Source organism: Pleurodeles waltl, chromosome 6, assembly GCF_031143425.1.
Source record: "Pleurodeles waltl isolate 20211129_DDA chromosome 6, aPleWal1.hap1.20221129, whole genome shotgun sequence".
Classification (NCBI taxonomy): Eukaryota; Metazoa; Chordata; class Amphibia; order Caudata; family Salamandridae; genus Pleurodeles; species Pleurodeles waltl.
The window spans coordinates 82110947-82182020 of NC_090445.1; the positions used below are offsets into that span (position 1 = coordinate 82110947).

Here is a 71074-nt window from a genome sequence, read left to right on the forward strand (position 1 = left end):
AGTAGGTGACTTCACCCTTCTTTTCAACAATTGTGTGGGGTCCACTCCACTTATCTTGGAGTGCTCTTGGGGCCACAGGCTCCAAGACCCACACTTTCTGCCCTGGTTGGTACTGAACCAAAACAGCCTTCTGATCATGCCATTGCTTCTGGAGCTCTTGGCTGGCCTGAAGGTTTTTACTGGCCTTTTTCATGTACTCAGCCATCCTTGATCTGAGGCCAAGTACATAATCCACAATATCCTGCTTAGGAGCTTTTAAAGGTTGTTCCCAACCCTCCTTTACAAGTGTGAGTGGACCCCTAACAGGGTGTCCAAAAAGAAGTTCAAAGGGGCTGAAGCCCACTCCTTTCTGGGGTACCTCCCTGTAGGCAAAAAGGAGGCATGGTAGAAGGATATCCCATCTCCTGCGGAGTTTTTCAGGGAGACCCATAATCATGCCTTTGAGAGTTTTATTAAATCTCTCCACCAGTCCATTTGTTTGTGGATGATAGGGTGTTGTGAACTTGTACATTACACCACACTCCTTCCACATGGCCTTTTAGTATGCAGACATGAAATTGCTTCCTCTGTCTGATACTACTTCCTTTGGGAAGCCCACCCTGGAAAATATTCCCAGGAGGGCCTTTGCCACTGCAGGAGCTGTAGTGGTCCTTAAAGGAATAGCTTCAGGATATCTTGTGGCATGGTCCACTACCACCAAGATAAACCTATTGCCTGAAGCAGTAGGAGGGTCAAGGGGGCCAACTATGTCAACCCCTACCCTTTCAAAGGGAACCCCAACCACAGGCAGTGGGATAAGGGGTGCCTTTGGAGTGCCACCTGTTTTGCCACTGGCTTGACAGGTTTCACAGGACTTACAAAATTCCTTTGTGTCCTCAGACATCCTAGGCCAATGAAACAATGGAACCAATCTGTCCCAAGTTTTCATTTGACCCAGGTGCCCAGCTAGGGGAATGTCATGTGCCAGTGTTAGGAGGAACTTTCTGTACTCCTGAGGAATCACTAATCTCCTGGCAGCTCCAGGTTTAGGATCCCTATGCTCAGTGTACAAGAGGTTGTCCTCCCAGTAAACTCTGTGAGAGTCACTGACATCCCCATTAGCCTGTTTGACAGCTTGCTGTCTGAGACCCTCTAATGTGGGACAGGTTTGCTGTGCCACACTCAGCTCCTCCCTGGCAGGCCCCCCTTCACCCAAAAGCTCAGCAGTGTCTGCTTCCAGCTCCTCTGGTGTAGGTTCTGCACAGGGAGGGAATTCTTCTTCCTCAGAAGTTGAATCCACTGTAGAGGGAGGGATAGTAGGAAGTGGTTTGCTTCTACTAGCCCTAGCTTTAGGGAGCACTTGGTCCATTGTTCCAGGATCCAAGCTTCCCTGTCCTTTTTGCTTTTTGGCCTGAGCCCTTGTCAAAGCAAAAATATGCCCTGGGATGCCCAGCATTGCTGCATGGGCCTCCAACTCCACATCTGACCAAGCTGATGTCTCCAAATCATTCCCTAATAGACAGTCTACAGGTAAATCTGAAGCTACCACAACTTTCTTTGGACCAGTTACCCCCCCCCAGTTGAGATTTACAACAGCCATGGGGTGGCTTTGTGTTATGTTGTGAGCATCGGTTACTTGGTACTGGTGTCCAAGTATGTGTTGTTCAGGGTGCACCCGTTTCTCAATCACCATTGTGACACTGGCACCTGTGTCCCTGTAGGCCTGGACCTCAACACCATTTATTAGGGTTAGTTGCTTGTACTTCTCCAAGTTATGGGGGCAAGCAACCAAAGTGGCTAAATCAATAGCCCCTTCAGAGACTAAAGTAGCCTCTGTGGTCTCCCTAATCAGACCAACCCCAACTAAATTACCAAAAGTGAGCCCAGCTACTCCCTTGGATTGGCTATTAGTAGGTTTGCTCCCACCACCACTGCTATTAGTAGGGACACTAGGTGTAGCAGTAGGGGTTGTAGTGGTAGGAGCTGTGGTGCCTTTCTTTGGACAACTGGGATCTGTTGTCCAATGGCCTTTTATTTTACATAAATAGCACCATGGTTTCTTTTCCTTGTTCTGATTAAAGGAGGATTTGGACCCACCACCCCCACCAGAGTGTTTTTGTGGGCCTGATGAAGACTCATTTTTAGATTTGTCCCCACCCTTGTCAGAAGACTTACCATCCTTCTTTTTGTTGCCATCTTTGTCACCCCCTGTATGAACTTTTCTGTTCACTCTTGTTCTGACCCATTTGTCTGCCTTCTTTCCCAATTCTTGGGGAGAGGTCAGATCAGAGTCCACCAAGTACTGGTGCAACAAATCAGACACACAATTATTAAGAATATGCTCTCTCAGGATCAAGTTATACAGGCTGTCATAATCAGTAACTTTACTGCCATGTAACCACCCCTCCAAGGCCTTCACTGCCTGGTCAATGAAATCAACCCAGTCTTGTGAAGACTCCTTTTTGGTCTCTCTGAACTTTATCCTGTACTGTTCAGTGGTTAAGCCATAACCATCCAGGAGTGCATTCTTAAGAACTTGGAAATTATTAGCATCATTTTCTTTCACAGTAAGGAGCTTATCCCTACCTTTTCCACTAAATGATAGCCATAGGATAGCAGCCCACTGCCTTTGAGGGACATCCTGTACAACACAGGCCCTCTCAAGTGCAGCAAACCACTTGTTAATGTCATCCCCCTCCTTATAAGGGGGAACTATCTTGTGCAGATTCCTGAAATCATGCTCTTTTGCAGGATGACTATGGGGAATACTGCTGCTGCCACCATGGGTATCTAAACCCAACTTCTGTCTTTCCTTCTCTAATTCAAAAGACTGTCTATCCAAATCCAGCTGTTGCTTTTTAAGCTTCAGTCTGGTTTGTTCCACCCTCAACTTATTGAGTTCCCTCTCTAACATTCTGTCATCAGGGTTGGTGGGAGGGACATTTCTAGAAACAGAGCTATGATGGGAATGAACAGAAGGAGACCTGTCCCTTACAGAAGCCAACTTAACAGCTTGGTTTACAGAAACATTACTACCAGTATGGTGAGAATAAATGCTTTTGCTATGATGTGAGACAACACTATTTATTTGGTGTGGCTCATCATCATTACCATCTATGCTAGATTGTCTAGTAATGGGCAGGCTAGGAAGTTTCTTTCCTGAATCTTTTCCTGGGGGAGTCCCTGAATCAGATTGGGAACTATTAGGTACTTTTTCAACAGATGGGGCACCTATGGCCTTATCCTGTTCTCTAAGCATGTTAAGTAACAGTTCCAAGGAAGGATTCTTCCCTACACTCAAACCTCTCTCTATACAGAGACTCCTTGCTCTTTTCCAGCTAAGGTTGTCATATGCAAGTTTGGACAGATCAACACTTTGGCCTGTGCCAGACATTTTTTAGAGAGAGTTAAAGTGATAGAAAAAGAGAAAAAAGTTTTCAGAACTTTTTGGAAAGACAGAAAAAAACTTTTTAAACTTTTAAGAACTTTTTGAAAGTTTAGGAGTACTTTTCAGCACTTTAGAAAAGAGTGAAAAGAGGAAATGCAAAACTTTTTGGCTATGTGTATACACACTGACCTTGTTTTGTATATTTTTCTCTTATGAAAAGTACAATGACAAGAGTGGTAAGTAGTCTCAAGCACTTATCCCACCACTGCACAACCAATGTAGGAGGCTGGACTGGCTTGTAGTGAGTACCAAGGGGTACTTGCACCTTGCACCAGGCCCAGTTATCCCTTATTAGTGTATAGGGTGTCTAGCAGCTTAGGCTGATAGATAATGGTAGCTTAGCAGAGCAGCTTAGGCTGAACTAGGAGACGTGTGAAGCTACTACAGTACCACCTAGTGTCATATGCACAATATCATAAGAAAACACAATACACAGTTATACTAAAAATAAAGGTACTTTATTTTTATGACAATAGGCCAAAGTATCTTAGAGTGTACCCTCAGTGAGAGGATAGGAAATATACACAAGATATATATACACAATAGCAAAAATATGCAGTATAGTCTTAGAAAACAGTGCAAACAATGTATAGTTACAATAGGATGCAATGGGGAAACATAGGGATAGGGGCAACACAAACCATATACTCCAAAAGTGGAATGCGAACCACGAATGGACCCCAAACCTATGTGACCTTGTAGAGGGTCGCTGGGACTATTAGAAAATAGTGAGAGTTAGAAAAATAACCCTCCCAAGACCCTGAAAAGTGAGTGCAAAGTGCACTAAAGTTCCCCTAAGGACAAAATAGTCGTGTTAGAGGAATAATGCAGGAAAGACACAAACCAGCAATGCAACAACTGTGGATTTCCAATCTAGGGTACCTGTGGAACAAGGGGACCAAGTCCAAAAGTCACAAGCAAGTCGGAGATGGGCAGATGCCCAGGAAATGCCAGCTGCGGGTGCAAAGAAGCTTTGACTGGACAGAAGAAGCTGAAGTTTCCGCAGGAACGAAAAGGGCTAGAGACTTCCCCTTTGGTGAACGGATCCATCTCGCCTTGGTGAGTCGTGCAGAAGTGATGTCCCGCCGAAAGAACACCAACAAGCCTTGCTAGCTGCAAATCGTGCGTTTGGCGTTTTTGGACGCTGCTGGGGCCCAGGAGGGACCAGGAGGTCGCAAATTGGACATGAAGAGAGAGGGGACGTAGAGCAAGACAAAGAGCCCTCACTGAAGCAGGTAGCACCCGGAGAAGTGCCAGAAACAGGCACTAAGAGGATGCGTGAAACGGTGCTCGCCGAAGTTGCACAAAGGAGTCCCACGTCGCCGGAGACCAACTTAGAAAGTCGTGCAATGCAGGTTAGAGTGCCGTGGACCCAGGCTTGGCTGTGCACAAAGGATTTCCGCCGGAAGTGCACAGGGGCCGGAGTAGCTGCAAAGTCGCGGTTCCCAGCAATGCAGCCCAGCGAGGTGAGGCAAGGACTTACCTCCACCAAACTTGGGCTGAAAAGTCACTGGACTGTGGGGGTTACTTGGACAGAGTCGCTGGATTCGAGGGACCTCGCTCGTCGTGCTGAGAGGAGACCCAAGGGACCGGTAATGCAGCTTTTTGGTGCCTGCGGTTGCAGGGGGAAGATTCCGTTGACCCACGGGAGATTTCTTCGGAGCTTCTGGTGCAGAGAGGAGGCAGGCTACCCCCACAGCATGCACAAGCAGGAAAACAGTCGAGAAGGCGGCAGGATCAGCGTTAAAGAGAGCTACAGTAGTCGTCTTTGCTACTATGTTGCAGGTTTGCAGGCTTCCAGCGCGGTCAGCGGTCGTTTCCTTATCAGAAGGTGAAGAGAGAGATGCAGAGAAACTTGGCTGAGCTCATGCATTCGTTATCTGAAGTTTCCCCAGAGACAGAGACCCTAAATAGCCAGAAAAGAGGGTTTGGCTACCTAGGAGAGAGGATAGGCTACTAACACCTGAAGGAGCCTATCAGCAGGAGTCTCTGACGTCACCTGGTGGCACTGGCCACTCAGAGCAGTCCAGTGTGCCAGCAGCACCTCTGTTTCCAAGATGGCAGAGGTCTGGAGCACACTGGAGGAGCTCTGGACACCTCCCAGGGGAGGTGCAGGTCAGGGGAGTGGTCACTCCCCTTTCCTTTGTCCAGTTTCGCGCCAGAGCAGGGGCTAAGGAGTCCCTGAACCGGTGTAGACTGGCTTATGCAGAATTGGGCACATCTGTGCCCAACAAAGCATTTCCAGAGGCTGGGGGAGGCTACTCCTCCCCTGCCTTCACACCATTTTCCAAAGGGAGAGGGTGTCACACCCTCTCTCAGAGGAAGTTCTTTGTTCTGCCATCCTGGGCCAGGCCTGGCTGGACCCCAGGAGGGCAGCTGCCTGTCTGAGGGGTTGGCAGCAGCAGCAGCTGCAGTGAAACCCGAGGAAGGGCAGTTTGGCAGTACCAGGGTCTGTGCTACAGACCACTGGGATCATGGGATTGTGCCAACTATGCCAGGATGGCATAGAGGGGGCAATTCCATGATCATAGACATGTTACATGGCCATATTCGGAGTTACCATTGTGAAGCTACATATAGGTAGTGACCTATATGTAGTGCACGCGTGTAATGGTGTCGCCGCACTCACAAAGTTCAGGGAATTGGCTCTGAACAATGTGGGGGCACCTTGGCTAGTGCCAGGGTGCCCTCACACTAAGTAACTTTGCACCTAACCTTTACCAGGTAAAGGTTAGACATATAGGTGACTTATAAGTTACTTAAGTGCAGTGTAAAATGGCTGTGAAATAACGTGGACGGTATTTCACTCAGGCTGCAGTGGCAGGCCTGTGTAAGAATTGTCAGAGCTCCCTATGGGTGGCAAAAGAAATGCTGCAGCCCATAGGGATCTCCTGGAACCCCAATACCCTGGGTACCTAAGTACCATATACTAGGGAATTATAAGGGTGTTCCAGTAAGCCAATGTAAATTGGTAAAAATGGTCACTAGCCTGTTAGTGACAATTTGGAAAGAAATGAGAGAGCATAACCACTGAGGTTCTGATTAGCAGAGCCTCAGTGAGACAGTTAGTCACTACACAGGTAACACATTCAGGCACACTTATGAGCACTGGGGCCCTGGGTTACCAGGGTTCCAGTGACACATACAACTAAAACAACATATATACAGTGAAAAATGGGGGTAACATGCCAGGCAAGATGGTACTTTCCTACAGTATGAAAACTACTTTATGTTGGCAGCGGTATTTGATCACAGGACTGGGGAAGATACTGCTCTTGAATGTGGCGCCTCACACCGCTCGGCCATTCCGGCAGCCTCCGAAACACGGCTCTGGAGACTGACTGCCACCTCGCGAAACAGGGAGAGTTCACACTGTTCTCTACTGGACATTTAAGTATGTGCCCAGAGACAGGTTGAGAGGACAGATGCATGTATGTACCAGAGTGAGCTCCAGAGAGACTGATGGGGACATAAGACTGGGGTAGAGCGAGAGATGGAGAAAGAGAAAGGTGCCTGGGTCGAGTCAGCAGCAGAGAAAATGAAACAAAGGGGCCTCCTGGGATAACCACACACTACTTCCTCACAAAGAACACACAGAGGGTGTGTGAAATGACATAGGCACAGCAGCCTGACTAGCTCAGTCGGTAGAGCATGAGACTCTTAATCTCAGGGTCGTGGGTTCGAGCCCCACGTTTGGCATCATGCTTTTTAAAGGCTTCTCCATTTTCGGGTTTAACATTAACTCTCACCTTTTTCAGATATTTCGCTGAGGCTTAAAACTACACACACACACATCCTGCAGTTTGCCTCACGATTCCCACAGGACTCCACACAACGCAGCACTTCCCGCCCTGGGAGGCGCCGCTGGGAGCGGTCCTAGGCCGAGCCTTTCCTGCGACCTTTCCTAGCCTGAGCCGCCCGTGCTTACAGCGAGCTCGGAGTCCGCTCCGGTCCGTCCTGTCCCACCCCATCCTTTCAAAAAAGGGGTTTAAGGTCTCATCCCCGCTGGTGTTATGATTAAAGTAGGTATGAAAACTACTTATGTCAGCAGTGGGATTTGACCACGGGACTGCGGAAGATCCTGCTCTTGAATGTGGCGCCTAACACCGCTCGGTCATTCCGGCAGCCTCCGGAACACGGCTCTGGAGGCTGACTGCCACCTCGCGAAACAGGGAGAGTTCACACTGTTCTCTACTGGACATTTAAGCATGTGCCCAGAGACAGGTTGAAAGGACAGATGCATGTATGTACCAGAGTGAGCTCCAGAAAGACTGATGGGGACATAAGACTGGGGTAGAGCAAGAGATGGAGAAAGAGAAAGGGGCCTGTGTCGAGTCAGCAGCAGAGAAAATGAAACAAAGGGGCCTCCTGGGATAACCACACACTACTTCCTCACAAAGAACACACAGAGGGTGTGTGAAATGACATAGGCACAGCAGCCTGGCTAGCTCGGTTGGTAGAGCATGAGACTCTTAATCTCAGGGTCGTGTGTTCGAGCCCCACATTGGGCGTGATGCTTTTTAAAGGCTTCTCCATTTTCGGGTTTAACATTAACTCTCACCTTTTTCAGACATTTCGCTGAGGCTTAAAACTACACACACACACATCCTGCAGTTTGCCTCACGATTCCCACAGGACTCCACACAACGCAGCACTTCCCGCCCTGGGAGGCGCCACTGGGAGCGGTCCTAGGCCGAGCCTTTCCTGCGCCCTTTCCTAGCCTGAGCCGCCCGTGCTTACAGCGAGCTCGGAGTCCGCTCCGGTCCGTCCTGTCCACCCCCATCCTTTCAAAAAGAGGAGTTTTACAGTCTCATCCCCGCTGGTGTTATGATTAAAGTAGGTATGAAAACTACCTTATGTCGGCAGCAGGATTTGATCACAGGCCTGGGGAAGATACTGCTCTTGAATGTGGCACCTTACACCGCTCAGCCATTCCGGCAGCCTTCGGAAAACGGCTCTGGAGGCTGACTGCCACCTCGCGAAACAGGGAGAGTTCACACTGTTGTCTACTGGAAATTTAAGTATGTGCCCAGAGACAGGTTGAGAGGACAGATGCATGTATGTACCAGAGTGAGCTCCAGAGAGACTGATGAGGACATAAGACTGGGGTAGAGCGAGAGATGGAGAAAGAGAAAGGTGCCTGTGTCGAGTCAGCAGCAGAGAAAATGAAACAACGGGGCCTCCTTGGATAACCACACACTACTTCCTCACAAAGAACACACAGAGGGTGTGTGAAATGACATAGGCACAGCAGCCCGGCTAGCTCAGTCGGTAGCGTATGAGACTCTTAATCTCAGGGTCGTGTGTTCGAGCCCCACGTTGGGCGTGATGCTTTTTAAAGGCTTCTCCATTTTCGGGTTTAACATTAACTCTCACCTTTTTCAGATATTTTGCTGAGGCTTAAAACTACACACACACACATCCTGCAGTTTGCCTCACGATTCCCACAGGACTCCACACAACCCAGCACTTCCCGCCCTGGGAGGCGCCGCTGGGAGCGGTCCTAGGCTGAGCCTTTCCTGCGCCCTTTCCTAGCCTGAGCCGCCCGTGCTTACAGCGAGCTCGGAGTCTGCTCCGGTCCGTCCTGTCCACCCCCATCCTTTCAAAAAGAGGAGTTTTACGGTCTCCTCCCCGCTGGTGTTATGATTAAAGTAGGTATGAAAACTACTTTATGTCAGCAGCGGGATTTGACCACAGGACTGGGGAAGATACTGCTCTTGAATATGGTGTCTTACACCGCTCGGCCATTCCGGCAGACTTCGCAACACGGGTCTGGAGGCTGACTGCCCCCTCGCGAAACAGGGAGAGTTCACACTGTTCTCTACTGGACATTTAAGTATGTGCCCAGAGACAGGTTGAGAGGACAGATGCATGTATGTACCAGAGTGAGCTCCAGAGAGACTGATGGGTACATAAGACTGGGGTAGAGCGAGAGATGGAGAAAGAGAAAGGTGCCTGTGTCGAGTCAGCAGCAGAGAAAATGAAACAAAGGGGCCTCCTGGGATAACCACACACTACTTCCTCACAAAGAGCACACAGAGGGTGTGTGAAATGATATAGGCACAGCAGCCCGGCTAGCTCAGTCGGTAGAGCGTGAGACTCTTAATCTCAGGGTCGTGGGTTCGAGCCCCACGTTGGGCGTGATGCTTTATAAAGGCTTCTCCATTTTCGGGTTTAACATTAAATCTCACCTTTTTCAGATATTTTGCTGAGGCTTAAAACTACACACACACACATCCTGCAGTTTGCCTCACGATTCCCACAGGACTCCACACAATGCAGCTGTTCCCGCCCTGGGAGGCGCCGCTGGGAGCGGTCCTAGGCCGAGCCTTTCCTGCGCCCTTTCCTAGCCTGAGCCGCCCGTGCTTACAGCGAGCTCGGAGTCCGCTCCGGTCCGTCCTGTCCACCCCCATCCTTTCAAAAAGAGGAGTTTTACGGTCTCATCCCCGCTGGTGTTATGATTAAAGTAGGTATGAAAACTACTTTATGTCGGCAGCGGGATTTGATCACAGGCCTGGGGAAGATACTGCTCTTGAATGTGGCACCTTACACCGCTCAGCCATTCGGGCAGAATCCGGAAAACAGCTCTGGAGGCTGACTGCCACCTCGCGAAACAGGGAGAGTTCACACTGTTCTCTACTGGACATTTAAGTATGTGCCCAGAGACAGGTTGAAAGGACAGATGTATGTATGTACCAGAGTGAGCTCCAGAGAGACTGATGAGGACATCAGACTGGGGTAGAGCGAGAGATGGAGAAAGAGAAAGGTGCCTGTGTCGAGTCAGCAGCAGAGAAAATGAAACAAAGGGGCCTCCTGGGATAACCACACACTACTTCCTCACAAAGAACACACAGAGGGTGTGTGAAATGACATAGGCACAGCAGCCTGGCTAGCTCAGTCGGTAGAGCATGAGACTCTTAATCTCAGGGTCGTGGGTTCGAGCCCCATGTTGGGCGTGATGCTTTTTAAAGGCTTCTCCATTTTCGGGTTTAACATTAACTCTCACCTTTTTCAGATATTTCGCTGAGGCTTAAAACTACACACACACACATCCTGCAGTTTGCCTCACGATTCCCACAGGACTCCACACAACGCAGCACTTCCCGCCCTGGGAGGCGCCGCTGGGAGCGGTCCTAGGCTGAGCCTTTCCTGCGCCCTTTCCTAGCCTGAGCCGCCCGTGCTTACAGCGAGCTCGGAGTCCGCTCCGGTCCGTCCTGTCCTCCCCCATCCTTTCAAAACGAGGAGTTTAAGGTCTCATCCCCGCTGGTGTTATGATTAAAGTAGGTATGAAAACTACTTTATGTCGGCAGTGGGATTTAATTACGGGACTGGGGAAGATACTGCTCTTGAATGTGGCGCCTTACACTGCTCGGCCATTCCGGCAGCCTCCGGAACACGGCTCTGGAGGCTGACTGCCCCCTCGCGAAACAGGGAGAGTTCACACTGTTCTATACTGGACATTTAAGTATGTGACCAGAGACAGGTTGAGAGGACAGATGCATGTATGTACCAGAGTGAGCTCCAGAGAGAACGATGGGGACATAAGACTGGGGTAGAGCGAGAGATGGAGAAAGAGAAAGGTGCCTGTGTCGAGTCAGCAGCAGAGAAAATGAAACAAAGGGGCCTCCTGGGATAACCACACACTACTTCCTTACAAAGAACACACAGAGGGTGTGTGAAATGACATAGACACAGCAGCCCGGCTAGCTCAGGCTGTAGATTATGAGACTCTTAATCTCAGGGTTGTGGGTTCGAGCACCACGTTGGGCGTGATGCTTTTTAAAGGCTTCTCCATTTTCGAGTTTAACATTAACTCTCACCTTTTTCAGACATTTCGCTGAGGCTTAAAACTACACACACACACATCCTGCAGTTTGCCTCACGATTCCCACAGGACTCCACACAATGCAGCACTTCCCGCCCTGGGAGGCGCCGCTGGGAGCGGTCCTAGGCCGAGCCTTTCCTGCGCCCTTTCCTAGCCTGAGCCGCCCGTGCTTACAGCGAGCTCGGAGTCCGCTCCGGTCCGTCCTGTCCACCCCCATCCTTTCAAAAAGAGGAGTTTTACGGTCTCATCCCCGCTGGTGTTATGATTAAAGTAGGTATGAAAACTACTTTATGTCGGCAGCGGGATTTGATCACAGGCCTGGGGAAGATACTGCACTTGAATGTGGCACCTTACACCGCTCAGCCATTCCGGCAGAATCCGGAAAACGGCTCTGGAGGCTGACTGCCACCTCGCGAAACAGGGAGAGTTCACACTGTTCTCTACTGGACATTTAAGTATGTGCCCAGAGACAGGTTGAGAGGACAGATGCATGTATGTACCAGAGTGAGCTCCAGAGAGACTGATGAGGACATAAGACTGGGGTAGAGCGAGTGATGGAGAAAGAGAAAGGTGCCTGTGTCGAGTCAGCAGCAGAGAAAATGAAACAAAGGGGCCTCCTGGGATAACCACACACTACTTCCTCACAAAGAACACACAGAGGGAGTGTGAAATGACATAGGCACAGCAGCCCGGCTAGCTCAGTCGGTAGAGCATGAGACTCTTAATCTCAGTGTCGTGGGTTCGAGCCCCACGTTGGGCGTGATGCTTTTTAAAGGCTTCTCCATTTTCGGGTTTAACATTAACTCTCACCTTTTTCAGATATTTTGCTGAGGCTTAAAACTACACACACACACATCCTGCAGTTTGCCTCACGATTCCCACAGGACTCCACACAACGCAGCACTTCCCGCCCTGGGAGGCGCCGCTGGGAGCGGTCCTAGGCCGAGCCTTTCCTGCGCCCTTTCCTAGCCTGAGCCGCCCGTGCTTACAGCGAGCTCGGAGTCCGCTCCGGTCCGTCCTGTCCACCCCCATCCTTTCAAAAAGATGAGTTTTACGGTCTCATCCACGCTGGTGTTATGATTAAAGTAGGTATGAAAACTACTTTATGTCAGCAGCGCGATTTGACCACGGAACTGGGGAAGATACTGCTCTTGAATGTGGCGCCTTACACCGCTCGGCCATTCCGGCAGACTTCGGAACACGGCTCTGGAGGCTGACTGCCACCTCGCGAAACAGGGAGAGTTCACACTCTTCTCTACTGGACATTTAAGCATCTGCCCAGAGACAGGTTGAAAGGACAGATGTATGTATGTACCAGAGTGAGCTCCAGAGAGACTGATGAGGACATCAGACTGGGGTAGAGCGAGAGATGGAGAAAGAGAAAGGTGCCTGTGTCGAGTCAGCAGCAGAGAAAATGAAACAAAGGGGCCTCCTGGGATAACCACACACTACTTCCTCACAAAGAAAACACAGAGGGTGTGTGAAATGACATAGGCACAGCAGCCTGGCTAGCTCAGTCGGTAGAGCATGAGACTCTTAATCTCAGGGTCGTGGGTTCGAGCCCCATGTTGGGCGTGATGCTTTTTAAAGGCTTCTCCATTTTCGGGTTTAACATTAACTCTCACCTTTTTCAGATATTTCGCTGAGGCTTAAAACTACACACACACACATCCTGCAGTTTGCCTCACGATTCCCACAGGACTCCACACAACGCAGCACTTCCCGCCCTGGGAGGCGCCGCTGGGAGCGGTCCTAGGCTGAGCCTTTCCTGCGCCCTTTCCTAGCCTGAGCCGCCCGTGCTTACAGCGAGCTCGGAGTCCGCTCCGGTCCGTCCTGTCCTCCCCCATCCTTTCAAAACGAGGAGTTTAAGGTCTCATCCCCGCTGGTGTTATGATTAAAGTAGGTATGAAAACTACTTTATGTCGGCAGTGGGATTTAATTACGGGACTGGGGAAGATACTGCTCTTGAATGTGGCGCCTTACACTGCTCGGCCATTCCGGCAGCCTCCGGAACACGGCTCTGGAGGCTGACTGCCCCCTCGCGAAACAGGGAGAGTTCACACTGTTCTCTACTGGACATTTAAGTATGTGACCAGAGACAGGTTGAGAGGACAGATGCATATATGTACCAGAGTGAGCTCCAGAGAGACTGACGGGGACATAAGACTGGGGTAGAGCGAGAGATGGAGAAAGAGAAAGGTGCCTGTGTCGAGTCAGCAGCAGAGAAAATGAAACAAAGGGGCCTCCTGGGATAACCACACACTACTTCCTCACAAAGAGCACACAGAGGGTGTGTGAAATGACATAGGCACAGCATCCCGGCTAGCTCAGTCGGTAGAGCATGAGACTCTTAATCTCAGGGTCGTGGGTTCGAGCTCCACATTGGTCGTGATGCTTTTTAAAGGCTTCTCCATTTTCGGGTTTAACATTAACTCTCACCTTTTTCAGATATTTCGCTGAGGCTTAAAACTACACACACACACATCCTGCAGTTTACCTCTCGATTCCCACAGGACTCCACAAAACGCAGCACTTACCACCCTGGGAGGCGCCACTGGGAGCGGTCCTAGGCCGAGCCTTTCCTGCGCCCTTTCCTAGCCTGAGCCGCCCGTGCTTACAGCGAGCTCGGAGTCCGCTCAGGTCCGTCCTGTCCACCCCCATCCTTTCAAAAAGAGGAGTTTTACAGTCTCATCCCCGCTGGTGTTATGATTAAAGTAGGTATGAAAACTACTTTATGTCGGCAGCGGGATTTGATCACAGTCCTGGGGAAAATACTGGTCTTGAATGTGGCACCTTACACCGCTCAGCCATTCCGGCAGCCTCCGGAAAACGGCTCTGGAGGCTGACTGCCACCTCGCGAAACAGGGAAAGTTCACACTGTTCTCTACTGGACATTTAAGTATGTGCCCAGAGACAGGTTGAGAGGACAGATGCATGTATGTACCAGAGTGAGCTCCAGAGAGACTGATGAGGACATAAGACTGGGGTAGAGCGAGAGATGGAGAAAGAGAAAGGTGCCTGTGTCGAGTCAGCAGCAGAGAAAATGAAACAAAGGGGCCTCCTGGGATAACCACACACTACTTCCTCACAAAGAACACACAGAGGGTGTGTGAAATGACATAAGCACAGCAGCCCGGCTAGCTCAGTCGGTAGAGCATGAGACTCTTAATCTCAGGCTCGTGGGTTTGAGCCCCACGTTGGGCGTGATGCTTTTTAAAGGCTTCTCCATTTTCGGGTTTAACATTAACTCTCACCTTTTTCAGATATTTTGCTGAGGCTTAAAACTACACACACACACATCCTGCAGTTTGCCTCACGATTCCCACAGGACTCCACACAACGCAGCACTTCCCGCCCTGGGAGGCGCCGCTGGGAGTGGTCCTAGCCCGAGCCTTTCCTGCGCACTTTCCTAGCCTGAGCCGCCCGTGCTTACAGCGAGCTCGGAGTCCGCTCCGCTCCGTCCTGTCCCACCCCATCCTTTCAAAAAGAGGATTTTAAGGTCTCATCCCCGCTGGTCTTATGATTAAAGTAGGTATGAAAACTACTTTATGTCAGCAGTGGGATTTGATCACAGAACTGGGGAAGATACTGCTCTTGAATGTGGCGCCTTACACCGCTCAGCCATTCCGGCAGCCTGCGGAACACAGCTCTGGAGGCTGACTGCCACCTCGCGACACAGGGAGAGTTCACACTGTTCTCTACTGGACATTTAAGTATGTGCCCAGAGACAGGTTGAGAGGACAGATGCATGTATGTACCAGAGTGAGCTCCAGAGAGACTGATGAGGACATAAGACTGGGGTAGAGCGAGAGATGGAGAAAGAGAAAGGTGCCTGTGTCGAGTCAGCAGCAGAGAAAATGAAACAAAGGGGCCTCCTGGGATAACCACACACTACTTCCTCACAAAGAACACACAGAGGGTGTGTGAAATGACATAAGCACAGCAGCCCGGCTAGCTCAGTCGGTAGAGCATGAGACTCTTAATCTCAGGCTCGTGGGTTTGAGCCCCACGTTGGGCGTGATGCTTTTTAAAGGCTTCTCCATTTTCGGGTTTAACATTAACTCTCACCTTTTTCAGATATTTTGCTGAGGCTTAAAACTACACACACACACATCCTGCAGTTTGCCTCACGATTCCCACAGGACTCCACACAACGCAGCACTTCCCGCCCTGGGAGGCGCCGCTGGGAGTGGTCCTAGCCCGAGCCTTTCCTGCGCACTTTCCTAGCCTGAGCCGCCCGTGCTTACAGCGAGCTCGGAGTCCGCTCCGCTCCGTCCTGTCCCACCCCATCCTTTCAAAAAGAGGATTTTAAGGTCTCATCCCCGCTGGTGTTATGATTAAAGTAGGTATGAAAACTACTTTATGTCAGCAGTGGGATTTGATCACAGAACTGGGGAAGATACTGCTCTTGAATGTGGCGCCTTACACCGCTCAGCCATTTCGGCAGCCTGCGGAACACAGTTCTGGAGGCTGACTGCCACCTCGCGACACAGGGAGAGTTCACACTGTTCTCTACTGGACATTTAAGTATGTGCCCAGAGACAGGTTGAGAGGACAGATGCATGTATGTACCAGAGTGAGCTCCAGAGAGAATGATGGGGACATAAGACTGGGGTAGAGCGAGAGATGGAGAAAGAGAAAGGTGCCTGTGTCGAGTCAGCAGCAGAGAAAATGAAACAAAGGGGCCTCCTGGGATAACCACACACTACTTCCTTACAAAGAACACACAGAGGGTGTGTGAAATGACATAGACACAGCAGCCCCGCTAGCTCAGTCTGTAGATTATGAGACTCTTAATCTCAGGGTTGTGGGTTCGAGCACCACGTTGGGCGTGATGCTTTTTAAAGGCTTCTCCATTTTCGAGTTTAACATTAACTCTCACCTTTTTCAGATATTTCGCTGAGGCTTAAAACTACACACACACACATCCTGCAGTTTGCCTCACGATTCCCACAGGACTCCACACAACGCAGCACTTCCCGCCCTGGGAGGCGCCGCTGGGAGCGTTCCTAGGCTGAACCTTTCCTGCGACCTTTCCTAGCCTGAGCCGCCCGTGCTTACAGCGAGCTCGGAGTCCGCTCCGGTCCGTCCTGTCCCACCCCATCCTTTCAAAAAAGGAGTTTAAGGTCTCATCCCCGCTGGTGTTAGGATTAAAGTAGGTATGAAAACTACTTTATGTCAGCAGTGGGATTTGACCACGGGACTGCGGAAGATACTGCTCTTGAATGTGGCGCCTAGCACCGCTCGGTCATTCCGGCAGCCTCCGGAACACGGCTCTGGAGGCTGACTGCCACCTCGCGAAACAGGGAGAGTTCACACTGTTCTCTACTGGACATTTAAGCATGTGCCCAGAGACAGGTTGAAAGGACAGATGCATGTATGTACCAGAGTGAGCTCCAGAAAGACTGATGGGGACATAAGACTGGGGTAGAGCAAGAGATGGAGAAAGAGAAAGGTGCCTGTGTCGAGTCAGCAGCAGAGAAAATGAAACAAAGGGGCCTCCTGGGATAACCACACACTACTTCCTCACAAAGAACACACAGAGGGTGTGTGAAATGACATAGGCACAGCAGCCCGGTTAGCTCAGTCGGTAGAGCATGAGACTCTTAATCTCAGGGTCGTGGGTTTGAGCCCCACGTTGGGCGTGATGCTTTTAAAGGCTTCTCCATTTTCGGGTTTAACATTAACTCTCACCTTTTTCAGATATTTCGCTGAGGCTTAAAACTACACACACACACATCCTGCAGTTTGCCTCACGATTCCCACAGGACTCCACACAACGCAGCACTTCCCGCTCTGGGAGGCGCCGCTGGGAGCGGTCCTAGGCTGAGCCTTTCCTGCGCCCTTTCCTAGCCTGAGCCGCCCGTGCTTACAGCGAGCTCGGAGTCCGCTCCGGTCCGTCCTGTCCTCCCCCATCCTTTCAAAACGAGGAGTTTAAGGTCTCATCCCCGCTGGTGTTATGATTAAAGTAGGTATGAAAACTACTTTATGTCGGCAGTGGGATTTAATTACGGAACTGGGGAAGATACTGCTCTTGAATGTGGCGCCTTACACCGCTCGGCCATTCCGGCAGCCTCCGGAACACGGCTCTGGAGGCTGACTGCCCCCTCGCGAAACAGGGAGAGTTCACACTGTTTTCTTCTGGACATTTAAGTATGTGACCAGAGACAGGTTGAGAGGACAGATGCATATATGTACCAGAGTGAGCTCCAGAGAGACTGACGGGGACATAAGACTGGGGTAGAGCGAGAGATGGAGAAAGAGAAAGGTGCCTGTGTCGAGTCAGCAGCAGAGAAAATGAAACAAAGGGGCCTCCTGGGATAACCACACACTACTTCCTCACAAAGAGCACACAGAGGGTGTGTGAAATGACATAGGCACAGCAGCCCGGCTAGCTCAGTCGGTAGAGCATGAGACTCTTAATCTCAGGGTCGTGGGTTCGAGCTCCACATTGGTCGTGATGCTTTTTAAAGGCTTCTCCATTTTCAGGTTTAACATTAACTCTCACCTTTTTCAGATATTTCGCTGAGACTTAAAACTACACACACACACATCCTGCAGTTTGCCTCACGATTCCCACAGGACTCCACAAAACGCAGCACTTCCCACCCTGGGAGGCGCCACTGGGAGCGGTCCTAGGCCGAGCCTTTCCTGCGCCCTTTCCTAGCCTGAGCCGCCCGTGCTTACAGCGAGCTCGGAGTCCGCTCAGGTCCGTCCTGTCCACCCCCATCCTTTCAAAAAGAGGAGTTTTACGGTCTCATCCCCGCTGGTGTTATGATTAAAGTAGGTATGAAAACTACTTTATGTCGGCAGCGGGATTTGATCACAGTCCTGGGGAAGATACTGGTCTTGAATGTGGCACCTTACACAGCTCAGCCATTCCGGCAGCCTCCGGAAAACGGCTCTGGAGGCTGACTGCCACCTCGCGAAACAGGGAAAGTTCACACTGTTCTCTACTGGACATTTAAGTATGTGCCCAGAGACAGGTTGAGAGGACAGATGCATGTATGTACCAGAGTGAGCTCCAGAGAGACTGATGAGGACATAAGACTGGGGTAGAGCGAGAGATGGAGAAAGAGAAAGGTGCCTGTGTCGAGTCAGCAGCAGAGAAAATGAAACAAAGGGGCCTCCTGGGATAACCACACACTACTTCCTCACAAAGAACACACAGAGGGTGTGTGAAATGACATAATCACAGCAGCCCGGCTAGCTCAGTTGGTAGAGCATGAGACTCTTAATCTCAGGCTCGTGGGTTTGAGCCCCACGTTGGGCGTGATGCTTTTTAAAGGCTTCTCCATTTTCGGGTTTAACATTAACTCTCACCTTTTTCAGATATTTTGCTGAGGCTTAAAACTACACACACACACATCCTGCAGTTTGCCTCACGATTCCCACAGGACTCCACACAACGCAGCACTTCCCGCCCTGGGAGGCGCCGCTGGGAGTGGTCCTAGCCCGAGCCTTTCCTGCGCACTTTCCTAGCCTGAGCCGCCCGTGCTTACAGCGAGCTCGGAGTCCGCTCCGCTCCGTCCTGTCCAACCCCATCCTTTCAAAAAGAGTATTTTAAGGTCTCATCCCCGCTGGTCTTATGATTAAAGTAGGTATGAAAACTACTTTATGTTGGCAGCGGTATTTGATCACAGGACTGGGGAAGATACTGCTCTTGAATGTGGCGCCTCACACCGCTCGGCCATTCCGGCAGCCTCCGAAACACGGCTCTGGAGACTGACTGCCACCTCGCGAAACAGGGAGAGTTCACACTGTTCTCTACTGGACATTTAAGTATGTGCCCAGAGACAGGTTGAGAGGACAGATGCATGTATGTACCAGAGTGAGCTCCAGAGAGACTGATGGGGACATAAGACTGGGGTAGAGCGAGAGATGGAGAAAGAGAAAGGTGCCTGTGTCGAGTCAGCAGCAGAGAAAATGAAACAAAGGGGCCTCCTGGGATAACCACACACTACTTCCTCACAAAGAACACACAGAGGGTGTGTGAAATGACATAGGCACAGCAGCCCGGTTAGCTCAGTCGGTAGAGCATGAGACTCTTAATCTCAGGGTTGTGGGTTTGAGCCCCACGTTGGGCGTGATGCTTTTTAAAGGCTTCTCCATTTTCGGGTTTAACATTAAGTCTCACCTTTTTCCGATATTTCGCTGAGGCTTAAAACTACACACACACACATCCTGCAGTTTGCCTCACGATTCCCACAGGACTCCACACAACGCAGCACTTCCCGCCCTGGGAGGCGCCGCTGGGAGCGGTCCTAGGCTGAGCCTTTCCTGCGCCCTTTCCTAGCCTGAGCCGCCCGTGCTTACAGCGAGCTCGGAGTCCGCTCCGGTCCGTCCTGTCCCTCCCCCATCCTTTCAAAACGAGGAGTTTAAGGTCTCATCCCCGCTGGTGTTATGATTAAAGTAGGTATGAAAACTACTTTATGTCGGCAGCGGGATTTAATTACGGGACTGGGGAAGATACTGCTCTTGAATGTGGCGCCTTACACCGCTCGGCCATTCCGGCAGCCTCCGGAACACGGCTCTGGAGGCTGACAGCCCCCTCGCGAAACAGGGAGAGTTCACACTGTTCTCTACTGGACATTTAAGTATGTGCCCAGAGACAGGTTGAGAGGACAGATGCATGTATGTACCAGAGTGAGCTCCAGAGAGACTGATGGGGACATAAGACTGGGGTAGAGCGAGAGATGGAGAAAGCGAAAGGTGCCTGTGTCGAGTCAGCAGGAGAGAAAATGAAACAAAGGGGCCTCCTGGGATAACCACACACTACTTCCTCACAAAGAGCACACAGAGGGTGTGTGAAATGACATAGGCACAGCAGCCCGGCTAGCTCAGTCGGTAGAGCATGAACTCTTAATCTCAGGGTCGTGGGTTCGAGCCCCACGTTGGGCGTGATGCTTTATAAAGGCTTCTCCATTTTCGGGTTTAACATTAAATCTCACCTTTTTCAGATATTTTGCTGAGGCTTAAAACTACACACACACACATCCTGCAGTTTGCCTCACGATTCCCACAGGACTCCACACAATGCAGCACTTCCCGCCCTGGGAGGCGCCGCTGGGAGCGGTCCTAGGCCGAGCCTTTCCTGCGCCCTTTCCTAGCCTGAGCCGCCCGTGCTTACAGCGAGCTCGGAGTCCGCTCCGGTCCATCCTGTCCACCCCCATCCTTTCAAAAAGAGGAGTTTTACGGTCTCATCACCGCTGGTGTTATGATTAAAGTAGGTATGAAAACTACTTTATGTCAGCAGCGGGATTTGACCACGGGACTGGGGAAGATACTGCTCTTGAATGTGGCACCTTACACTGCTCGGCCATTCCGGCAGACTTCGGAAAACGGCTCTGGAGGCTGACTGCCACCTCGCGAAACAGGGAGAGTTCACACTCTTCTCTACTGGACATTTAAGCATGTGCCCAGAGACAGGTTGAATGGACAGATGCATGTATGTACCAGAGTGAGCTCCAGAGAGACTGATGGGGACATAAGACTGGGGTAGAGCGAGAGATGGAGAAAGAGAAAGGTGCCTGTGTCGAGTCAGCAGCAGAGAAAATGAAACAAAGGGGCCTTCTGGGATAACCACACACTACTTCCTCACAAAGAGCACACAGAGGGTGTGTGAAATGACATAAGCACAGCAGCCCGGCTAGCTCAGTCGGTAGAGCATGAGACTCTTAATCTCAGGGTCGTGGGTTCGAGCCCCACGTTGGGCGTGATGCTTTTTAAAGGCTTCTCCATTTTTGGGTTTAACATTAACTCACACCTTTTTCAGATATTTCGCTGAGGCTTAAAACTACACACACACACTTCCTGCAGTTTGCCTCACGATTCCCACAGGACTCCACACAACGCAGCACTTCCCGCCCTGGGAGGCGCCGCTGGGAGCGGTCCTAGGCCGAGCCTTTCCTGCGCCCTTTCCTAGCCTGAGCCGCCCGTGCTTACAGCGAGCTCGGAGTCCGCTCCGGTCCGTCCTGTCCACCCCCATCCTTTCAAAAAGAGGAGTTTTACGGTCTCTTCCCCGCTGGTGTTTTGATTAAAGTAGGTATGAAAACTACTTCATGTCGGCAGCGGGATTTGATCACAGAACTGGGGAAGATACTGCTCTTGAATGTGGCACCTTACACCGCTCTGCCATTCCGGCAGAATCCGGAAAACGGCTCTGGAGGCTGACTGCCACCTCGCGAAACAGGGAGAGTTCACACTGTTCTCTACTGGACATTTAAGTATGTTCCCAGAGACAGGTTGAGAGGACAGATGCATGTATGTACCAGAGTGAGCTCCAGAGAGACTGATGAGGACATAAGACTGGGGTAGAGCGAGTGATGGAGAAAGAGAAAGGTGCCTGTGTCGAGTCAGCAGCAGAGAAAATGAAACAAAGGGGCCTCCTGGGATAACCACACTCTACTTCCTCACAAAGAACACACAGAGGGAGTGTGAAATGACATAGGCACAGCAGCCCGGCTAGCTCAGTCGGTAGAGCATGAGACTTTTAATCTCAGGGTCGTGGGTTCGAGACCCACGTTGGGCGTGATGCTTTTTAAAGGCTTCTCCATTTTCGGGTTTAACATTAACTCTCACCTTTTTCAGATATATCGCTGAGGCTTAAAACTACATACACACACATCCTGCAGTTTGCCTCACGATTCCCACAGGACTCCACACAACGCAGCACTTCCCGCCCTGGGAGGCGCCGCTGGGAGCGGTCCTAGGCCGAGCCTTTCCTGCGCCCTTTCCTAGCCTGAGCCGCCCGTGCTTACAGCGAGCTCGGAGTCCGCTCCGGTCCGTCCTGTCCCCCCCCATCCTTTCAAAACGAGGAGTTTAAGGTCTCATCCCCGCTGGTGTTATGATTAAAGTAGGTATGAAAACTACTTTATGTCGGCAGCGGGATTTAATTACGGGACTCGGGAAGATACTGCTCTTGAATGTGGCACCTTACACCGCTCGACCATTCCGGCAGCCTCCGGAACACGGCTCTGGAGGCTGACTGCCCCCTCGCGAAACAGGGAGAGTTCACACTGTTCTCTACTGGACATTTAAGTATGTGCCCAGAGACAGGTTGAGAGGACAGATGCATGTATGTACCAGAGTGAGCTCCAGAGAGACTGATGGGGACATAAGACTGGGGTAGAGCGAGAGATGGAGAAAGAGAAAGGTGCCTGTGTCGAGTCAGCAGCAGAGAAAATGAAACAAAGAGGCCTCCTGGGATAACCACACACTACTTCCTCACAAAGAACACACAGAGGGTGTGTGAAATGACATAGGCACAGCAGCCCGGCTAGCTCAGTCGGTAGAGCATGAGACTCTTAATCTCAGGGTCGTGGGTTCGAGCCCCACGTTGGGCGTGATGCTTTTTAAAGGCTTCTCCATTTTCGGGTTTAACATTAACTCTCACCTTTTTCAGATATTTTGCTGAGGCTTAAAACTACACACACACACATCCTGCAGTTTGCCTCACGATTCCCACAGGACTCCACACAACGCAGCACTTCCCGCCCAGGGAGGTGCCGCTGGGAGCGGTCCTAGGCCGAGCCTTTCCTGCGCCCTTTCCTAGCCTGAGCAGCCCGTGCTTACAGCGAGCTCGGAGTCCGCTCCGGTCCGTCCTGTCCACCCCCATCCTTTCAAAAAGAGGAGTTTTACGGTCTCATCCCCGCTGGTGTTATGATTAAAGTAGATATGAAAACTACTTTATGTCAGCAGCGGGATTTGAACACAGGCCTTGGGAAGATACTGCTCTTGAATGTGGCACCTTACACTGCTCAGCCATTCCGGCAGCCTCCGGAAAACGGCTCTGGAGGCTGACTGCCACCTCGCGAAACAGGGAGAGTTCACACTGTTCTCTACTGGACATTTAAGTATGTGCCCAGAGACAGGTTGAGAGGACAGATGCATGTATGTACCAGAGTGAGCTCCAGAGAGACTGATGAGGACATAAGACTGGGGTAGAGCGAGAGATGGAGAAAGAGAAAGGTGCCTGTGTCGAATCAGCAGCAGAGAAAATGAAACAAAGGGGCCTCCTGGGATAACCACACACTACTTCCTCACAAAGAACACACAGAGGGTGAGTGAAATGACATAGGGACAGCAGCCCGGCTAGCTCAGTCGGTAGAGCATGAGACTCTTAATCTCAGGGTCGTGGGTTCGAGCCCCACGTTGGGCGTGATGCTTTTTAAAGGCTTCTCCATTTTCGGGTTTAACATTAACTCTCACCTTTTTCAGATATTTTGCTGAGGCTTAAAACTACACACACACACATCCTGCAGTTTGCCTCACGATTCCCACAGGACTCCATACAACGCAGCACTTCCCGCCCTGGGAGGCGCCGCTGGGAGCGGTCCTAGGCCGAGCCTTTCCTGCGCCCTTTCCTAGCCTGAGCCGCCCGTGCTTACAGCGAGCTCGGAGTCCGCTCCGGTCCGTCCTGTCCACCCCCATCCTTTCAAAAAGAGGAGTTTTACGGTCTCATCCACGCTGGTGTTATGATTAAAGTAGGTATGAAAACTACTTTATGTCAGCAGCGGGATTTGACCACGGGACTGGGGAAGATACTGCTCTTGAATGTGGCGCCTTACACCGCTCGGCCATTCCGGCAGACTTCGGAACACGGCTCTGGAGGCTGACTGCCACCTCGCGAAACAGGGAGAGTTCACACTCTTCTCTACTGGACATTTAAGCATGTGCCCAGAGACAGGTTGAAAGGACAGATGCATGTATGTACCAGAGTGAGCTCCAGAAAGACTGATGGGGACATAAGACTGGGGTAGAGCGAGAGATGGAGAAAGAGAAAGGTGCCTGTGTCAGGTCAGCAGCAGAGAAAATGAAACAAAGGGGCCTCCTGGGATAACCACACTCTACTTCCTCACAAAGAACACACAGAGGGTGTGTGAAATGATATAGCCACAGCAGCCCGGCTAGCTCAGTCAGTAGAACATGAGACTCTTAATCTCAGGGTCGTGGGTTCGAGCTCCACATTGGGCGTGATGCTTTTTAAAGGCTTCTCCATTTTCGGGTTTAACATTAACTCTCACCTTTTTCAGATATTTCGCTGAGGCTTAAAACTACACACACACACACACATCCTGCAGTTTGCCTCACGATTCCCACAGGACTCCACACAACGCAGCACTTCCCGCCCTGGGAGGCGCCGCTGGGAGCGGTCCTAGGCCGAGCCTTTCCTGCGCCCTTTCCTAGCCTGAGCCGCCCGTGCTTACAGCGAGCTCGGAGTCCGCTCCGGTCCGTCCTGTCCACCCCCATCCTTTCAAAAGAGGAGTTTTACGGTCTCATCCCCGCTGGTGTTATGATTAAAGTAGGTATGAAAACTACTTTATGTAGGCAGCAGGATTTGATCACAGGCCTGGGGAAGATACTGCTCTTGAATGTGGCACCTTACACCGCTCGGCCATTCCGGCAGAATCTGGAAAACGGCTCTGGAGGCTGACTGCCACCTCGCGAAACAGGGAGAGTTCACACTGTTCTCTACTGGACATTTAAGTATGTGCCCAGAGACAGGTTGAGAGGACAGATGCATGTATGTACCAGAGTGAGCTCCAGAGAGACTGATGAGGACATAAGACTGGGGTAGAGCGAGTGATGGAGAAAGAGAAAGGTGCCTGTGTCGAGTCAGCAGCAGAGAAAATGAAACAAAGGGGCCTCCTGGGATAACCACACACTACTTCCTCACAAACAACACACAGAGGGAGTGTGAAATGACATAGGAATAGCAGCCTGGCTAGCTCAGTCGGTAGAGCATGAGACACTTAATCTCAGGGTCGTGGGTTCGAGCCCCACGTTGGGCGTGATGCTTTTTAAAGGCTTCTCCATTTTCGGGTTTAACATTAACTCTCACCTTTTTCAGATATTTCGCTGAGGCTTAAAACTACACACACTCACATCCTGCAGTTTGCCTCACGATTCCCACAAGACTCCACACAACGCAGCACTTCCCGCCCTGGGAGGCGCCGCTGGGAGCGGTCCTAGGCCGAGCCTTTCCTGCGCCCTTTCCTAGCCTGAGCCGCCCGTGCTTACAGCGAGCTCGGAGTCCGCTCCGGTCCGTCCTGTCCCCCCCATCCTTTCAAAACGAGGAGTTTAAGGTCTCATCCCCGCTGGTGTTATGATTAAAGTAGGTATGAAAACTACTTTATGTTGGCAGCGGGATTTAATTACGGGACTCGGGAAGATACTGCTCTTGAATGTGGCGCCTTACACCGCTCGACCATTCCGGCAGCCTCCGGAACACGGCTCTGGAGGCTGACTGCCCCCTCGCGAAACAGGGAGAGTTCACACTGTTCTCTACTGGACATTTAAGTATGTGCCCAGAGACAGGTTGAGAGGACAGATGCATGTATGTACCAGAGTGAGCTCCAGAGAGACTGATGGGGACATAAGACTGGGATAGAGCGAGAGATGGAGAAAGAGAAAGGTGCCTGTGTCGAGTCAGCAGCAGAGAAAATGAAACAAAGAGGCCTCCTGGGATAACCACACACTACTTCCTCACAAAGAACACACAGAGGGTGTGTGAAATGACATAGGCACAGCAGCCCGGCTAGCTCAGTCGGTAGAGCATGAGACTCTTAATCTCAGGGTCGTGGGTTCGAGCCCCATGTTGGGCGTGATGCTTTTTAAAGGCTTCTCCATTTTCGGGTTTACCATTAACTCTCACCTTTTTCAGATATTTTGCTGAGGCTTAAAACTACACACACACACATCCTGCACTTTGCCTCACGATTCCCACAGGACTCCACACAACGCAGCACTTCCGGCCCAGGGAGGCGCCGCTGGGAGCGGTCCTAGGCCGAGCCTTTCCTGCGCCCTTTCCTAGCCTGAGCAGCCCGTGCTTACAGCGAGCTCGGAGTCCGCTCCGGTCCGTCCTGTCCACCCCCATCCTTTCAAAAAGAGGAGTTTTACGGTCTCATCCCCGCTGGTGTTATGATTAAAGTAGGTATGAAAACTACTTTATGTCAGCAGCGGGATTTGATCAGAGGCCTGGGGAAGATACTGCTCTTGAATGTGGCACCTTACACCGCTCAGCCATTCCGGCAGCCTCCGGAGAGCAGCTCTGGAGGCTGACTGCCACCTCGCGAAACAGGGAGAGTTCACACTGTTCTCTACTGGACATTTAAGTATGTGCCCAGAGACAGGTTGAGAGGACAGATGCATGTATGTACCAGAGTGAGCTCCAGAGAGACTGATGAGGACATAAGACTGGGGTAGAGCGAGAGATGGAGAAAGAGAAAGGTGCCTGTGTCGAGTCAGCAGCAGAGAAAATGAAACAAAGGGGCCTCCTGGGATAACCACACACTACTTCCTCACAAAGAACACACAGAGGGTGTGTGAAATGACATAGGCACAGCAGCCCGGCTAGCTCAGTCGGTAGAGCATGAGACTCTTAATCTCAGGGTTGTGGGTTTGAGCCCCACGTTGGGCGTGATGCTTTTTAAAGGCTTCTCCATTTTCGGGTTTAACATTAACTCTCACCTTTTTCAGATATTTCGCTGAGGCTTAAAACTACACACACACACATCCTGCAGTTTGCCTCACGATTCCCACAGGACTCCACACAACGCAGCACTTCCCGCCCTGGGAGGCGCCGCTGGGAGCGGTCCTAGGCCGAGCCTTTCCTGCGCCCTTTCCTAGCCTGAGCCGCCCGTGCTTACAGCGAGTTCGGAGTCCGCTCCGGTCCGTCCTGTCCACCCCCATCCTTTCAAAAGAGGAGTTTTACGGTCTCATCCCCGCTGGTGTTATGATTAAAGTAGGTATGAAAACTACTTTATGTAGGCAGCAGGATTTGATCACAGGCCTGGGGAAGATACTGCTCTACAATGTGGCACCTTACACCGCTCAGCCATTCCGGCAGCCTTCGGAAAACGGCTCTGGAGGCTGACTGCCACCTCGCGAAACAGGGAGAGTTCACACTGTTCTCTACTGGACATTTAAGTATGTGCCCAGAGACAGGTTGAGAGGACAGATGCATGTATGTACCAGAGTGAGCTCCAGAGAGACTGATGAGGACATAAGACTGGGGTAGAGCGAGAGATGGAGAAAGAGAAAGGTGCCTGTGTCGAGTCAGCAGCAGAGAAAATGAAACAAAGGTGCCTCCTGGGATAACCACACACTACTTCCTCACAAAGAACACACAGAGGGTGTGTGAAATGACATAGGCATAGCAGCCTGGCTAGCTCAGTCGGTAGAGCATGAGACTCTTAATCTCAGGGTCGTGGGTTCGAGCCCCACGTTGGGCGTGATGCTTTTTAAAGGCTTCTCCATTTTCGGGTTTAACATTAACTCTCACCTTTTTCAGATATTTCGCTGAGGCTTAAAACTACACACACACACATCCTGCAGTTTGCCTCACGATTCCCACAGGACTCCACACAACGCAGCACTTCCCGCCCTGGGAGGCGCCGCTGGGAGCGGTCCTAGGCTGAGCCTTTCCTGCGCCCTTTCCTAGCCTGAGCCGCCCGTGCTTACAGCGAGCTCGGAGTCCGCTCCGGTCCGTCCTGTCCCCCCCCCATCCTTTCAAAACGAGGAGTTTAAGGTCTCATCCCCGCTGGTGTTATGATTAAAGTAGGTATGAAAACTACTTTATGTCGGCAGTGGGATTTAATTACGGGACTGGGGAAGATACTGCTCTTGAATGTGGCACCTTACACCGCTCAGCCATTCCGGCAGCCTCCGGAAAACGGCTCTGGAGGCTGACTGCCACCTCGCGAAACAGGGAGAATTCACACTGTTCTCTACTGGACATTTAAGTATGTGCCCAGAGACAGGTTGAGAGGACAGATGCATGTATGTACCAGAGTAAGCTCCAGAGAGACTGATGGGGACATAAGACTGGGGTAGAGCGAGAGATGGAGAAAGAGAAAGGTGCCTGTGTCGAGTCAGCAGCAGAGAAAATGAAACAAAGGGGCCTCCTGGGATAACCACACTCTACTTCCTCACAAAGAACACACAGAGGGTGTGTGAAATGACATAGGCACAGCAGCCCGGCTAGCTCATTCGGGAGAGCATGAGACTCTTAATCTCCGGGTCGTGGGTTCGAGCCCCACGTCGGGCGTGATGCTTTTTAAAGGCTTCTCCATTTTCAGGTTTAACATTAACTCTCACCTTTTTCAGATATTTCGCTGAGGCTTAAAACTACACACACACACATCCTGCAGTTTGCCTCACGATTCCCACAGGACTCCACACAACGCAGCACTTCCCGCCCTGGGAGGCGCCGCTGGGAGCGGTCCTAGGCTGAGCCTTTCCTGCGCCCTTTCCTAGCCTGAGCCGCCCGTGCTTACAGCGAGCTCGGAGTCCGCTCCGGTCCGTCCTGTCCCCCCCCCATCCTTTCAAAACGAGGAGTTTAAGGTCTCATCCCCGCTGGTGTTATGATTAAAGTAGGTATGAAAACTACTTTATGTCGGCAGTGGGATTTAATTACGGGACTGGGGAAGATACTGCTCTTGAATGTGGCACCTTACACCGCTCAGCCATTCCGGCAGCCTCCGGAAAACGGCTCTGGAGGCTGACTGCCACCTCGCGAAACAGGGAGAATTCACACTGTTCTCTACTGGACATTTAAGTATGTGCCCAGAGACAGGTTGAGAGGACAGATGCATGTATGTACCAGAGTAAGCTCCAGAGAGACTGATGGGGACATAAGACTGGGGTAGAGCGAGAGATGGAGAAAGAGAAAGGTGCCTGTGTCGAGTCAGCAGCAGAGAAAATGAAACAAAGGGGCCTCCTGGGATAACCACACTCTACTTCCTCACAAAGAACACACAGAGGGTGTGTGAAATGACATAGGCACAGCAGCCCGGCTAGCTCATTCGGGAGAGCATGAGACTCTTAATCTCCGGGTCGTGGGTTCGAGCCCCACGTCGGGCGTGATGCTTTTTAAAGGCTTCTCCATTTTCAGGTTTAACATTAACTCTCACCTTTTTCAGATATTTCGCTGAGGCTTAAAACTACACACACACACATCCTGCAGTTTGCCTCACGATTCCCACAGGACTCCACACAACGCAGCACTTTCCGCCCTGGGAGGCGCCGCTGTGAGCGATCCTAGGCCGAGCCTTTCCTGCGCCCTTTCCTAGCCTGAGCCGCCCGTGCTTACAGTGAGCTCGGAGTCCGCTCCGGTCCGTCCTGTCCCCCCCCCATCCTTTCAAAACGAGGAATTTAAGGTCTCATCCCCGCTGGTGTTATGATTAAAGTAGGTATGAAAACTACTTTATGTCGGCAGCGGGATTTAATTACGGGACTGGGGAAGATACTGCTCTTGAATGTGGCGCCTTACACCGCTCGGCCATTCCGGCAGCCTCCGGAACACGGCTCTGGAGGCTGACTGCCCCCTCGCGAAACAGGGAGAGTTCACACTGTTCTCTACTGGACATTTAAGTATGTGCCCAGAGACAGGTTGAGAGGACAGATGCATGTATGTACCAGAGTGAGCTCCAGAGAGACTGATGGGGACATAAGACTGGGGTAGAGCGAGAGATGGAGAAAGAGAAAGGTGCCTGTGTCGAGTCAGCAGCAGAGAAAATGAAACAAAGGTGCCTCCTGGGATAACCACACACTACTTCCTCACAAAGAACACACAGAGGGTGTGTGAAAAGACATAGGCACAGCAGCCTGGCTAGCTCAGTCGGTAGAGCATGAGACTCTTAATCTCAGGGTCGTGGGTTCGTGCCCCACGTTGGGCGTGATGCTTTTTAAAGGCTTCTCCATTTTCGGGTTTAACATTAACTCTCACCTTTTTCAGATATTTTGCTGAGGCTTAAAACTACACACACACACATCCTGCAGTTTGCCTCACGATTCCCACAGGACTCCACACAATGCAGCACTTCCCGCCCTGGGAGGCGCCGGTGGGAGCGGTCCTAGGCCGAGCCTTTCCTGCGCCCTTTCCTAGCCTGAGCCGCCCGTGCTTACAGCGAGCTCGGAGTCCGCTCCGGTCCGTCCTGTCCACCCCCATCCTTTCAAAAAGAGGAGTTTTACGGTCTCATCCCCGCTGGTGTTATGATTAAAGTAGGTATGAAAACTACTTTATGTCAGCAGCGGGATTTGACCACGGGACTGGGGAAAATACTGCTCTTGAATGTGGCGCCTTACACCGCTCGGCCATTCCGGCGGACTTCGGAAAACGGATCTGGAGGCTGACTGCCACCCCGCGAAACAGGGAGAGTTCACACTGTTCTCTACTGGACATTTAAGCATGTGCCCAGAGACAGGTTGAAAGGACAGATGCATGTATGTACCAGAGTGAGCTCCAGAAAGACTGATGGGGACATAAGACTGGGGTAGAGCGAGAGATGGAGAAAGAGAAAGGTGCCTGTGTCAGGTCAGCAGCAGAGAAAATGAAACAAAGGGGCCTCCTGGGATAACCACACACTTCTTCCTCACAAAGAACACACAGAGGGTGTGTGAAATGACATAGCCACAGCAGCCCGGCTAGCTCAGTCGGTAGAGCATGAGACTCTTAATCTCAGGGTCGTGGGTTCGAGCCCCACGTTGGGCGTGATGCTTTTTAAAGGCTTCTCCATTTTCGGGTTGAACATTAACTCTCACCTTTTTCAGATATTTTGCTGAGGCTTAAAACTACACACACACACATCCTGCAGTTTGCCTCACGATTCCCACAGGACTCCACACAACGCAGCACTTCCCGTCCTGGGAGGCGCCGCTGGGAGTGGTCCTAGCCTGAGCCTTTCATGCACACTTTCCTAGCCTGAGCCGCCCGTGGTTACAACGAGCTCAGAGTCCGCTCCGCTCCGTCCTGTCCCCCCCCATCCTTTCAAAAAGAGGATTTTAAGGTCTCATCCCCGCTGGTGTTATGATTAAAGTAGGTATGAAAACTACTTTATGTCAGCAGCGGGATTTGACCACTGGACACGGGAAGATACTGCTCTTGAATGTGGCGCCTTACACCACTCGGCCATTCCGGCAGCCTCCAGAACACGGGTCTGGAGGCTGACTGCCACCTCGCGAAACAGGGAGAGTTCACACTGTTCTATACTGGACATTTAAGTATGTGCCCAGAGACAGGTTGAGAGGACAGATGCATGTATGTACCAGAGTGAGCTCAAGAGAGACTGATGGGGACATAAGACTGGGGTAGAGCGAGAGATGGAGAAAGAGAAAGGTGCCTGTGTCGAGTCAGCAGCAGAGAAAATGACACAAAGGGGCCTCCTGGGATAACCACACACTACTTCCTCACAAAGAACACACAGAGGGTGTGTGAAATGACATAGGTACAACAGCCTGGCTAGCTCAGTTGGTAGAGCATGAGACTCTTAATCTCAGGGTTATGGGTTCGAGCCCCATGTTGGACGTGATGCTTGTTAAAGGCTTCTCCATTTTCGGGTTCAACATTAACTCTCACCTTTTTTAAGATATTTCGCTGAGGCTTAAAAGTACACACACACACACATCCTGCAGTTTCCTCACGATTCCCACAGGACTCCACACAACGCAGCACTTCCCGCCCTGGGAGGCGCCGCTGGGAGCGGTCCTAGGCTGAGCCTTTCCTGCACCCTTTCCTAGCCTGAGCCACCCGTGCTTACAGCGAGCTCGGAGTCCGCTCCGGTCCGTCCTGCCACCCCCCCACCCCATCCTTTCAAAAAGAGGAATTTAAGGTCTCATCCCCGCTGGTGTTATGATTAAAGTAGGTATGAAAAGTACTTAATGTCGGAAGTGGGATTTGATCACAGGACTGGGGAAGATACTGCTCTGGAATGTGGCACCTTACACCGCTCGGCCATTCCGGCAGCCTTCGGAACACTCCTCTGGAGGCTGACTGCCACCTCGCGAAACAGGGAGAGTTCACACTGTTCTCTACTGGACATTTAAGTATGTGCCTAGAGACAGGTTGAGAGGACAGATGCATGTATGTACCAGAGTGAGCTCCAGAGAGACTGATGGGGACATAAGACTGGGGTAGAGCGAGAGATGGAGAAAGAGAAAGGTGCCTGTGTCGAGTCAGCAGCAGAGAAAATGAAACAAAGGGGCCTCCTGGGATAACCACACACTACTTCCTCACAAAGAACACACAGAGGGTGTGTGAAATAACATAGGCACAGCAGCCCGGCTAGCTCAGTCGGTAGAGCATGAGACTCTTAATCTCAGGGTCGTGCGTTTGAGCCCAACGTTGGGCGTGATGCTTTTTAAAGGCTTCTCCATTTTCGGGTTTAACATTAACTCTCACCTTTTTCACATATTTCGCTGAGGCTCAAAACTACACACACACACATCCTGCAGTTTGTCTCACGATTCCCACAGGACTCCACACAACGCAGCACTTCCCGCCCTGGGAGGCGCCGCTGGGAGCGGTCCTAGGCCGAGCCTTTCCTGCGCCCTTTCCTAGCCTGAGCTTCCCATGCTTACAGCAAGCTCGGAGTCCGCTCCGGTCCGTTCTGTCCCCCCCCATCCTTTCAAAAAGAGGAGTTTAAGGTCTCATACCTGCTGGTGTTATGATTAAAGTAGGTATGAAAACTACTTTATGTCAGCAGCAGGATTTGATCACAGGACTGGGGAAGATACTGCTCTTGAATGTGGCGCCTTACACCACTCGGCCATTCCAGCAGCCTCCAGAACATGTCTCTGGAGGCTGATTGCCACCTCACGAAACAGGGAGAGTTCACACTGTTCTCTACTGGACATTTAAGTATGTGCCCAGAAACAGGTTGAGAGGACGGATGCATGTATGTGCCAGAGTGAGCTCCAGAGAGACTGATGAGGACATAAGACTGGGGTAGAGCGAGAGATGGAGAAAGAGAAAGGTGCCTGTGTCGAGTCAGCAGCAGAGAAAATGAAACAAAGGGGCCTCCTGGGATAACCACACACTACTTCCTCACAAAGAACACACAGAGGGTGTGTGAAATATCATAGGCACAGCAGCCCGGCTAGCTCAGTCGGTAGAGCATGAAACTCTTAATCTCAGGGTCGTGGGTTCGAGCCCCACGTTGGGCGTGATGCTTTTTAAAGGCTTCTCCCTTTTCGGGTTTAACATTAACTCTCACCTTTTTCAGATATTTTGCTGAGGCTTAAAAATACACAAACACACATCCTGCAGTTTGCCTCACGATTCCCACAGGACTCCACACAACGCAGCACTTCCCGCCCAGGGAGGCGCCGCTGGGAGCGGTTCTAGGCCCAGCCTTTCCTGCGCCCTTTCCTAGCCTGAGCCGCCCGTGCTTACAGCGAGCTCGGAGTCCGCTCCGATCCATCCTGTCCCCCCCCATCCTTTCAAAAAGAGGAATTTAAAGTCTCATCCCTGCTGGTGTTATGATTAAAGTAGGTATGAAAACTACTTTATGTCAGCAGCGGGATTAGATCACAGGACTGGGGAAGATACTGCTCTTGAATGTGGCACCTTACACCGCTCGGCCATTCCGGCACTCTCACTGTTTCGCGAGATGGCAGTCAGCCTCCAGAGCCGTGATCTTCAATCACGGCTCTGGAGGCTGACTGCCATCTCGCGAAACAGTGAGAGTTCACACTGTTCTCTACTGGACATTTAAGTATGTGCCCAGAGACAGGTTGAAAGGACAGATGCATGTATGTACCAGAGTGAGCTCCAGAAAGACTGATGGGGACATAAGACTGGGGTAGAGCGAGAGATGGAGAAAGAGAAAGGTGCCTGTGTCGAGTCAGCAGCAGAGTAAATGAAACAAAGGGTCCTCCTGGGATAACCACGCACTACTTCCTCCCAAAGAACACACAGAGGGTGTGTGAAATGACATAGGCACAGCGGCCCGGCTAGCTCAGTCGGTAGAGCATGAGACTCTTAATCTCAGGGTCGTGGGTTCGAGCCCCACGTTGGGCGTGATGCTTTTTAAAGGCTTCTCCATTTTCGGGTTTAACATTAACTCTCACCTTTTTCAGATATTTCGCTGAGGCTTAAAACTACACACACACACATCCTGCAGTTTGCCTCACGATTCCCACAGGACTCCACACAACGCAGCACTTCCCGCCCTGGGAGGCGCCACTGGGAGCGGTCCTAGGCCGAGCCTTTCCTAGCCTGAGCCGACCGTGCTTACAGCGAGCTCGGAGTCCGCTCCGGTCCGTTCTGTTCCCCCCCATCCTGTCAAAATGAGGAGTTTAAGGTCTCATCCCCGCTGGTGTTATGATTAAGGTAGGTATGAAAACTACTTTATGTCTGCAGCGGTATTTGATCACAGGACTGGGGAAGATACTGCTCTTGAATGTGGCACCTTACACCGCTCGGCCATTCCGGCAGCCTCCGGAACACAGCTCTGGAGGCTGACTGCCACCTCGCGAAACAGGGAGAGTTCACAATCTTCTCTACTGGACATTTAAGTATGTGCCCAGAGACAGGTTGAGAGGACAGATGCATGTATATACCAGAGTGAGCTCCAGAGAGACTGATGGGGACATAAGACTGGGGTAGAGCGACAGATGGAGAAAGAGAAAGGTGCCTGTGTCGAGTCAGCAGCAGAGAAAATGAAACAAAGGGGCCTCCTGGGATAACCACACACTACTTCCTCACAAAGAACACACAGAGGGTGTGTGAAATGATATAGTCACAGCAGCCTGGCTAGCTCAGTGGGTAGTGCATGCGACTCTTAATCTCAGGGTTGTGGGTTTGAGCCCCATGTTGGGCGTGATGCTTTTTAAAGGCTTCTCCTTTTTTGGGTTTAACATTAACTCCCACCTTTTTCAGATATTTCGCTGAGGCTTAAAACTACACACACAAGCATCCTGCAGTTTGCCTCACGATTCCCACAGGACTCCACACAACGCAGCACTTCCCGCCCTGGGAGGCGCCGCTGGGAGTGGTCCTAGGCCGAGCCTTTCCTGCGCCCTTTCCTAGCCTGAGCCGCCCGTGCTTACAGCGAGCTCGGAGTCCGCTCCGGTCCGTCCTGCCCCCACATCCTTTCAAAAAGAGGAGTTTAAGGTCTCATCTCCGCTGGTGTTATGATTAAAGTAGGTATGAAAACTACTTTATGACAGCAGCGAGATTTGATCACGGGACTGGGGAAGATACTGCTCTTGAATGTGGCACCTTACACCACTCGGCCATTCCGGCAGCCTCCGGAACATGGCTCTGGAGGCTGACTGCCACCTCGCGAAACAGGGAGAGTTCACACTGTTCTCTACTGGACATTTAAGTATGTGCCAAGAGACAGGTTGAGAGGACAGATGCATGTATGTACCAGAGTGAGCTCCAGAGAGACTGATCGGGACATAAGACTGGGGTAGAGCGAGAGATGGAGAAAGAGAAAGGTGCCTGTGTCGAGTCAGCAGCAGAGAAAATGAAACAAAGGGGCCTCCTTGGATAACCACACACTACTTCCTCACAAAGAACACACAGAGGGTGTGTGAAATGACATAGGCACAGCAGCCTGGCTAGCTCAGTCGGTAGAGCATGAGACTCTTGGTCGTGGGTTCGAGCCCTACGTTGGGCGTGATGCTTTTTAAACGCTTCTCCATTTTCGGGTTTAACATTAACTCTCACCTTTTTCAGATATTTCGCTGAGGCTTAAAACTACACACACACACACATCCTGCAGTTTCCTCACGATTCCCACAGGACTCCACACAACGCAGCACTTTCCGCCCTGGGAGGCGCCGCTGGGAGCGGTCCTAGGCCGAGCCTTTCCTGCGCCCTTTCCTAGCCTGAGCCACCTGTGCTTACAGCGAGCTCGGAGTCCGCTCCGGTCCGTCCTGTCACCCCCATCCTTTCCAAAAGGGGAGTTTTACGGTCTCATCCCGCTGGTTTTATGATTAAAGTAGGTATGAAAACTACTTTATGTCGGCAGCAGGATTTGATGACAGAACTGGGGAAGATACTGCTCTTGAATGTGGTGCCTTACACCGCTCAGCCATTACGGCAGCCTCCGGAACATGGCTCTGGAGGCTGACTGCCACCTCGCGAAACAGGGAGAGTTCACACTGTTCTCTACTGGACATTTAAGTATGTGCCCAGAGACAGGTTGAGAGGACAGATGCATGTATGTACCAGAGTGAGCTCCAGAGAGTCTGATGAGGACATAAGACTGGGGTAGAGCGAGAGATGGAGAAAGAGAAAGGTGCCTGTGTCGAGTCAGCAGCAGAGAAAATGAAACAAAGGGGCCTCCTGGGATAACCACACACTACTTCCTCACAAAGAACACACAGAGGGTGTGTGAAAGGTCATAGGCACAGCAGCCCGGCTAGCTCAGTCGGTAGAGCATGAGACTCTTAATCTCAGGGTCGTGAGTTCGAGCCCCACGTTGGGTGTGATGCTTTTTAAAGGCTAATCCATTTTCGGGTTTAACATAAACTCTCACCTTTTTCAGATATTTCGCTGAAGCTTAAAACTACACACACACACATCCTGCAGTTTGCCTCACGATTCCCACAGGACTCCACACAACGCAGCACTTCCCGCCCTGGGAGGCGCCGCTGGGAGCGGTCCTAGGCCGAGCCTTTCCTGCGCCCTTTCCTAGCCTAAGCCGCCCGTGCTTACAGCGAACTCGGAGTCCGCTCCGGTCCGTCCTGTCCCCCCCCATCCTTTCAAAAAGAGGAGTTTAATGTCTCATCCCTGCTGGTGTTATGATTAAAGTAGGTATGAAAACTACTTTATGTCGGCAGCGGGATCTGATCACAGGACTGGGGAAGATACTGCTCTTGAATGTGGCGCCTTACACCGCTCGGCCATTCCGGCAGCCTCCGGAGCACAGCTCTGGAGGCTGACTGCCACCCCGCAAAACAGGGAGCGTTCACACTGTTCTCTACTGGACATTTAAGTATGTGCCCAGAGACAGGTTGAGAGGACAGATGCATGTATGTACCAGAGTGAGCTCCAGAGAGACTGATGGGGACATAAGACTGGGGTAGAGCGAGAGATGGAGAAAGAGAAAGGTGCCTGTGTCGAGTCAGCAGCAGAGAAAATGAAACAAAGGGGCCTCCTGGGATAACCACACACTACTTCCTCACAAAGAACACACAGAGTGTGTGTGAAACGACAGAGTCACAGCAGCCCGGCTAGCTCAGTCGGTAGAGTATGAGACTCTTAATCTCAGGGTCGTGGGTTCGAGCCCCAAGTTGGGTGTGATGCTTTTTAAAGGCTTCTCCATTTTCGGGTTTAACATTAACTCTAACCTTTTTCAGATATTTTGCTGAGGCTTAAAACTACACACACACACATCCTGCAGTTTGCCTCACGATTCCCACAGGACTCCACACAACGCAGCACTTCCCGCCCTGGGAGGCGCTGCTGGGAGTGGTCCTAGGCCGAGCCTTTCCTGCTCCCTTTCCTAGCCTGAGCCGCCCGTGCTTACAGCGAGCTCGGAGTCCGCTCCGGTCCGTCCTGTCCCCCCCCCTTCCCATCCTTTCAAAAAGAGGAGTTTAAGGTCTCATCCCCGCTGGTGTTATGATTAAAGTAGGTATGAAAACGACTTTATGTCAGCAGCGGGATTTGATCACGGGACTGGGGAAAATACTGCTTTTGAATGTGGCGCCTTACACCGCTCAGCCATTCCGGCAGCCTACAGAACACAGCTGTGGAGGTTGACTGCCACTTCGCGAAACAGGGAGAGTTCACACTGTTCTCTACTGGACATTTAAGTATGTGCCCAGAGACAGGTTGAGAGGACAGATGCATGTATGTACCAGAGTAAGCTCCAGAGAGACTGATGGGGACATAAGACTGGGGTAGAGCGACAGATGGAGAAAGAGAAAGGTGCCTGTGTCGAGTCAGCAGCAGAGAAAATGAAACAAAGGGGCCTCCTGGGATAACCACACACTACTTCCTCACAAAGAACACACAGAGGGTGTGTGAAATGACATCGGCACAGCATCCCGGCTAGCTCAGTTGGTAGAGCATGAGACTCTTAATTGCAGGGTTGTGGGTTCGAGCCCAACGTTGGGTGTGACGCTTTTTAAAGGCTTCTCCATTTTCGGGTTTAACATTAACTCTCCCCTTTTTTAGATATTTCGATGAGGCTTAAAACTACACACACACACACACATCCTGCAGTTTGCCTCACGAATCCCACAGGACTCCACACAATGCAGCACTTCCCGCCCTGGGAGGCGCCGCTGGGAGTGGTCCTAGGCCGAGCCTTTCCTGCGCCCTTTCCTAGCCTGAGCCGCCCGTGCTTACAGCGAGCTCGGAGTCAGCTCCTCTCCGTCCTGTCCCCCCCCCATCCTTTCAAAAAGAGAAGTTTAAGGTCTCATCCCCGCTGGTGTTATGATTAAAGTAGGCATGAAAACTACTTTATGTCGACAGCAGGATTTGATCACAAGACTGGGGAAGATACTGCTCTTGAATGTGGCACCTTACACCGCTCGGCCATTCGGCAGCCTCCAGAACACGGCTCTGGAGGCTGACTGCCACCTCGCGAAACAGGGAGAGTTCACACTGTTCTCTACTGGACATTTAAGTATGTGCCCAGAGACAGGTTGAGAGGACAGATGCATGTATGTACCAGATTGAGCTCCAGAGAGACTGATGGGGACATAAAACTGGGGTAGAGCGAGAGATGGAGAAAGAGAAAGGTGCCTGTGTCGAGTCAGCAGCAGAAAAAATGAAACAAAGGGGCCTCCTGGGATAACCACACACTACTTCCTCACAAAGAACACACAGAGGGTGTGTGAAATGACATAGGCACAGCAGTCCGGCTAGCGCAGTGGGTAGTGCATGAGACTCTTAATCTCAGGGTTGTGGGTTCGAGCCCCATGTTGGGCGTGATGCTTTTTAAAGGCTTCTCCTTTTTCGGGTTTAACATTAACTCTCACCTTTTTCAGATATTTCGCTGAGGCTTAAAACTACACACACAAGCATCCTGCAGTTTGCCTCACGATTCCCATAGGACTCCACACAACGCAGCACTTCCCGCCCTGGGAGGCGCCGCTGGGAATGGTCCTAGGCCGAGCCTTTCCTGCGCCCTTTCCTAGCCTGAGCCGCCTGTGCTTACAGCGAGCTTGGAGACGGCTCCGGTCCGTCCTGTCCCCCCCATCCTTTCAAAAAGAGGAGTTTAAGGTCTCATCCTCGCTGGTGTTATGATTAAAGTAGGTATGAAAACTACTTTATGTCGGCAGCGGGATTTGATCACGGGACTGGGAAAGATACTGCTCTTGAATGTGGCACCTTACACCGCTCGGCCATTCCGGCAGCCTCCAGAACATGGCTCTGGAGGCTGACTGCCACCTCGTGAAACAGGGAGCGTTCACACTGTTCTCTACTGGACATTTAAGTATGTGCCCAGAGACAGGTTGAGAGGACAGATGCATGTATGTACCAGAGTGAGCTCCAGAGAGACTGATGGGGACATAAGACTGGGGTAGAGCGAGAGATGGAGAAAGAGAAAGGTGCCTGTGTCGAGTCAGCAGCAGAGAAAATGAAACAAAGGGGCCTCCTGGGATAACCACACACTACTTCCTCACAAAGAACACACAGAGGGTGTGTGAAATAACAAAGGCACAGCAGCCCGGCTAGCTCAGTCGGTAGAGCATGAGACTCTTAATCAATGGGTTGTGGGTTCGAGCCCCACATTGGGTGTGATGCTTTTTAAAGGCTTCTCCATTTTCGGGTTTAACATTAACTCTAACCTTTTTCAGATATTTCGCTGAGGCTTAAAACTACACACACACACACATCCTGCAGTTTCCCTCACGATTCCCACAGGATTCCATACAACGCAGCACTTCCCGCCCTGGGAGGCACCGCTGGGAGTGGTCCTAGGCCGAGCCTTTCCTGCTCCCTTTCCTAGCCTGAGCCGCCCGTGCTTACAGCGAGCTCGGAGTCCGCTCCGGTCCGTCCTGCCCTCCCCCCCCCATCCTTTCAAAAAGGAGGAATTTAAGGTTTCATCCCCACTGGTGTTATGATTAAAGTAGGTATGAAAACTACTATACTTCGGCAGCAGGATTTGATCACGGGACTGGGGAAAATACTGCTCTTGAATGTGGCACCTTACACCGCTCGGCCATTCCGGCAGCCTCCAGAACATTGCTCTGGAGGCTGACTGCCACCTCGCGAAACAGGGAGAGTTCACACTGTTCTCTACTGGACATTTAAGTATGTGCCCAGAGACAGGTTGAGAGGACAGATGCATGTATGTACCAGAGTGAGCTCCAGAGAGACTGATGGGGACATAAGACTGGGGTAGAGCGAGTGATAGAGAAAGAGAAAGGTGCCTGTGTCGAGTCAGCAGCAGAGAAAATGAAACAAAGGGGCCTCCTGGGATAACCACACACTACTTCCTCACAAAGAACACACAGAGGGTGTGTAAAATGACGTAAGAACAGCAGCCTGGCTAGCTCAGTCGGTACAGCATGAAACTCTTAATCTCAGGGTCGTGGGTTCAAGCCCCACGTTGGGTGTGATGCTTTTTAAAGGCTTCTCCATTTTCGGGTTTAACATTAACTCTCACCTTTTTCAGATATTTCGCTGAGGCTTAAAACTACACACACACACACATCCTGCAGTTTGCCTCACGATTCCCACAGGACTCCACACAACGCAGCACTTCCCGCCCTGGGAGGCGCCGCTGGGAGCGGTCCTAGGCCGAGCCTTTCCTGCGCCCTTTCCTAGCCTGAGCCGCCCGTGCTTACACCGAGCTCGGAGTCTGCTCCGGTCCGTCCTGTCCACCCCCATCCTTTCAAAAAGATGAGTTTTACGGTCTCATCCACGCTAGTGTTATGATTAAAGTAGGTATGAAAACTACTTTATGTCAGCAGCGGGATTTGATCACAGGACTGGGGACGATACTGCTCTTGAATGTGGCACCTTACACCGCTCAGCCATTCCAGCAGCCTCCGAAATACAGCTCTGGAGGCTGACTGCCACCTCGCGAAACAGGGAGAGTTCACACTGTTCTCTACTGGACATTTAAGTATGTGCTCAGAGACAGGTTGAGAGGACAGATGCATGAGTGTACCAGAGTGAGCTCCAGGGAGACTGATGGGGACATAAGACTGGGGTAGAGCGAGAGATGGAGAAAGAGAAAGGTGCCTGTGTCGAGTCAGCAGCAGAGAAAATGAAACAAAGGGGCCTCCTGGGATAACCACACACTACTTCCTCACAAAGAACACACAGAGGGTGTGTGAAATGACATAGGCACAGCAGCCCGGCTAGCTCAGTCGGTAGACCATGAGGCTCTTAATCTCAGGGTCGTGGGTTCGAGCTCCACGTTGGGCGTGATGCTTTTTAAAGGCTTCTCCATTTTCGGGTTTAACATTAACTCTCACCTTTTTCAGATATTTCGCTGAGGCTTAAAACTACACACACACACACATCCTGCAATTTCCTCACGATTCCCACAGGACTCCACACAACGCAGCACTTCCCGCCCTGGGAGGCACCGCTGTGAGCGGTCCTAGGTCTAGCCTTTCCTGCGCCCTTTCCTAGCCTGAGCCACCCGTGCTTACAGCGAGCTCGGAGTCCGCTCCGGTCCGTCCTGCCCTCCCCCCCCCACCCCATCCTGTCAAAAAGAGGAATTTAAGGTCTCATCCCCGCTGGTGTTATGATTAAAGTAGGTATGAAAACTACTTTATTTCAGCAGCAGGATTTGATCACGGGACTGGGGACGATACTGCTCTTGAATGTGGCACCTTACACCGCTCGGCCATTCCGGCAGCTTCCGGAACACGTCTCTGGAGGCTGACTGCCACCTCGCGAAACAGGGAGAGTTCACACTGTTCTCTACTGGACATTTAAGTATGTGCCCAGAGACAGGTTGAGAGAACAGATGCATGTATGTACCAGAGTGAGCTCCAGAGAGACTGAAAGGGACATAAGACTGGGGTAGAGCGAGAGATGGAGAAAGAGAAAGGTGCCTGTGTCGAGTCAGCAGCAGAGAAAATGAAACAAAGGGGCCTCCTGGGATAACCACACACTACTTCCTCACAAAGAACACACAGAGGGTGTGTGAAATGACATAGGCACAGCAGCTCGGCTAGCTCAGTCGGTAGAGCATGAGACTCTTCATCTCAGGGTCGTGGGTTCGAGCCCCACGTTGGGAGTGATGCTTTTTAAAGGCTTCTCCATTTTCGGGTTTAACATTAACTCTCACCTTTTTCAGATATTTCGCTGAGGCTTAAACCTACACACACACACACACATCCTGCAGTTTCCTCACAATTCCCACAGGACTCCACACAACGCAGCACTTCCCGCCCTGGGAGGCGCCGCTGGGAGCGGTCCTAGGCCGAGCCTTTCCTGCGCCCTTTCCTAGCCTGAGCCGCCCGTGCTTACAGCGAGCTCTGAGTCCGCTCCGGTCCGTCCTATCCCCACCCCATCCTTTCAAAAACAGGAGTTTAAGGTCTCATCCCTGCTGGTGTTTTTTGATTAAAGTAGGTATGAAAACTACTGTATGTCGGCAGCGGGATTTGTTCACGGGACTGGGGAAAATACTGCTCTTGAATGTGGCGCCTTACACCGCTCAGCCATTCCGGCAGCCCACGGCAGGCCTCTGGAACACAGCTCTGGAGGCTGACTGCCACCTCGCGAAACAGGAAGAGTTCACAATCTTCTCTACTGGACATTTATCACAACACCCTCAGCAGCACGGACCTTCTCAACAGACATCAGGGAGACGCTGCTGCAAGACGGGCATCGAAGGACCAAATGTTTAACAATAAACACCACCACTTCAACCTTCTACATCACACACCCAACCCCAATGCTTTTACAGCACATACCACGCCTTGCTCATTCAAGGACGCGTCAGAAAAGGCATGTCACACCAGGAACTAGAAAAATCATTGTCTAATTTACACATCTCTCCATCTAGAGCAGGTGTCAGACCCTAAAGGCCACAGAGCCCAAGGCTGCCGCTTAATATTACACAACTGCCCTTACTAATCCACCCTTCCCCTTCAAACCCGGCACCAGACCTTTCTGGGACATAAACATAAACGTCATTCATGGCAAATTCACTGCCAGGAACACAGTGGCAGCTCGTCCTTATGGACTTCAGTTTGGGCTCCACTCTTTGTAGTCTGTCAATTTTTTTATTACACTAATAGTGAAAAATAATATATTATTCACTATTAGTGTAATAAAAATGGAGTACAGTTAGCTGGGATATGCCTGTCCATGGCAGCTGAGGTAAGTAAAAAATGTTTGTAAATGTCTATTGTGTGCATGCTTGCGGGTGAGAGGGTGTTTATGTGAGAGAGAATGTATGCAAGTGTCAATTTGTATGTTTTTATAAGTATGTGTGTGTGAGTGAAAGTGGAGGTCAAAGGTCATGTGATGTCACTTCTGCTACCCCCGGCATTTCGGTGAATCGACGTTCATGAACATAAACCAATGATTTAATATCATTTCACTGACATCTCCGGTGAGATATTCTAGTTCAGACATCTGGAACCCAGATCTCTTGGAAGAGGCATCTGGCACTGAAGTCACAGTAAGAGCACAGCCGTTGGCATCTGCTGTACCAGACATTTATGCCACAGGCATCGCCTCTTTTTAGCAGAGATAGCAGCATGCAAATGTTTCACAACAGACATCTTGAGCATACTTCCCGAAACAGCTATCAGCAATGCCAGATTCTCTATCTCACATTCACAATTGAGAAGAATGTCACAGACTTACGGTATAAACTGTCCCCTAAGCCACATCTAAAGGGACTGTTCCCAGAAGGTTCATCACTAGTGAGATATTTTCGATTACAAATCAAATGTTGCAGTAAAGACATCGCTAATGGCATCTGCCATGAGAGCCCGATGGCAACGCATCCTGGGTCAGACATACTTTATGGAGCTCTAGAAGAGACACATAGATTTAAATGCCTCAGAGTAGACACATACAGCACACAAGACAAAACAACTATTACATATGTAATATTGTCAACGGCCATGTAGTATAGAGGATTCTTGCAAAGACATCAGGGGTTAAATGTCACACAACAGATGTTAGCACGTCAGACCGTAATAAGTAAACTTACAAGGGGACGCGAGTAGGTCGATGAACCTTTTGTCTAACGCTTGAGATATTCCCACCATAAAGAAACAATACCAACACTGATCAATAACCAATTTGTCAATTTCAACAATAATCAATAACATTAGTAATCATTAAAAGTCAGTAATTGACACACCATGACCTCGCAGCCATGAATAACCACACCTTTATTTAAAAGTTAGGATGTTTATTTCCCTATATTAACAATGCTAATGTCATGGAGGTTGTCCTCCTCAGGCCAAAACAAAAAAGATAATGACCAGGCATTGTTTTCCTGTTATTTAGAGACATTGTTCTTTTTCACTTTCATTGTCAGAAAGCCTGGAAACTTCCCTTCCGATGATGCTGGGTATAATTATATAGCAAAGGTGTGGGTAATTGTTATTACAGATTTATTGTGTGATAATATAAGACTTTTTTCCAGCCATTACAGGGGTGAAACTCTTCAGTTATCAGTATTGGGGATATTTACAGGCCTATGCTGAGAAAATGTGTGGCCTATTTCTAAACACTGTGTGGGTAAAACTGTCCTCCTCTCGGGGTGATGAATGCTTTGCTTATTTTCATACCATCCCTGATGTAATGTACAGTTTGTACCCAGTCACTACACAGGTATAACCAGGCAGATCTCAGGATGGTGAAGCTTTGGTTACATTCCCTCTCTCCGTAGCCAGATCAGTGTAGCAATGTAAGGTTGTTTTGAAGTCAGATTATATAATCCAAAACTAACTTAAATAAAAAGGTTTTTGTAGAATCTTGGGTTGTCCTTATATTGATTGACTGTCTTTGAGGAGCTGTTTTCAAAAAGGTCTAATATATCCTAGAGACTGTGCAGTGAGGCAAAGTGTATAGGGGGATAGCGCAACAATGCATCCAGTGCAATAGGACTAAGGTGGGGTGATGGAGCACCCTTATCTTCCCTTCGAGAGGGTCCCCTCATGTATTGTTTCAGCACCGGCTCCTGGGAAGCATTTCATACCTTTTCAAGGCTAATTATTGGATGTGAAAAGCTGCAGAGCCAACGCAAACTAGACTCTAGGAACTTCAGGCATGGAAAATATAGATTTCTAAAAGTTACTTTTCCTTAATTTCTATTAAAAATCCGACCCCACCATTGAATTGGATTGTTATTAACTATTAAAATAGTTGTTTACATTTTTTGGTAACTAGTTCCATCCCCAAAATATAGTATTAGTATTTTAATCTGTACTCTGGTTTTCTAAATAGGACAGCTAGGCATCCCACAGTGGAAAATGGCTTGTGGGTGCTAATCACTGTAAGGACATGTTATCATTAAAGTTCTACATGCCCTATGGTTAAATACCATGTTCCCTGTCTAGCGGACTACAACACCTACATTGGGATGAGTTGTTAATATTTAAAAGGGAGGTTTTTACTTATTGAGAGGGTTTATTTTGACTGATTGAATGGCATCTTCCATATGCTACAGTCAGGCTATAATGATGAGCTTGAAGCCAGGTTTGCACTGTCACTGTAGTGGATGTCACAATATGTGCTGCATAGCACTAGTAACATTTAACTTCCATGTCTTTGGTACACTTTGTACCATATACCAGGACCTTATTGGCAAGTTAACTATGCCATTATCAAGTATGCCAATTCAACCATGTTCAAAGGGGTAGCACAGGCACTTTACTACTTAATAGCAGGGGTAAACTGCACAGAGTTCTAAAACCAGCACAAATATACGGTCCATTGTAGTGACTATGCAGAAAAGGCAGATATTCTACAGTTCACATCTATATTGTAGCTCTCTGCATGTCGCCAGTTTGCCCTGCATCAGTCTGCGCCAGTGATACTTCATATCAGTGCTGCGGCTGTCTGCATTGTACGAGTCTACGTTTCCTACGAGTCTGCAGGTTCCTATGATACTTCACATCAGTGCTGTAGTTATCTGCATTGCACCAGTCTGCCCTGTGCCAGTCTGTATCTTGACACTTAACATCAGTCCTGTACCTCTCTGCATTGCACCAGTCTGACCTGCACCAAGCTACCCCTTTAATACTTCTACACATCCTGTGTGCAGCACTTTGCATTACACCAGTCTATACCTGCAATGCTTCTTGACTACCCTGATGTAGCTCTTTGCATTGTGCCAGTCTGCCCTGTGCCAGTCTGTACCTGCGGTGCTTCTTGACTACCGTGGTGTACCAGTCTGCCCTGTGCCACTCGGTACCTGTGATGCTTCAACACAGCCTTGGTGCTCTTTCCACTGTGCCAGTCTGCCCTTCTGAGTCAGTTGCTGTCGGGCCTCGCAAGCCAGTGGAACTCTGTGTGTTGTCCAGTTAATCCTTCACTCTCTTCAGCTGTTGTAGCTCACTGTAGCAAGGCTGTGAGGCGCTATGGGGTCACTCTGCTCTTCACACTCTCTCTGACAGAGTCTGTGCCTGTGTCCCTGAATGTAATGGAAGGTGGAAATGTAACTGAGGCAGAAAAACAACTTTGTCTTGTTTTCACAGACACGTATTTGCGCTATGAACCGCCTCCAAAGCTATTTATCTGCCCGGGGTTACAGACTGGAGTGGGTATTAATGGTTGGTGGAAATGCACACAGGGCGTGCTGCTTCAGAATCTTTTCATTCAAGTGAAGACACACAAAAACCCAGATTGATAAAAAAGTAGCTCATTAGCTCTGACGAGCCACTTTTTCTGTGCCACCCTAGAGGCACCTACAACGCCATAGTTGTGCTGTATTTAACATAAGGCACACCATGGTGGTAGTTAGAACAATAGCATCAAAATGTTTGACGCTATTGTGGCGCTTTGCTACACTAGCGCCAAAATATTTGATGCTAGTGTAGCAAAGTGAAAGGAGGCGCATTGATTTAAATGGGTGCGTCATTTTAATGCCTGCTCTGAGCAGCTGTGCAAAATGAGAGAAAAAGTGGCGCAGTGAAATCTGGTAAATTTCACTGTGCCATTCTTTCGGGCCTACTAGCGCCTGAACACCACCCTTGCATACATTATGCCTGGCGCAGGCATAATGTGGCGCAAGGGGTTACAAACTGGCAGAATGCATGCATTGCGCCACTTTGTAAATATGGCGTGGGTGAAAATGCCACCTTAGCACCACATTTGCTTTAAAACTGATGCAAATGTGGGGCAAGGTGGCAGTGGGGGCTTCTGAAACCTGGCCCAAAGAGAGACAGCCTGCTGGAAGCAGAAAGAGAGCTGCATGTATGTAAGCAGAAGCTGATCCAGAGAGACAGGCGGCTGGATGCAGGGAGACAGATGAGTGTACTGTACCCAGAACAATGGCAAAGAGACAAAAGCAATTGCAAGTATGTGCCCAGAGACAGGTTGAGAGGACAGATGCATGTATGTACCAGAGTGAGCTCCAGAGAGACTGATGGGGACATAAGAGTGGGGTAGAGCGAGAGATGGAGAAAGAGAAAGGTGCCTGTGTCGAGTCAGGAGCAGAGAAAATGAAACAAAGGGGCCTCGTGGGATAACCACACACTAGTTCCTCACAAAAAACATGTGAAATGACTCAGGCACAGCAGACTGACTAGCTCAGTCGGTAGAGCATGAGACTCTTAATCTCAGGGTCGTGGGTTTGAGCCCCACGTTGGGCGCTAAATTGTTTTTTGCAGTCTTCATGTTTTTCACCAAATTCACCAGTATCTGTCAAAACAAAAAAACACATCCTGCAGTTTCACTCATTATCACAACACTTTCCACCCTTGCAGGTAGCGATCGTAGCCCGGCTCAGCTCCTCCTGCTCTGAGAGTTTACATTTAGAGAGGTCTCGGTGCCCTCCCTTACCCCCCATAATTAGTTAAGGCTTGCGGTCTCGCTGACATAATTAAAAAGGGTATACAAGTTTATGCGTCAGGAAAAGTGGTTATAAATGAAGATTGTGTGGGCGCTAATTGTTCTTTTAAGGTTTATTCGCGTTTTTTACAGTCCTCATGTTTTCCACCAATACTAGTCAAGCTTAAAAAAAAAACTCATAATGCGTCCGATCATACTTCACGCAGCGCTTTTCACTCTGGAAAGGTGCCCCGGAGCACAGGTTAGCTCCGCCTCTCTAAGCACTTTCTGCATCACATACAGAAAACTACACTTTTAGTAAGGACTAGGCCGTTTTCTCCCTGTGAGTAATTAAAGTTAGTGATCTCGCGTGCATGGTAATTAAAGTGGGTGTGAAAGATTATTTTGTCAGAAATGGGTTTTGAACCCACACCTCCATTCAGAGACCAGAACACCCAGCTGGTGGGAAAAGACCACTCTTGAGTCTGGGGCCTTACACCGCTCGGCCATCCTGACACCCAGCTGGTGGGAAAAGACCACTCTTGAGTCTGGGGCCTTACACCGCTCGGCCATCCTGCCAGCTGAAGAAAGGGGATGCCGGATGTGATTTTATTTATTTATTTTTATTTAATGCGTTTTTATATAGCGCGGACTTTACCCGAAGGTGTCAGAGCGCTTCACAATAGGCAAAGTAAAGATACAAGAGGAGAAGAATAACAAGTGAGCCTGTTACAAAAACAAACGTTACATTACATGAGGCAATAGTGATAATTGTGCAAGTATCAAGAGCAAAAAAAAATACACGAGGTAGCAAACGATACGAAAGGAAAAAGTGACGTGTGCAGGTTACAAGAGCAAATAAAGTACGAGTAGAGGAAAAAAAAAAAAAAAATTGCAATAAAAGGTAGACACTCAAAACAAAAAAACTATAGTTACATTACATGAGGCAGTGGTGGCCATTGTGCATGTATCAAAAGCAAACAAGAAATAAAAGGTAGCAAATGATACGTTGTAAAAGGAAAGGTGCCGTGTGCATGTTACAAAAGAGTACAAAATACAGGTAGAGGTATAATATTGCACTAAATGGCAGACACTCAAAACACAAAAACACCCTGGGAAGGCACTTCTATAGGCATGGAGAACAGATTTTCCTATAATGGAAGGACTTCCTTCAGAAAACAGAGGGCTTGAATTAAATTTGGAAGTGTCTTTGAAGGAGGAGAGCTTTGAGGTCAGTTTTGAAGGCCTGGGAAGAGGTGGTGGTCCGAAGCTGAGGCGGAAGTGAGTTCCAGATTCTCACCGCGTTGCCTGAAAAGGATTGGGCCATCGATCTTTCCTTCTTGAAAATGGGTGGTTCAAGCAATAACTTTTCTGCATTACGTGATGGTCTGGAGCCCCCAGAGAGTTTCAGTTTATTCACCAGGTAGCGAGGGGAGGAGGAGTGCAAGGCTTTGTGGGTGATACATACAGTTTTGTAGATAGATCTTGCCTCTATGGGAAGCCAACGGAGGGTGGATAACATGGGTGTGATGTGGTCGCTTCTTTTGGCCCTATATATGAAACGAGCTGCTGAATGGAGAATAGACTTCAGGGGGGAAAGGTGGGATTTGGGAAGGCCAGTAAGAAGAGAGTTGCAGTAGTCCAATCTCGAGAGAACCAGCGATTGGACCAGAGTTTTAAGGTCGTGCTCCAGGAAGAAGCGACGCATCCCCCAAAGAAGGCGCAGTTGGTGTCGAGCAGACTTTGCAATGGAGTCGATGTGGGAGAGTAGATTGAGTTTTTTGTCGAGTATGACACCAAGGGATTTTGCGCTCTCGACAATGATGGGCTTATTGTTCATTAGATTGATCTGATCCATCCATGATTGTACTGGGGGATGAGAAAGTGAGGAGGAGAGGAGGAGGAATTCTGTTTTGTAGGGATTCAGGATCAGTTGATGAGTTATCATCCAGTTTTGAATGGAGTCGAGAGTAGAGCTAAGGAAGGAGAGATCGTGAGTGGAGGCCACCTTAAGGTAGATCTGAGTGTCATCTGCATATAGATGATAGTGGATCCCGGATTTACTCAGGAGATTTCCCAACGGTTCTAAATAGAGATTGAACAGTGTGGGTGCAAGTATGGAGCCTTGAGGAACACCTTGACTGACCGCTAAAGGAGCTGAAAGACTGTTCTCTATTTTGATCATTTGGGATCTATCAGAGAGGAAGGAGGCAAACCATTTGAGCACATTGCCCTCCATGCCCATTCTCTGTTGAAGAGTGTTAAGGAGAGTGTTGTGATTGACAGTGTCAAAGGCTACAGAAAGGTCAAGAAGAATTAGAAGACAAGACTCCCCTGAATCGAGTATCCGCAGCGCGTCATCAATCACTAGCAGCAGGGCTGTTTCAGTGCTGCAGTTTTGAATGAAGCCAGACTGGAAATTGTCAAGAAGATCATTTTCCTTGATATGGCGAGAGAGTTGTTTTGCTACACATTTTTCTGTGATTTTCGCAAGAAAGGGTAGGTTAGTGATGGGACGGTAGTTGTTGAGGTCGTTCGCATCAGCGGTGGGTTTTTTAAGCAGAGGGGTGACCTGCCCAGTTTTGAAGGAAACAGGAAGGGAGCCTTGACTGAGGGAGAGGTTGACCAGAGTGGTCCAATAGGAAAGAGAATTAGTATAGAAGTCAATGGCAATGGCACTAGGGATGGGGTCAAGAGAATGGTTAGAAGGCTTTGTATCGAGGATGCATTTAAGGAGAGCATCGTCAGAGATGGGGTCAAAGTTTTGCCAAATGGTTAAGGATTTGCGCTCCTCTGTAGGGATAGGATGAATGACCTGATCTACAAGTGATTTTACCTTTTCGTCAAAGAATCCAGCGAATTCCGCTGCTTTCTTTGTGGAATCTTCCAATTTGGAGGTTGGGGGAGAGCTGTTTGGGTTCTTGATGAGGTCGAATCGTTTTTTGGGTCTATTTTTGGCTGAGTCAAGGAGAGATTTGTAGTGCGACGCTTTTCCAAGGAAGATGAGCTTGTGGTACTTGGATCTTGCTGAACGAAGCGTGGCCAAATTTTCAGTGGAGGGCACTTGTCTCCATTGTTTCTCAAGGGCTCTTAGGAGCTTCCTTTCTTCATAGAGGGATTTGTTGAACCAAGGTGCTGAGGGAGTGGGCCTTTTCTTTTTGCTTTGGAGAGGAGCGACATTATTGATTTCGACTGCAAGGACTGTGAGGCATTGGGAGGTGAGATTGTTAACATCAAGGTCCTGGTCTAGCCTTGGAAGTGATAGCAAAGCAGAATCACAGAGGGTACTGAGGTCAATATTTTTAGTGTCACGGAACCAGGAAGTAGCCCTCTTAGGCTGGCCAAGAGTTATAGAGTGTGATAGGTGAAGAGAGAATGGGATGAGGAGGTGGTCCGACCAGTCTACATGAATAGGGGTAGCGATAGTCAGCAAGCCTGCTTTAGAAATAACAAGGTCCAGGATTGAGCCTTTAGAGTGTGTTGTTTCTGTGCAGTGTTGGATAAGATCGTTTGCAGAGAGGAAGGTGGCCAGCAAATTCGCATAGGTGTCTTGAGGCGAGCCCCAGTGGACATTGAAGTCACCCACGAAGATCTGATTGTCACTTTGCGTGTATTGGTCGCTGATGAAGTCCTTGAGTTCCTCCATAAACGAAGGGCTGCTACCAGGCGGGTGGTAAATAGCATGGAATCTGAGAGGTGAGCGGTGGTGCAATTGAAGCTCAAGAGATAGGCATTCAAAGGTGTGAAAGGAGCTGTTAGGAAGAGCCTTAAGTTGAAGGGAGTTTCTAAAGATGACTGCAACACCTCCCCCAACTTTGTCAATTCTGTCATTTCTACGTATAGAATAGCCTGTGGGTACAAGGAGATCAAACATAGAGTGAGAGGTATCGTTGAACCAGGTCTCTGTGAGGAAGAGCATGTCAATATTGTGCAAGTTGATGGTATCGGAGATTTCAAGTTTGTGTTTTATTGCAGATCTGCAGTTGTGGAGTAAACAGCGCAGCTCTGACGCAACTGTTTTGGTGACGGGGGCACTTGGGTTATGAGGGGTGATAGGGATATTGTACTTATATGAGGGCGCTCGGGAGGGTTTAGGTGGGCGAGTGGTTCTGACAGAGGAGATGGTCGGAATAGTGTAGATAACAGGGTTACTGGGAAGTGGAAGTGAAGGAAGGGTGGCGATCGAGTGCTTGTGTGGATTTGCAGACGACAGGCTATGCTTAGCTATAATGGGGTGTGGGGGTGAGGTGCATCTCGTTGAAGGGTGAGTGTTTGCCAAAGGAATTGAGGTGTGTGGAAAAGTCGAGATCTTGGAGCTTAAAACTAAAATGGTAGCTTCAAGTTGGGAGATGGCGGTGATTAGAGAGCCTAGCTTATTTTCCAGAGAGAGTAAGGAAGAGCACGGCATGTTGGTTGGCTCGATGGAAACAGGAGGGGGTGCACTAGGCAGTGTACGGCAGGGAGAGGTGGGGGAACGGGAGGGGAGTAGGGGTATAGGGTTCAGAGGTGGGGAAAGGTTTTGGATGAGAGCAGGAGTTGGTGCGCCAGGGGTGAGAGGAGAGTTGTCGTTGTTGGCGTTGCAAGAAGGATAGGAATTAAGGGCAGAATTAGGGGGCGATAGGAGAGGAGTGGGGCGGTGGGGCGGTAGGAGAGGGGAGGAGTGTGAGGAGTCATAGGGATTAGGGAGGTATGGAAGGAAGGGAGGGGAGGGGGTTGGATAGGTCCTGGTAGCTAAGTGAGGTGGCTGTGAGGGAGCGGGTATCAGGCAGAGTGGGGGGGATTGGGAGAAAGGGAAGTTGAAGAAAGGAAGTGATTCTGCTCGGTCCGAGGGAGGGAAGGGGTTACCAGGGGAGGAAAGGGGGTAGCACAGCATTGCTGGAGGAGAGTGGGGAGGGAGAGAGATGGAATGTATTTGTGGGGAAATCGGGGTACATAGTGAGGGGAGGAGTGGGCGGAAAAGCAGAGAGGAGGAGGGAACAAGGGGAACGTAGGGAACATAGACAAGGGGAGAGGGCTGGAGGAGAGGTGGTCTAAGGAGGGGGGTGGCCGTAAGGGATAGGGGGGAGGAGATGAGAATGGAGTGCCGGGACGGTGCAGAATGGACGAGGAGCGTGTTAGCTAGAGGTGAGGCTGAAGTGAACAGGGGAGGGGCATACTGTGAGGGGGGAAGAATGGGAGTGGAGGTCTGATGGGAGAGAAGAGGGTCGACCTGTGCCTCCCCAGGGTGCAGCCTATTGGAGAGTGGGGGGGTCAAGGGAGGAGAAAGGGAGTAATTGGTGGAGCTAGATGGAGAGTCAAGGGATAGCCCGGTCGCAGGGGAGGGGAGTAGGGAAGGGAAGAGGCGGTCAAAGAGAGAGAGATAGGTGTCTTTGGCTTGGATCATAACAGTACCGTTGTTATAGAGTGAGATAGTGAGGGAGCCGTTAAAACCCGCAGAGGGGGACATTTTTAGCTGTTTCCCATGAGGGATAGAGGAGGAGGAGGTGACGTTAAAGGAATTGTAAAAGCTGGTAGACCAAGAGGGTATGTCGTGCGTGAAAAAAATTAGATCGTTTTTGAGCCCTCTATACCGACCATTGTAAAACTGATCGACAAAAAGAGAATCGGGGAAACTTTCAATGGTGTTATGCTTGAAACTTTTTGCTGCAGCTTTAGTCAGGTTAGAAGGGTAGATGATTTTGTAGCAATTAATTCCAGACTTAATTCGAGCGGTGGCCATGATGGGAAATTGTGGAGGAGGAGGGTGGTGGGGATAAGGGAAGGGTGTTACTAGGACGGTGGTGGTGAGGAGAAGTATGAGGGCAAGGGGGGGCACATAATCCAGACGTCGGGTGCAGGAACCTGAGTAATTGTGGAGACAGTGAAGTGAGGCGATTAGGGATAGGTAGTTACTTCAGAACAGGGCTGATTCAACAGGATAGGACTGAAGATGGAGTGGTGTAAGAGGAAAATCACTGTACTTATCATCCTGAGATATAAACCACATAAAGCACAGCATCACAAAAGGTATCAAACGCATTGTACGCCCAAAATCTCAACAGTCTAATATTAGACACTTACCTCCTAGGTATCACCAACATTATGGGCAAAAAACACAGGGTGGAACATAATTTCACTAGCATAACCCAAAGTATGCAAGACAACCTCAAAATCATAAAACACAATTTAGAGGTAGCCAGAACAGGGTCAGAAAATCAAACTACAAGAAATACAGTTCCTAGCACCACAAATACACAATGGGGCCTGGCGCCCTACAAACCACCAGGACCCCCTGGTCAACTGGCCAAGTAGTTTCTTGATTCTGCGGATTATCAAGCAGCCTTATATTAGGGGTATGATCCGGGGTTTAGCCACACTCGATTCTTCTTGCTCCTGAGTCTCACGTTTCTTTGGTTTTCCCATTGTGGCAGTGCATGAGTTATCCTTTCAGTTATTTAAATGTTGGTTGTGGAGGGCATATACTAGTTTTTAGCTATGCAAGACACACTCCAGGAAAGTTTCACCTACAGTCTCTTGTGGAATTAATAGGGACTAGATAGTTATTTAGGTGAGTTCAGTAACGCCAAACGTACAGATGTCAGTTTTCTGTACAGCATGTATTTAAAGCAATGCTGTGAAGGGTCAAGGGAGCGATTTAAGGGGCACGTTCACAGCCGCTAGCTACCCTGTATGGATTTCTGAAGATTTTCTCCCACTCAACCACTCAGCAGTCTTGGATGAATGAAGCAGGTAGCATCAGCACTCAGGGCCCCCAGGCTCTGCCCTGGATTGCATATATCAGTAAGTTCTGACTACTGAGTGCAGAGTTCCAAATGTACGATCCAAAATCAGTTTATTCCCACCTGGATCGTTACAGGGAAGAAAAGTGATGTCTCTGAAACCCACCGCTCCCTCAGATCGTTAGCAGGAGGGTCTATTTTACAAGTCATTTCTGCCTCTCACTCTGCTCAGAACGGCGCTCCTCTGTGCGTGTTGCTGTATGCTCCCCCCCATTCCAAACATCTCTGATTCCGAAGGTGGGAGGTTAACTGCACTTACTTTTCTGCTGCAGAGGGTAATCTCTGTCATCGCTTCTTTCCCTCAGCGGGGTCCGAGTCGCGTCTATCGGGTAAGAGGTGCTCCGGCTTCTCTCTGGGTTGCGGCCGCCATTTTGGGTCGCTGCGGTCCGTGGTAGTGGTGATGGGGTCACATAGGGAGCTTGCAAACTGTAGTAATTTTGGTCGAATGGGTGGAGGCTGTTCGTTTCTAGGTGGGGGCCCAGAGCGGTTGGTCACCAAGACTAGATGTCATCTAGTCTAGAAACTGGATGCATGTGATAGTGATTTCTTCCTGGATGTTATTCTACTGCATTTATCGGTCACAGACCTCTTCTTATCAACAATGTGGAAGAGGCCGAGGGATGAACTTCGCACTGTTTGGCCCTCATTTTCAAACAACCCGGGAACAATACCTCTTACGTCTGCGATCCAATCGTCTTCGGCTCAATGTATCCTCAGCGGTGTTCTGGCCGCTACGTCTCAGATGGTTTTACAGCTGCAGAGATTCCACGGTTGACTCTTCCCCATCCCCCCACCAGCTCCTAGAGTTGGTGACCGGATTCCAGATTTAGCGGTCGACCTAGGTACGGATCCTTACCTGGACCGCTGCTATCATGAGGGGCGGGCGCCTAGAAGCCATGGGCCAGCTTGGAAGGAGAAAGGGTCGCCTGGGTGTTGAAAGATCGCCCCTAGTGTTCCTGAATGGGGCATCCACTCCTGCATCTGGTATTCACGAACACGGAGGGGCTGTTCTCTACAGGAGAAAGTGTAAGGATGAATGCCTAAGGTCACATGTGCACGAGATGCCAACCATCAACCGAACAATGTGTCTGAGAGTCAGTCCTTTAGGCGCTTCAGCTTTTGCTGAACAGGATTTTTGTCACGTGAGCAGCTAAAGTTTTCCCAAATTGTTACAACGCCGTGCAGCAGGCTAAATCTATGCTGAAGAAGTCGTATATATATATATATATACCTATGGATCATGTAAATTAGGACCATGTAGGGAGCATAGTTTAGGTCTGCTGGATGAAAGCCATTAGGGTTAGCTGTAATATCAGTGTCCACCGCGGTATGAAGCGCCTGTATGCTCCACACCGACCAAGTAGTGCCATCGCTGCAAGAGGCAAGCTGAGGACTGGCTGCTAAAGGATGGCACCGGAGCGTTCTTTCATCTTTAGAGCAAACACGTGTTTCTTTATTTTGGTCTCCATTATCATTAGATTTGCGAAGTTCTTGTGAAACTACCTGCCGTCTCCTTGTCTGATTTACCCTCATTGCTAATTTCTAGGCCATATAACTATGCCTATTAAAGTTCATTGTACTTCAGTCATTCTGATAATTCATCAGACGGATGTAAATTTCTTTTTATGGCAACTAGATAATTTTTTCCGCATTTAAATGAATTCTCCGTGGGTAAACGACGGTTGAGCAGGAACCCACGATTATAACATATCACATTTAAGACTGCTCGGAATCTAACACGTCATTAGCTTTAATTTCAGATGCCACACTTGATCTGTCATACACCGAATGTGCGCAGAGAAACCTCACAGTCCTGTCTTAGCGCTCGATAACGTACCAGTCTGCTCTGCGTCAGTAGGTGCCTGTGATGTTTCAGGTCTGTACTGTAGCCCTCGCAGCTGATAACGCGCCCTTCTATGTTAATTTATACACATCGGGACTCGTTTTAGGCCGATGAATCTTTGGACCCAGTGGTGAGACACTGTAAGACGAGATAACTGATCAATATATCAATCAATATATCAATAATATTGTCAACATATATCACCACAATATATTTCACTTTAGACATTAGTAAACCTTCGGCGCAACCATGACCTTTCAGTCATGAATAACCACACCTTACTGAAGTTTTGTGAATTTTATTCCCTGTTGATTACAATCTAATAGCAAATGTATTAATCTCAAAACCAAGAAGCAAAAGAGCATAGTCACAATATGGTAATAATACAAAGATCACAGACACAAGATAGTAATATGAAGATGAACAAATCTAGACGCATAAAACCTCATATATGTTTAGTTCAGCATAGCACCATGTCAGTCACGTCAGTCACGTCAGTCAAGATGAAATGCCTCATCTAACCACAATTAGCATCAGCATGTTGGACTTCATGCAAAACAATTTAGAACATCAATTTGGAAAACATCTAAGGTCTCTAATCAAAAATACACAGCAGTTGGCACCTAGAAAGAAAAGGCAAATAAATGAATTTCAATAGCAACAACATAATTTACCCTCCTCGGAATAGGTCAGCCTACAGGATCAGTCTTCGTCTTCAGGACATCAGTTAGATCACCGTCAATCTATCTAGTCGAATGGCAGGGGACACTTCCCTCATAAGGAAGAAAGTGTAATGGGGCAGTCTATGGGTGAGGATGGTTTTGTCGAAGTCTCAAATCACCAAATAGAGTGACAGAGTTTCTGGATGCAAGCAATATCATTCCCTACCTAATGCTCCCTAGTCTCTTGTGTCATGGGTTTTTATCCCTTTTTTGTAATACATTCCCCCAAAATTCTATTGGATAGTCACTACACCCCACTATCTGTAACCTATCAAATTATACATTAAGTAATGCATTTGTCATTCTACGATAATTTACATTCTTCTGATTGGTCTTCATAATTGACGTCTTTCGTAGGTGGCATATCCGGGGTTACTTCATTTTCTGGCACGTTCATCGGGTCAAGAGTTCTCTTTTCCGTGGTTCAGTATCCTTGAAAGTGTCCATATTTGTTGCAAAGCGTGCAACTTTATCCTAAAGCAACTAGCATGCGGATGAGAGTATAACAGTCAATGATACAATAAGCGAAGAAAAAGAACAAATGATGGGTCATGGCCTTTTGCAAGTCAGCACACTGGAGAAACAGAAAAATATGCTTTAATATGAGAGCTACACAGCTAGTTTTCGACTCACGCTAACTTAAGGCTTATGGATTCTAATAAAATGCAATTATCGTACGTATTAATATATTCAATTAGTCATAATTCAAGCAATTATTCCTTACAGTCGACATTAGTTTATGCATGTGAAAAAATTCTCCACGTTTAAAATACGTTTCAATGAATAATATTAGCGTTGTTAATATAAGCATTTCACATCTAAAATAGGTAATGTTTAAACTACGCTCTCTCAGTCCCTCCTCTGATGACGCTCGTCATCACACAATCTTTCTCTTTGATTTTAATTTTTCACCTTACGCATAATACGCATTTCAACATCTTGCCCCTTATGTGAGCTTTCCCATATTTCATTGAACATTTTCTCTCTTTCACTTTCTGCATTTCTTCTGGTTCTTTTAGTCCAATTTCTTTTCACTTTGTCATTGATTTTACATGCCCCCCATAATCCTAATAGACAAATTAAAACAATTAATAGACCCATCATAATTTTTGCAAGTACCCCATTCCAAATGTTGGTAAACCAGCTTCCCACTCGGGCAATTCCTTTCCCAAATTTCTCCCAAACACCAGGTTCTTTCAAATCCTTCAAATCTGTACTATCTCTGGTAAGGTTAGTAAGCATGCTTCTAATTTTCTTACTGTTATCTGGTATAAATGAGCAACAATGACGCTCATTAAGCATTTTGCAAACACCTCCACTCTGCTAAAAGAATGTCTAAAGCAAGACGATTTTGAAGAGTCATAGCTCTTTCTGCAGCAAGTTCAGTATCCATCAGGAGTATAGCTCCTGTAAAATTTGTCAGCATGTTATCCACAATAGTAGACAACTTTTGAATTTTCATAGAATTTAAAATAACCCCCACTGATGGGATTATGGCTCCAAATATATCACCAATGACAGCCACCACTGATTCTCGTTTTTGTCTAGGATGTTGTAATTCAGGCGTTTTAGGTATTTGTTTCAAGTCATCAATCTGGTATATCTTTGGAAATACTATTCCCAAATAACATGTCCCATACCATCCTTTAGGGAGACGGTAATATGCATTCAGTCCACAAATATAATAGATTCCAGGGATTGCTGGATCTTGTCCATTTAACATAAAGCTCCATTTACTCTGAAACAAAAACACATGCCTACATTCACTCGTACCTACAAACAAATTGTCTTGATCAGATTTTGGTCTATATATACAGAGCCTACCTACATGTAATGCATCTATAGCTAGTTTGCCTTGTGTTTTGATTGCAGTGTAAGCATAATCATTTGCATAAGTACGTTTTTCTAGTCCTTTTTCTAACCTTTCTTTTAGTGCTTTGCGTCTATCATCTGTGTGATCTAAAAAGCTTTTCTCTACAGGAGATAATAAGCAAGTCAAATTATTGCGATGTGCATAAGCAGTTCCAAATGTAAGTGTTGGCTCAAAGAATCCTCTAACTATTTTAATATCATGCTCTTTAGCTAATTTATTTAGGAATTCAATCACAGCTACAAAAGAAAACACAACATCTAAGTTTGAATAAAATTACTGCACATGCTCTTGATTATAGAATCTTGTTAATAGCAAACTGCAACTAATTCCATAAGTAAGAGGGAGGCTGTGATAAGCCTCCTGCACAGATGAAGGGATTTTAGTACATACATAACAATCTTTCGCATCCATAGTTTCCACATACTCATTTAATAAGCTATAGAAGACATTAGTAGAAAGTTCCCCTTTTGCATTAGTTCCCTCATGCATATGTCTTGCGTCTTGTTCAAATCTCTCCCACAGTGATAGTTTAGTAGTTGTAGTTTCAGGTTTCAAAGTTGCATTAATAGTTTCTTTCTCTCTCCATGGCATTCCCATGATCACTCCCACAATCATTACTGCACATACAACACCTATTATAAGACCTAACCAACCACACACCTTACTTCCTTTGCTACTGTAAGCCATGTTTGTTTAGAATCAGAATAGCAGTTCAACAATCAACTTGAGGAAAAAGGAAAAAAAAAAATCTTCGCGTATATTACAGCATCTTCACTCACTCCAGGACCCTTTTTTGTCAATTCCGGTTAGCAGCTTGTCGTAATCAGGTTTCTTTAAAGTCAAATCCGGTTTAGTGTCACTTCCAGTAGTTTCTAAAGTCTTTTTTTTTTTCAGCTTTCACAAATTCAATTTCAGTCGAGTTCTTCCCTTTGAATATCTTCAGGTACCGTAATACTGGCCTGGTATTTCTCGATCAAAACAGAATGCTAAGAATTCTTGTTGCCATTCAGAGGTTGTAGCATATGCCCATTCAGGACCTGTATATCTTCTGTTTGCTATTCTTTTTCTTTTTAGCCTTCGTTCACCTTGTTGCTCTCCTTCACTCAGATCATCTGCTTGTGAAGTATCACTTTCTTCTATTATTGTGTCATTTGATACCTCTCTTATTTTAGGATGTGACTTGTCTGGCCAATTATCGCCTCTATGTGTCTTTGTTAGATGTTTTCCTTCAGGGCGTTGGACAGCACCCTCCTCTTGTGATATGGTGTTTTCTCTTGACGGACCTGCAACTGGTTCAGGAGACTCTGACACGTTTCGATTTGTATCTACAATTTCTCCTTCTCTTTCGTCTTCTGGTTCTATGCTGAGTTCGGACTCTAACCCGTACTCATCTACTTCTGGGAGAACCTCTCCTTGACTTAGTTCTCCTGCTGCCTCGACTGAGATAGGCACTCTGTCACCTCTCTCGAACTCATTGACAGTTTGAGGAATGAGGCTGTTCTCAGTGGGCTCTCCAGTAGTCTCAGTTCCTTCTTGACTGATCTCTGACTCTGAGATTTCTCTTCCTGAAGTTGCTGTACCGGAAACTTCAAGTTCCTCTTCAACAGGACATGTTACCCTTTTTGTGTGACTGGCATGTATCCAGTTGGGAACCCCGGCACACTTCACAGCAGTGGTGGTCGTCAATATTACTTGATACGGCCCCTTCCAACGAGGCTCAAGACACGATTTTCTTACATGCTTCTTGACAACCACCCAATCTCCAGTTTGCAGAGAATGACCAGGTTCGCCAATTGGTGGCAACGGGTTAGCTTCCACCTGGTGAGAGAAAGAGCGAATCACGTCAGCCAAACTTTTGCAGTAATCCAACACCATATCATCTGTAATATTCACTAGTGCATTTGCAGGTACCGCTGGTAATCTCATTGCTCTGCCCATGAGGATTTCATGGGGGGACAGTCCCGTTTTCTTATCTGGGGTGTTTTTCATAGACATCAGTACTAGAGGTAAAGCATCTGGCCATTTCATGTTTGTTGCAGTACACATTTTTGCTATTCTTGATTTTAAGGTACCATTCCTCTGTTCAACTAGTCCTGATGCTTCAGGGCGATAGCTACAATGCAACTTTTGTTCAATGTTGAGTGCGGCACACATAAGTTTAATCACCTCATTGTCGAAGTGTCTCCCCCTATCTGATTCTATAGAAACCGGAAACCCGAATCTTGGTATCAGTTCTCTGAGTAGTAGTTTTGCAACTGTAAGACTGTCATTGCTACGTGTGGGATATGCCTCAATCCAATGACTGAAAACACACACAATCACCAGCACGTACTTCAATCCTCCACAAACAGGCATTTCGATAAAATCCATTTGCATTTTGTTGAATGGACCTCCAGCTCTCCCAATGTGGCTCAAAGTTACCACAGTTCCTTTTCCAGCATTCATCTGTTGACAGATGACGCACCTGTGGCAAGTGATTTCTGCGGCATGTCTGAATTTTGGATTGAACCAATCAATCTTAAAGGATCTGATCATGGCGTCTCTTCCTAGATGGGCCTGCCCATGGTATAACCGGGTAAACTGTGACAAAAGACTATTTGGCAGAACCAGTTTTCCCTCTTCTGAAACCCATAGATCATCTGCCCTTTGTACACACTGCATTCTCTGCCAGGAACGTTTTTCTTCCTTGCTAGCACGACCTTGTAATGTTTTCAGTTCATCTAAGGTATCAACCACTCGTAATGCTAGACTTAAACTTGTGTCGTTTTCAGGTTGTGGTAACAATTCCCACTGCTCTTTAAACGATATACAATTTAATGCACAAAATCTTGCGACCTGATCTGCATAACTGTTTCCCATGGACACAAAATTTTGTGATCTGGTATGAGCACTGCATTTCACCACGGCAATTTCAAGAGGTAACTGAATCGCATGTAACAAATCTCTTATTTGTTCGCCATTTTTCACAGGAGAACCAGAGGAGGTCATGAAACCCCTTTGTGACCAAAGTTGGCCAAAATCATGCACAATTCCAAATCCATATCTGCTGTCAGTATAGATAGTGACTTTCAAATTTACAGCTGCGTGGCATGCCTTTGTAAGAGCTATTAATTCTGCCACCTGTGCAGAAAACACTTTCTCGAGCCAGGAGGCTTCGACAATGCCAGTTATGGTACATACTGCGTAACCGGCTCTCAATGTTCCTGCTGAATCTCTTAGACAGGACCCATCAACAAACATAATGAAATCGTTTTCTTTTAACTGGGTATCCTGGATGTCTGGGCGAGGTTTGGTACAGAGCTCAGTCACCTCAAGACAATCATGCTCAAATTCTTCCCCATCTTTGATTTCTGTATTTTCATTGGGAAGTAAGGTTGCCGGGTTCAGCACAGTGCATCTCTTTAGTGTGACATTTGGTGACCCCAGTATAATCGTCTCATATCTAGTGAGTCGTGCATTTGTCATGTGTTGTGTCTTAGTTCGTGTCAACAGAATTTCAACTGAATGTGGAACCATTACTGTCAGAGGGTATCCCATGACTATGCCTTCACATTGTGAAAGGCTTTGACCAACTGCTGCAACTGCCCGCAAACAACCCGGTAAGGCTGCTGCGACAGGGTCCAAGGTAGCTGAAAAATATGCTACAGGGCGATTTGCATCTCCGTGGACCTGTGTTAAAACAGACAAAGAACAAGCATCACGTTCATGACAGAACAACAGAAAAGGTTTTTCATAATCAGGCATTCCTAATGCTGGTGCCCTGCACATGCATTCCTTCAATTCTAGAAATGATTCAAGCTCCTCTTTTGTCAAAGTTATTGTGTATGGCTCGTCCTTGACTTCTTTTCCTGTCAATTTTATTAAAGGTTTTGAGATGATTGAGAAGTTGGGTATCCACTGGCGACAGTAGCCCACCATTCCCCAAAACATCCTGACGTCTCTTTTTGTTATTGGGGGATTCATCTGCAAAACAGCTGTTATTCTTTCCTTTGATATTCTTCGGGACCCTTTCTCAATCAAATGTCCCAAGTATTTCACTTCTTTTTGACAGTATTGCAACTTTCTGGGTGACACCTTGTGTCATTTCTTTCCCAGATAATTCAACAATGCAATGGTATCATATTTACAACTGTCTCTGGTTTTGGATGCAATCAGCAAATCATCAATGTATTGCACAAGAGTCTAATTAAAAGGCAGCACGAGAGGTTCTAAGTCCTTCTTCAATATCTGATTGAAGATGGATGGTGACTCAGAAAAACCCTGAGGAATTCTGCACCAACTGTACACCTTATCCAGGAATTTGAAACTGACTAAAAATTGGCTGTCTTCATGAAGAGGTATTGAGAAGAATGCTTGTGATAGGTCTACCACAGTAAACCATTCAGCATCACAAGGAACCTGGAACATTATTACTGCTGGGTTAGGTACCACAGGGCAGCATTTTATCACAATTTCGTTTATTTTTCTCAAATCCTGCACAATTCGAACTTTCCCACAGGGCTTCTTCAAACCCATAATGGGAGAGTTGCACGGACTGCTCAAAACTTCTTTCAGGACTCCCTGTCTGAGAAAATCTGCAATTATTTGTGACGCCTCAATGAGGACATCCTGGGTCATGTGGTATTGCGGTACTTGTGGGAACACTGCATTCGGCTTTATCTGAACCTTGACTGGTTCTACTCCTTTTATCAACCCTACTTCTTTCCCAGTCAAATCCCACACTTTCTCTGTTACGGTCCCTTGTAAATCAACAGGTAGGTCGATCAAAGTATGCATTGGGAATAAAGTATTCAAAGGGTAGTCTTCATTTGTCTCTCCTCCTTCCTCTATGAATTGACTCTCTTCTCCCTCATCGTCGCTGTTTGTTTGAACTTCTATTCCATCGTTGGAACAGGTAATCGAACATTTTTTCTTACATAGTAAGTCCCTTCCTAGTAAGGATACTGGGCTTGAATCGCATACAACAAATCTATGCAGGCCTTGGAAATTACCAATTTCAACCTGCACCGGATCAGTAATCGGATTAGTCAGGTACTGGTTTGCCACACCAACCACTCGTATAGTACGCCCTGAGAGAGGTAATCTCGGGACTTCTGCACTTCGAACTGTCGAGCGTGTAGCTCCTGTGTCGACCAAAAATGAAACCTTATAGCCCATTACTTTTCCCTCTACATATGGGCCTCTCTGATCCACCTCTAAAGATGCTGCAAGCCTGCACTCTTCACTGTCTGAGCTGTCATCTGACCAATCCTCATTCATGCCACTTTCACCTCGTAATGGGAATTGTTGCACAGTGTTATTTTGATTGGTTACCTGGCCTGTGACCTGCTGAGGAAGCATCACCTGTTGCTGTTCCATCGGAGCCATGGGTAGTTGGATTTGCTGTCCAGGCACCATAAGAATCTGCTGCTGCACTGGTTGCATTGATACTGACTGAAAACGTGGCATTTGCATCTGCTGCATGGGCTGTACCCCTGGCATTTGTACCAAATTATTCTGAAAATACGGGTTTTGATGTCTCACTTTTGGACCTTGTGGATTTTGTAATGTACCGACATTAATGCTTTGCTGAACTGCAACATCCTGCACCATATTCGGACAATCCCGTTTCCAATGCCCCACGCCCCCGCACGTGTGACATGGTGACATCTTTTTCACTCCTTGACCATCGTTTTGAATAACAACATTATTCATGTCCGAACCACGGTTCACAAACCCTCGACCTCTGCCTCTCGGCTGTGCCTGGAACACACCATTCATTTGTGGTTGTTGCTGTATCATTTGCTGAACTCCATTTCCCTGTATTCCAGCTTGTGCAGCCCTTATCTGCATCACCATCACTTTCTCCTTCAACTTTTTCTGCTTCAACTCAATCTCATCACTACAGTATTTCGCATACTGCAACACTTCATCAATCGGTTTAGCTTGCCAACAAATCAAATGATTCTTAATCATCTGGCTGACCTTCGGTCTTAGCCCTTCGACGAATCTAAACACAAGGTGATTCATGTCCTTCGGTTCGATAGTCTCAGTACCACTGTAATGTTTGAACGCTTTTAATAATCTCTCGTAGTACGCATGTATTGACTCCTTAACCTCTTGAGAGGTCCGGTCGATTTTCTGCCAATCGGTCACCTTCGGCGACACCTTTTGTTTCAAGAACTCAATTACTTTATGATAATATTTCATCACCTCTTCTGAAGGTGCTCCAGTCATCTTATCTCTTGCCGGCTCCTTTGTGGGCCAATCTACCCCTCTCTTGCACTCGAGCCACAAATCCGGCGGAACAATAATCTCAAACAAAGTATTCAAGTCTTCCCAGAGACACTTTGCAAGCTTCACGAACCTGTCCGTCTGTTGATACCACTCGATCGGCTTCTCTCTTAGCCTAGGATAATCATTCGTAAAGGATAAAATGTCTCCTCTAGTCCATGGCACATGCACTAAAACACCACCAGCTATCTCTCTCATAGGTAAGATTTTTACTGAATCCAGATTAGGTGTGGTCCTAACTTCATTGGACCCTGGACTATCTCCCTTTCCCTTATCTCTTTTCTTTGCCCATCGGCCTTCCCATTTCTCCAATGCACCCCAAATCTGTGCACTTTGCAACAGTTCTCTCAGGTGTGCCTTCATGCCTGCAGATCTCATGTGTTCAAAATCTTTGGAGTCAAAATCTAATCTGTAACTTCTTTTCAAATGTTTAGTATTTCCGATATCGATGTTGTATTTATCTGCCAGATTCGCTAATCTCTGATGTACTTTGCCTACCTCTTTGGTAATTTTGGGACATAAGTATCTCAATTCTGCCTCAGTGTATGATTCCAACCTATTTACTCCCATTGTTCCTTCCACTAACTCGGCAGCTTCTGTCCCTAATCGTACAATATTCAAGTATTCGTCTTGTTTTTCTTTTTCAGGTTCAAGTGTGGTTACTGTAGTCTTTTGTGAGGTACAAGTTTTCTCTAACCATTCATTTAACTGTTGTACTGTAAAACCCTGCAGTGAAATGTTCCCTGCATGTATCACTGGACAGTGTGAAGTATTTGTACTCATGGTTTGGGGAGTTAAAACTCCCAACCCTGCTTGACGCATTGCTTCGAGAGGTGCCCCTACGGGACTAAGGTCCATCAAGGGTCTTAGTGACTCATTAACTTGCTCTCCCGGGGCCATTATCTGTGGAGTTCTCATAGACCCTCCTCTTATCGCTTCCTGAGTCGTAACTCCCTGATCACACGTCCCTGTTTTATCTTGCGCATATAATGGCACTGGGGGACCAACAGTAATAGGTAACGATATAGCGGCAGGTGTCTGACCTGAACTCAGACTTCTTGGAGCCGCAACACCATAGGTTTGCTCCAGTGTACCCGGTACAGGTACTAATGGTGGTCCTGCTACAGGGTTATACCCAGGTATCAGCTGTGGCGTTTGAGACACTAGCTTTGGGGTCGATTCAATCTGTATTAACTTTGGCTTTGTGTATATCGGGTCTGGCGGCACTGTAGGAGGCTGGACTGGCTTGTAGTGAGTACCAAGGGGTACTTGCACCTTGCACCAGGCCCAGTTATCCCTTATTAGTGTATAGGGTGTCTAGCAGCTTAGGCTGATAGATAATGGTAGCTTAGCAGAGCAGCTTAGGCTGAACTAGGAGACGTGTGAAGCTACTACAGTACCACAAGTGTCACTTGCACAATATCATAAGAAAACACAATACACAGATATACTAAAAATAAAGGTACTTTATTTTTATGACAATATGCCAAAGTATCTCAGTGAATACCCTCAGTATGAGGATAGCAATTATACACAAGTTATATGTACACAATACCAAAAATATGCAGTATAGTCTTAGAAAATAGTGCAATGTATAGTTACTATAGGATGCAATGGGAACACATAGGGATAGGGGCAACACAAACCATATACTCCAAAAGTGGAATGTGAACCACGAATGGACCCCAAACCTATGTGACCTTGTAGAGGGTCGCTGGGACTATTAGAAAATAGTGAGAGTTAGAAAATTAGCCCTCCCCAAGACCCTGAAAAGTGAGTGCAAAGTGCACTAAAGTTCCCCAAAAGACAAAGAGTCGTGATAGAGGAATAATGCAGGAAAGACACCAACCAACAATGCAACAACTGTGGATTTCCAATTTAGGGTACCTGTGGAACAAGGGGACCAAGTCCAAAAGTCACAAGCAAGTCGGAGATGGGCAAATGGCCAGGAAATGCCAGCTGTGGGTGCAAAGAAGCTTCTACTGGACAGAAGAAGCTGCGGTTTCTGCAGGAACGAAAAGGGCTAGAGACTTTCCCTTTGGTGGACGGATTCCGCTCTCCGTGGAAAGTCGTGCAGAAGTGTTTTCCTGCCAAAAGAACGCCAAAAAACCTTGCTAGCTGCAAATTGTGCGGTTACCGTTTTCGGACGCTGCTGCGGCCCAGGAGGGACCAGGAGGTCGCAAATTGGACCAGCAGAGAGAGGGGACGTCGAGCAAAAGAAGGAGCCCTCTCTGAAGCAGGTAGCACCCGGAGAAGTGCCAGAAACAGGCACGACAAGGATGCGTGAAACGGTGCTCGCCGAAGTTGCACAAAGGAGTCCCACGTCGCCGGAGACCAACTTAGAAAGTCGTGCAATGCAGGTTAGAGTGCCGTGGACCCAGGCTTGGCTGTGCACGAAGGATTTCCACCGGAAGTGCACAGGGGCCGGAGTAGCTGCAAAAGTCGCGGTTCCCAGCAATGCAGCCCAGCGAGGTGAGGCAAGGACTTACCTCCACCAAACTTGGACTGAAGAGTCACTGGACTGTGGGGGTCACTTGGACAGAGTTGCTGGATTCGAGGGACCTCGCTCGTCGTGCTGAGAGGAGACCCAAGGGACCGGTAATGCAGCTTTTTGGTGCCTGCGGTTGCAGGGGGAAGATTCCGTCGACCCACAGGAGATTTCTTCGGAGCTTCTGGTGCAGAGAGGAGGCAGACTACCCCCACAGCATGCACAAACAGGAAAACAGTCGATAAGGCGGCAGGATCAGCGTTACAGAGTTGCAGTAGTCGTCTTAGCTACTTTGTTGCAGTTTCGCAGGCTTCCAGCGCGGTCAGCAGTCGATTCCTTATCAGAAGGTGAAGAGAGAGATGCAGAGGAACTCTGATGAGCTCTTGCATTCGTTATCTAAAGTTTCCCCAGAGACAGAGACCCTAAATAGCCAGAAAAGAGGGTTTGGCTACTTAGGAGAGAGGATAGGCTACTAACACCTGAAGGAGCCTATCAGAAGGAGTCTCTGACGTCACCTGGTGGCACTGGCCACTCAGAGCAGTCCAGTGTGCCAGCAGCACCTCTGTTTCCAAGATGGCAGAGGTCTGGAGCACACTGGAGGAGCTCTTCACCTCCCAGGGGAGGTGCAGGTCAGAGGAGTGGTCACTCCCCTTTCCTTTGTCCAGTTTCGCGCCAGAGCAGGGGCTAAGGGGTCCCTGAACCGGTGTAGACTGGCTTATGCAGAATTGGGCACATCTGTGCCCAAGAAAGCATTTCCAGAGGCTGGGGGAGGCTACTCCTCCCCTGCCTTCACACCATTTTCCAAAGGGAGAGGGAGTAACACCCTCTCTCAGAGGAAGTCCTTTGTTCTGCCATCCTGGGACAAGCCTGGCTTGACCCCAGGGGGGCAGAAACCTGTCTGAGGGGTTGGCAGCAGCAGCAGCTGCAGTGAAACCCCAAAAAGGGCAGTTTGGCAGTACCAGGGTCTGTGCTACAGACCACTGGGATCATGGAATTGTACCAATAATGCCAGGATGGCATAGAGGGGGCAATTCCATGATCTTAGACATGTTACATGGCCATATTCGGAGTTACCATTGTGAAGCTACCTATAGGTAGTGGCCTATATGTAGTGCACGCGTGTAATGGTGTCCCCGCACTCACAAAGTTCAGGGAATTGGCCCTGAACAATGTGGGGGCACCTTGGCTAGTGCCAGGGTGCCCTCACACTAAGTAACTTTGCACCTAACCTTTACCAGGTAAAGGTTAGACATATAGGTGACTTATAAGTTACTTAAGTGCAGTGTAAAATGGCTGTGAAATAACGTGGACGTTATTTCACTCAGGCTGCAGTGGCAGGCCTGTGTAAGAATTGTCAGAGCTCCCTATGGGTGGCAAAAGAAATGCTGCAGCCCATAGGGATCTCCTGGAACCCCAATACCCTGGGTACCTCAGTACCATATACTAGGGAATTATAAGGGTGTTCCAGTAAGCCAATGTAGATTGGTAAAATTGGTCACTAGCCTGTTAGTGACAATTTGAAAGAAATGAGAGAGCATAACCACTGAGGTTCTGGTTAGCAGAGCCTCAGTGAGACAGTTAGGCACCACACAGGGAACACATACATATAGGTCACAAACTTATGAGCACTGGGGTCCTGACTAGCAGGGTCCCAGTGACACATAACAAACATACTGAAAACAAAGGGTTTTCACTATGAGCACTGGGCCCTGGCTAGCAGGATCCCAGTGAGACAGTGAAAACACCCTGACATACACTCACAAACAGGCCAAAAGTGGGGGTAACAAGGCTAGAAAGAGGCTACTTTCTCACACAACCCCCCCCCCCAAACAAAGGACAATAAGGCTAACCTTGGCCAGTTGAGACTTTATTGTCTAAGTGGTGATAAGTAGAGAGTAGCTCTGCAATAGACTGGTTACTCCCTTTATCATCCACTATATGGTTACTTCCCTGTGGGGATGTAAACCACCCTGTTTGAAGTTTTTTAGCTAAGCAACAATGTGAAGATGTATTTTCAGAGTTTCTATCAGTAAGTTTTAGTTTAGAGCAGTGGGAATTGTCCACTGAACCTATTTGTAGTGATGGAAATGCCAGACAGGGATGCTGTCTCAGAAAAGCCATAGCTGGGCAAAAACTTTGTCCATATGGCTGGAAGAGAGAACAGGGATGCTGTTTCTGTTGAGTTGGAGCAGGGCAGGGATGCTGTCCTATGAGCTCCACACTAGGGCAGGGATGCTGTCCTAAGTGTTGTGAGGCAGTGCAGGGTTTCTGCACTAAAGTTTCTCTGGGAGGGTTGGAGGGATGCTCCATGTTAACTAAAATGGTGCTCTTTTTGTCACCAATGTTAGTTATCCCACAGAGAGGTACTTCCACCTCAGGGAGTACAGTTTGGCCAACTGATGATTCCCTTGGAACAGGTGCCACCCCAGGAGAGGTTTCTCCCACCACAGGAATGGTATCCTGAATGGTAGGGTGGTTAGGGGATACTGTGATACCCTTTTTACCTGTTGATGGGGAGGGATCCTGAGTTTTCAGGCCTTCTCTCCTTTGCTTTTTCATTTCAATAGAAATGAGAGGGAACAATTCCTCTGGGATGCCCAGCATGGCTGCATGGGCATAAAACTCTACATCAGCCCAACCTGAGGCCTCTAGGTCATTACCTAAGAGACAATCTACAGGTAAGCTAGGTGATACTACCACCTGCTTAGGGCCAGTAACTCCACCCCAACTAAACTGAATTATAGCTAAGGGAAGAAACTTAGTGGAGTTATGGACATCAATAATCTTATACTGTTGTCCAATGATGTGTTGATCAGGATGCACTAGGTTTTCAGTCACCAAAGTGATACTGGCACCTGTGTCCCTGTAGGCCAAGGCCTCAACACCATTTATTGAAACTGTCTGCCTGTACTTATCCATTGTAAGGGGACAAGCAGCCAGTGTGGCAAGGCCAATGCCACTAGGTGTGACAGAAACTGTCTTGGGACTGACTACCCCAGTTTCTTCTATGGACCCATAAGTGAACCCAACTACACCCTTAACTTGACTGTTGCCAGCAGTCCCACCACTAGTACCACTACTGCTAGGGGCACTAGAGCTTGATGTATTAGTGGTGGTAGGCTCAGGGGGTTTACCTGGACAGGACTTATCCCCTGGCCTATGGCCTCTGTTTTT

The 71074-nt window shown here is 48.7% G+C and overlaps 12 non-coding genes across 12 annotated transcripts; all 12 read left to right on the top strand.

The window, feature by feature from the left end:
- The first annotated feature begins 9495 nt into the window (after window positions 1–9495).
- On the top strand, window positions 9496–9568 carry TRNAK-CUU (transfer RNA lysine (anticodon CUU)). Its single transcript has one exon. It is a non-coding gene; the product is annotated as a tRNA-Lys (tRNA).
- A 742-nt stretch (window positions 9569–10310) lies between these two features.
- On the top strand, window positions 10311–10383 carry TRNAK-CUU (transfer RNA lysine (anticodon CUU)). Its single transcript has one exon. It is a non-coding gene; the product is annotated as a tRNA-Lys (tRNA).
- A 1556-nt stretch (window positions 10384–11939) lies between these two features.
- Window positions 11940–12012, top strand: TRNAK-CUU (transfer RNA lysine (anticodon CUU)). Its single transcript has one exon. It is a non-coding gene; the product is annotated as a tRNA-Lys (tRNA).
- Window positions 12013–12754: 742 nt separating this feature from the next.
- TRNAK-CUU (transfer RNA lysine (anticodon CUU)) lies at window positions 12755–12827 on the top strand. Its single transcript has one exon. It is a non-coding gene; the product is annotated as a tRNA-Lys (tRNA).
- An 8068-nt stretch (window positions 12828–20895) lies between these two features.
- TRNAK-CUU (transfer RNA lysine (anticodon CUU)) lies at window positions 20896–20968 on the top strand. Its single transcript has one exon. It is a non-coding gene; the product is annotated as a tRNA-Lys (tRNA).
- Window positions 20969–21710: 742 nt separating this feature from the next.
- TRNAK-UUU (transfer RNA lysine (anticodon UUU)) lies at window positions 21711–21783 on the top strand. The gene has a single exon. It is a non-coding gene; the product is annotated as a tRNA-Lys (tRNA).
- A 741-nt stretch (window positions 21784–22524) lies between these two features.
- Window positions 22525–22597, top strand: TRNAK-CUU (transfer RNA lysine (anticodon CUU)). The gene has a single exon. It is a non-coding gene; the product is annotated as a tRNA-Lys (tRNA).
- A 742-nt stretch (window positions 22598–23339) lies between these two features.
- On the top strand, window positions 23340–23412 carry TRNAK-CUU (transfer RNA lysine (anticodon CUU)). The gene has a single exon. It is a non-coding gene; the product is annotated as a tRNA-Lys (tRNA).
- A 2373-nt stretch (window positions 23413–25785) lies between these two features.
- On the top strand, window positions 25786–25858 carry TRNAK-CUU (transfer RNA lysine (anticodon CUU)). Its single transcript has one exon. It is a non-coding gene; the product is annotated as a tRNA-Lys (tRNA).
- A 1556-nt stretch (window positions 25859–27414) lies between these two features.
- TRNAK-CUU (transfer RNA lysine (anticodon CUU)) lies at window positions 27415–27487 on the top strand. Its single transcript has one exon. It is a non-coding gene; the product is annotated as a tRNA-Lys (tRNA).
- A 3187-nt stretch (window positions 27488–30674) lies between these two features.
- Window positions 30675–30747, top strand: TRNAK-CUU (transfer RNA lysine (anticodon CUU)). Its single transcript has one exon. It is a non-coding gene; the product is annotated as a tRNA-Lys (tRNA).
- Window positions 30748–33980: 3233 nt separating this feature from the next.
- Window positions 33981–34053, top strand: TRNAK-CUU (transfer RNA lysine (anticodon CUU)). Its single transcript has one exon. It is a non-coding gene; the product is annotated as a tRNA-Lys (tRNA).
- Window positions 34054–71074: the final 37021 nt, after the last annotated feature.